Consider the following 72,089-nt stretch of genomic DNA (forward strand, 5'->3'; position numbering starts at 1 on the left):
AAATAAAAATGATGGTTCAGATGATAATAATGTTGTTGTAATCAGCTTGGCATTTTGTAACAGAAGCATATTGTTTGTTACAGGTTTACTTGGTGGTCAGAGCCAAAAAGGAAGTTGGAGGTGTAGGCGTGAACTTGATGATTAAGAGGATCTGTACAATCTTGTATATTTGTTGATGTAATCTGGTGTAATTATTACTGAGGGCATGTGATGTGATGTTGGATGTATTATTGCCACGTTTTAAAAGGGCTTTACTAAGTGAAATAATTGAATGGAAATTTGTGAAATGCTTCAAATCATGGGCATGTTCAATATAAATTAATTGTGTTGTGAAAGCTTGTTTGACTATGTGTAATGGGTGGCGTTGTATCTGGTTGGATGGAAATCATGGCTGGACAATAAAAAATGCGGATGCCACATCACATCCACGTTGGTGCCATGTAGATGCCACGTCCAGCCCATTTTTGTACAACGTCATCTCAATCCATGACGGACTAGTCTGTCATAGAGGACCGGGCCTGAGCGGGCCTAGGGACTCATCGGTGACGGCCAGGATCCGTCATGGTGGTACAGTTGTCAAATTATGACGTGATATACATGACGGATTATAAATCCGTCACGGACAACCCTCCTTGACGGTTTTGCACTGTTCCATGACAGATTGTATCCGTCATGGATTAACAAGATTCTTGTAGTGCCTTGAGTACTTCTTTGACTCCTCCAACTTCTCCATATAAGTGGGTGTTATCTCCCACTTACTCTTCTTTGTCTTCTCTCTAACTGCTTGGTACTTAACCATCAACTTAGTTCTGAATCCATCTACACAGCTCCTTATTGGCTTGTTCCTCACATCTAGTATCATCTTGTTAAATACTTCACTAAGATTGTTGACTACTAGGTCTGTCTTGCATGTGTGATCCATACCAAGCCTTGCCCAAGTCTCTTTAGGGATATCACAAAGCCACTTCCAAGCATCTTTATCATCCTTTCTTAGTTCATTCATTGCAACCTCAAAATCATTCTTGGTGTATGAATATGCAGCATTGTCCATATGCTTCTTCAACTCCTCACTTCTGAAGCCAGCTGACTGGAAATTTGCATAAATATGTCTAAGACAATATCTTTGAGGTGAGTGTGGGAACACAGCTTGAATTGCATTCAACAGCCCCTGTTTAAGTCATTATATAGATTATTAATCATATAACTTCATAATTGCAGCAAGTATTACAAATTATTAATCATATTACTTCACAATTGCAGCAAGTATAACAAATTATTATTTCTAGAAATTGCTTATTCAATTGTGAAATGAAAAATATACCTTCTGTCTATCAGAGATGATTGTGTATGTGCCCCACTTGCTCCCCTCTCCAATGCAAGCTCTTAATTGGCTAAGAAATCAAGTCCAACTTTCCTTGTCCTCCTTATCAACAATACCAATTGCAATAGGGAATATGTTGTTATTCCCATCCCTACCAGTGGCTGCAAGTATCTGTTGCCCAGTAGAAAGCTTGATAAAGCAACCATCTAAACCTGTATTAAAGCATTGGGTAGTGAAATCGGTGCATTATTAAGTACAAGATATGGGCAATGAATTGGAGTAATTTGGAATACATATAATACCTATAAAGGGCCTACACCCATTCAAGAAACCTTCTTTTGAAGCATTCAGACAGTAGAACATGTAGTGGAACCTAGGATTTGGGCTAGGATGGAGCTCAAGCTCTCTGGTAGTCACAATGCATCTGCTCCCAGGGTTGGTATCAAGCACAGCTTGAAGATAATCCCTAAACCTTGTGTATTGTCCCTTCATGTCACCTTCCACCACTTCAATGGCCAATGACCTTGCCCTGTAGGCCTTGGTCTTTGGCACTTCCAGCCCATACTTAGTCTTTGTTCTTTTTAAAATTGCATCAACACCAGCCCTTGGATTATCTCTCAGTTGCTGCTCACATGTTCTGGCCATCCAGTCAACTGTCACTTTGGTTTTTTCTCCATGAGCACCACAAGTGTGCAACAACTGCATCTTCTTGATGCAGAATGTCTTCTCATGAGCAATTGTGGATGCAGTCATGAAAAAGGACACCCATTGTCCCTTTCTATGCAATGCATAATGATCCTATCCTTGCAGTTCCTATGGTACTGGAAATTTCTAAGGATTCTGATATGAAAATTCCTAAGTGCTCTTCTAAACTGATACACATCAGTGAAGCACATACTCAAGCAAAGTTGGTCATGAGCATCTCGCTGTTGGGGAACGTAGCAGAAATTCAAAAATTTTCCTACATATCACCAAGATCTATCTATGGAGAGACCAGCAATGAGGGGAAGGAGAGTGCATCTACATACCCTTGTAGATCGCTAAGCGGAAGCGTTCAAGAGAACGGGGTTGAAGGAGTCGTACTCGTCGTGATTCAGATCACCGGAGATCCTAGTGCCGAACGGACGGCACCTCCGCGTTCAACACACGTACAGCCCGGTGACGTCTCCCACGCCTTGATCCAGCAAGGAGAGAGGGAGAGGTTGAGGAAGACTCCATCCAGCAGTAGCACAACGGCATGGTGGTGATGGAGGAGCGTGGCAATCCTGCAGGGCTTCGCCAAGCACCACGGGAGAGGAGGAGTAGGGAGAGAGGTAGGGCTGCACCAAGAGGGAGAGAACTCATGTGTTGGGCTGCTCCAAAACCTCCAATATATATAGGGGGAGAGGGGGCTGCGCCCCCTTTAGGGTTTCCCACCCCAAGGGGTGCGGCCAAGGGGGGAGGAGTGCCTCCCAAGTCAAGTGGAGGCCTCCCCTCTAGGGTTTTACCCTTCCCATGCGCATGGGCCTTGGGGGGGCTGGTTCCCCTGGCCCATTAAGGCTAGGGCGCCCCCTTACAGCCCATGCTACTGTATTGGACGTGGTGGAACAATTTCCGGACCTCCGGACCCCTCCGGAATCCTTCGGAACCTTCTGGAAGCTTCCCGGTACAATACCGAAAAAACCCGAACTTTTTCCGGAACCCGAACAACAACTTTCCATATATAAATCTTTACCTCCGGACCATTCCGGAACTCCTCGTGACGTCTGGGATCTCATCCGGGACTCCGAACAACATTCGGTTACCACATACAAGCTTCCTTTATAACCCTAGCGTCATCGAACCTTAAGTGTGTAGACCCTACGGGTTCGGGAGACAAGCAGACATGACCGAGACGTTCTCCGGTCAATAACCAACAGCGGGATCTGGATACCCATGTTGGCTCCCACATGCTCCACAATGATCTCATCGGATGAACCACGATGTCAAGGACTTAATCAATCCCGTATACAATTCCCTTTGTCTAGCGGTATTGTACTTGCCCGAGATTCGATCATCGGTATACCGATACCTTGTTCAATCTCGTTACCGGCAAGTCTCTTTACTCGTTCCGTAACACATCATCCCGTGATCAACCCCTTGGTCACATTGTGCACATTATGATGATGTCCTACCGAGTGGGCCCAGAGACACCTCTCCGTTTACACGGAGTGACAAATCCCAGTCTCGATTCGTGCCAACCCAACAGACACTTTCGGAGATACCTGTAATGCACCTTTATAGCCACCCAGTTACGTTGTGACGTTTGGTACACCCAAAGCATTCCTACGGTATCCGGGAGTTGCACAATCTCATGGTCTAAGGAAAAGATACTTGACATTAGAAAAGCTTTAGCATACGAACTACACGATCTTTGTGCTAGGCTTAGGATTGGGTCTTGTCCATCACATCATTCTCCTAATGATGTGATCCCGTTATCAACGACATCCAATGTCCATAGCCAGGAAACCATGACTATCTGTTGATCACAACGAGCTAGTCAACTAGAGGCTCACTAGGGACATATTGTGGTCTATGTATTCACACGTGTATTACGATTTCCGGATAATACAGTTATAGCATGAATAAAAGACTATTATCATGAACAAAGAAATATAATAATAACACTTTTATTATTGCCTCTAGGGCATATTTCCAACAGTCTCCCACTTGCACTAGAGTCAATAATCTAGTTCACATCGCCATGTGATTAACACTCACAGGTCACATCGCCATGTAACCAACATCCAAAGTGTTTACTAGAGTCAATAATCTAGTTCACATCACTATGTGATTAACACTCAATGAGTTCTGGGTTTGATCATGTTGCTTGTGAGAGAGGTTATAGTCAACGGGTCTGGACCTTTCAGATCCGTGTGTGCTTTACAAATCTCTATGTCATCTCCTAGATGCAGCTACCACGCTCTATTTGGAGCTATTCCAAATAACTGTTCTACTTGGAGCTATTCTAAATTGTTGCTCCATTATACGTATCCGGTATCTCTACTCAGAGCTATCCGGATAGGTGTTAAGCTTGCATCGACGTAACCCTTTACGACAAACTCTTTTACCACCTCCATAATCGAGAAAATTCCTTAGTCCACTAGTTACTAAGGATAACTTTGACCGCTGTCCTGTGATCCATTCTTGGATCACTCTTGTACCCCTTGACTGACTCATGGCAAGGCACACTTTAGGTGCGGTACACAGCATAGCATACTGAAGAGCCTACGTCTTAAGCATAGGGGATGACCTTCGTCCTTTCTCTCTATTCTGCCGTGGTCGAGCTTTAAGTCTTAACTTTGTACCTTACAACTCAGGCAAGAACTTCTTCTTTGACTGATCCATCTTGAACACCTTCAAGATCATGTCAAGGTATGTGCTCATTTGAAAGTATTATTAAGCATTTTGATCTATCCTTATAGATCTTGATGCTCAATGTTCAAGTAGCTTAATCCAGGTTTTCTATTGAAAAACACCTTTCAAATAACCCTATATGCTTTCTAGAAAATCATTTCTGATCATCAACATGTCAACAACATATACTCATCAGAAATTCTATAGTGCTCCCACTCACTTCTTTGGAAATACAAGTTTCTCATAAACTTTGTATAAACCCAAAATCTTTGATCATCTCATCAAAGCATACATTCCAACTCCGAGATGCTTACTCCAGTCCTTAGAAGGATTGCTGGAGCTTTGCATACTTATTAGCATCTTTCGGGATTGACAAAACCTTCCGGTTGTATCACATACAACCTTTCCTCAAAAAAAACGTCGAGGAAACAATGTTTTGACATCCTATCTGCAAGATTTCATAAATAAAGCAGTAATCGCTAATATAATTCCAACAGACTCTTAGCATCGCTACGAGTGAGAAAGTCTCATCGTAGTCAACTCCTTGAACTTGTCGGAAAACATCTTAACAACAAGTCGAGCTTTCTTAATGGTGATACTTACCATCATTGTCCGTCTTCCTTTTAAAATCCATCTGTACCTAATAGCCTTACGACCATCAAGTAGTTCTTCCAAAGTCTACACTTCGTTTTCATACATGGATCCTCTCTCGGATTTTATGGCTTCTAACCATTTGTCGGAATTTGGGCCCACCATCGCTTCTACATAGCTCGTAGGCTCATTGTTGTCTAGCAACATGACTTCCAAGACAGGATTACGTACCACTCTGAAGTAGTACGCATCCTTGTCATCCTACGAGGTTTGGGAGTGACTTGATCTGAAGTTTCATGATCACTATCATAAGCTTCCACTTCAATTGGTGTAGGTGCCACAGGAACAACTCCCTGTGCCCTGTCACACACTAGTTGAAGAGACGGTTCAATAACCTCATCAAGTCTCCACCATCCTCCCACTCAATTCTTTCGAGAGAAACTTTTCCTCAAGAAAGGACCCGATTCTAGAAACAATCCCTTATTGCTTTCGGATCTGAGACAGGAGGTATACCCAACTGTTTTGGGTGTCCTATGAAGATGCATTTTATCCGATTTGGGTTCGAGCTTATCAATCCTGAAACTTTTTCACATAAGTGTCGCAGCCCCAAACCTTTAAGAAACGACAACTTAGGTTTCTCTAAACCATAATTCATACGGTGTCATCTCAACGGAATTATGTGGTGCCCTATTTAAAGTGAATGTGGTTGTCTCTAATGCCTAACCCATGAACAATAGTGGTAATTCGATAAGAGACATCATGGTACGCACCATATCCAATAGGGTGCAACTATGATGTTCGGACACACCATCACACTATGGTGTTCCAGGCGGTATTAATTGCGAAACAATTTCCACAATGTCTTAATTGTGTGCCAAAACTCGTAACTCAGATATTCATCTCTATGATCATATCATAGACATTTTATCCTCTTGTCACAATGATCTTCTACTTTATTCTGAAATTACTTGAACCATTCAATAATTCAGACTTGTGTTTCATCAAGTAAATATTCTCAACATCTACTCGAATCATCTGTGAAGTAAGAACATAACGATATTCACTGCATGCCTCAGCACTCATTGGACTGGACACATCAAAATGTGTTACTTCCAACAAGTTGCTATCTTGTTCCATCTTACTGAAAACGAGGCTTTTAGTCATCTTGCCCATGTGGTATGATTTGCATGTCCCAAGTGATTCAAAATCAAGTGAGTTCAAACGGTCCATTTGCATGGAGTTTCTTCATGCGTATACACCAATAGACATGGTTCGCATGTCTCAAACTTTTCAAAAACGAGTGAGTCCAAAGATCCATCAACATGGAGCTTCTTCATGCGTTTTATACCGATATGACTTACGTGGCAGTGCCACAAGTAGGTGGTACTATCATTACTATCTTTTGGCATGAACATGTGTATCACTATGGTCGAGATTCAATGAACCATTCATTTTAGGTGCAAGACCATTGAAGGTATTATTCAAATTAACAGAGTGACCATTATTCTCCTTAAATGAATAACCGTATTGCTATAGACATAATCCAATTATATCTATGCTCAACGCAAACACCAATCTCGATGGTATAGGGAGCGTACGATATTTGATCAACCTTGGAAATACTTCCAACACATATCGTCATCTCACCTTTAGCTAGTCTTCGTTTATTCCGTAGCTTTTATTTTGAGTTACTAACACTTAGCAACCGAACCGGTATCTAATACCCTGGTGCTACTAGGAGTACTAGTAAAGTACACATTAACATAATGTATATCCAATATACTTCTATCGACATTGCCAGCCTTCTCATCTACCAAGTATCTAGGATAATTCTGCTCCAGTGGCTGTTCCCTTATCACAGAAGCACTTAGTCTCAGGTTTGGGTTCAACCTTGGGTTTCTTCACTAGAGCAGCAGCTGATTTGCCGTTTCATGAAGTATCCCTTCTTGCCCTTGCCCTTCTTGAAACTAGTGGTTTCACCAACCATCAACAATTGATGCTCCTTCTTGATTTCTACTTTCGCGATGTCAAACAACGCGAATACCTCAAGGATCATCATATATGTCCCTGATATATCATAGTTCATCATGAAGCTCTAGCAGCTTGGTGGCAATGACTTTGGAGAAACATCACTATCTCATCTGGAAGATCAACTTCCACTCGATTTAAGTGATTGTTGCACTCAGACAATCTGAGCACAAGCTCAACGATTGAGCTTTTCTCCCTGAGTTTGCAGGCTAAGAAAATCGTCGGAGGTCTTATACCTCTTGACGTGGGCACGAGCCTGAAATCCCAATTTCAGCCCTTGAAACATCTCATATATTCCGCGATGTTTCGAAAACGTATTTAGTGCCTCAACTCTAAACCGTTTAAGTGAACTATCACGTAGTTATCAAAATGTGTATGTCCGATGTTCGCAACATCCACAAACGACGTTTGGGGTTCAGCACACTGAGCAGTGCATTAAGGACATAAGCTTTCTACTGTCTGCATAATTGCTACTATCAACTTTCAACTATATTTTCTCTAGGAACATATCTAAAACAGTAGAACTAAAGCGCGAGCTACGACATAATTTGCAAAAACTTTTTGACTATGTTCAGGATAATTAAGTTCATCTTATGAACTCCCACTCAGATAGACATCCCTCTGGTCATCTAAGTGATTACATGATCCGAGTCAACTAGGCCGTGTCCGATCATCACGTGAGACGGACTAGTCATCATCGGTGAACATTTTCATGTTGATCGTATCTGCTATACGACTCATGCTCGACCTTTCGGTCTCCGTGTTCCGAGGCCATGTCTGTACATGCTAGGCTCGTCAAGTTAACCCTAAGTGTTTTCGCGTGTGTAAATCTGTCTTACACCCGTTGTATGTGAACGTAAGAATCCATCACACCCGATGATCACGTGGTGCTTAGAAGCGACGAACTGTAGCAACGGTGCACAGTTAGGGGAGAACACTTCTTGAAATTGTTGTAAGGGATCATCTTATTTACTACCGTCGTTCTAAGCAAACAAGATGCATAAACATGATAAACATCACATGCAATCAAATAGAGTAGTGACATGATATGGCCAATATCATATAGCTCCTTTGATCTTCATCTTCGGGGCTCCATGATCATCTTGTCACCGGCATGACACCATGATCTCCATCATCATGATCTCCATCATCGTGTCTTCATGAAGTTGTCACGCCAACGACTACTTCTACTTCTATGACTAACGCGTTTAGCAATAAAGTAAAGTAGTTTACATGGCGTTCTTCAATGACACGCAGGTCATACAATAAATAAAGACAACTCCTATGGCTCCTGCCGGTTGTCATACTCATCGACATGCAAGTCGTGATTCCTATTACAAGAACATGATCAATCTCATACATCACATATCATTCATCACATTCTTCTTGGCCATATCACATCACATAGCATACCCTGCAAAAACAAGTTAGACGTCCTATAATTGTTGTTGCATGTTTTACGTGGCTGCTATGGGTTTCTAGCAAGAACGTTTCTTACCTACGCAAGACCACAACGTGATATGCCAATTTCTATTTACCCTTCATAAGGACCCTTTTCATCGAATCCGTTCCGACTAAAGTGGGAGAGACTGGCACCCGCTAGCCACCTTATGCACCAAGTGCATGTCAATCGGTGGAACCTGTCTCACGTAAGAGTACGTGTAAGGTCGATCCGGGCCGCTTCATCCCACAATACCGTCGAAACAAGATTGGACTAGTAACGGTAAGCATATTGAGCAACATCAATGCCCACAACTACTTTGTGTTCTACTCGTGCAAAGAATCTACGCAATAGACCTAGCTCATGATGCCACTGTTGGGGAACGTAGCAGAAATTCAAAAAATTTCCTACGTATCACCAAGATCTATCTATGGAGAGACCAGCAATGAGGGGAAGGAGAGTGCATCTACATACCCTTGTAGATCGCTAAGCGGAAGCGTTCAAGAGAACGGGGTTGAAGGAGTCGTACTCGTCGTGATTCAGATCACCGGAGATCCTAGTGCCGAACGGACGGCACCTCCGCGTTCAACACACGTACAGCCCGGTGACGTCTCCCACGCCTTGATCCAGCAAGGAGAGAGGGAGAGGTTGAGGAAGACTCCATCCAGCAGCAGCACAACGGCATGGTGGTGATGGAGGAGCGTGGCAATCCTGCAGGGCTTCGCCAAGCACCACGGGAGAGGAGGAGTAGGGAGAGAGGTAGGGCTGCACCAAGAGGGAGAGAACTCATGTGTTGGGCTGCTCCAAAACCTCCAATATATATAGGGGGAGAGGGGGCTGCGCCCCCTTTAGGGTTTCCCACCCCAAGGGGTGCGGCCAAGGGGGGAGGAGTGCCTCCCAAGTCAAGTGGAGGCCTCCCCTCTAGGGTTTTACCCTTCCCATGCGCATGGGCCTTGGGGGGGCTGGTTCCCCTGGCCCATTAAGGCTAGGGCGCCCCCTTACAGCCCATGCTACTGTATTGGACGTGGTGGAACAATTTCCGGACCTCCGGACCCCTCCTGAATCCTTCGGAACCTTCTGGAAGCTTCCCGGTACAATACCGAAAAAACCCGAACTTTTTCCGGAACCCGAACAACAACTTTCCATATATAAATCTTTACCTCCGGACCATTCCGGAACTCCTCGTGACGTCCGGGATCTCATCCGGGACTCCGAACAACATTCGGTTACCACATACAAGCTTCCTTTATAACCCTAGCGTCATCGAACCTTAAGTGTGTAGACCCTACGGGTTCGGGAGACAAACAGACATGACCGAGACGTTCTCCGGTCAATAACCAACAGCGGGATCTGGATACCCATGTTGGCTCCCACATGCTCCACGATGATCTCATCGGATGAACCACGATGTCAAGGACTTAATCAATCCCGTATACAATTCCCTTTGTCTAGCGGTATTGTACTTGCCCGAGATTCGATCGTCGGTATACCGATACCTTGTTCAATCTCGTTACCGGCAAGTCTCTTTACTCGTTCCGTAACACATCATCCCGTGATCAACCCCTTGGTCACATTGTGCACATTATGATGATGTCCTACCGAGTGGGCCCAGAGACACCTCTCCGTTTACACGGAGTGACAAATCCCAGTCTCGATTCGTGCCAACCCAACAGACACTTTCGGAGATACCTGTAATGCACCTTTATAGCCACCCAGTTACGTTGTGACGTTTGGTACACCCAAAGCATTCCTACGGTATCCGGGAGTTGCACAATCTCATGGTCTAAGGAAAAGATACTTGACATTAGAAAAGCTTTAGCATACGAACTACACGATCTTTGTGCTAGGCTTAGGATTGGGTCTTGTCCATCACATCATTCTCCTAATGATGTGATCCCGTTATCAACGACATCCAATGTCCATAGCCAGGAAACCATGACTATCTGTTGATCACAACGAGCTAGTCAACTAGAGGCTCACTAGGGACATATTGTGGTCTATGTATTCACACGTGTATTACGATTTCCGGATAATACAGTTATAGCATGAATAAAAGACTATTATCATGAACAAAGAAATATAATAATAACACTTTTATTATTGCCTCTAGGGCATATTTCCAACACTGGCTTGCTCTCATCATACCAGATCCTAGTCCTGGCCCTCTTGGCTTGACTCTTCCTTCCACAAGGGAGTGGTAGACCTGACTCATCATCTGAATCACTAATGCCATAGTCCCCAGGGAAACAAGCAGAATCATCAGATGGAATGAAATTAGGAATTACCTCAATGTCAGCTTCATGGTGTGATCTTGTAGTGGGGCCTGCTTTGCCTACTTTCTTGAATGTTTGAGGAAGAGGTGTCTCAGGTTCTGTGTCTGAGTCCTCTGCCTCTGGACACATCTCTTTCACTTCTGTGTCTCCTTCAAAGTGATGCATAGGATCCTCTCTTTGTTTCCTTTTCTGCTTCAGCTTCTCAATGATTTCATCTTCCTCCTCATTACCTATGTCATGCTCTTCCTCCTCAATGATTTCATCTTCCTCCTCACAGTAGTTCAAATCAACAAACACTTCATCATCAGAGGGGCCAACATCTTCCTGTACTTTCTCTTTGCCCTTTGCTTTCTTCAAATTCATGCTCTGTTGTGTGTTAATATATGCAGACTCTTGACCTGGCTCTACAACAGCAATAGGCACAGCATACAACTCTTCAATTGTGTCTTCAACATCAATAGGGAACAATACTCCTGCCTCATCTATAGAAATAATGTTGGAATCCCCCACATTACTTATAGGCACTTGTTCCTCCACAATATTTGACCTATAAAACTCTCCTGGATTAGGCTCATTAGCCTTAATTACAGTTATGTTGAGAACCTTCTTCTCAGCATAATAGTCTAGCATCTCTTCCACACTATCTTCACTGTCAATAACTTGCATTCCTGCTGCCCCCTTTCCTTCTTCTTTCATATAGAACATGTAGTCAGCTTCAGTATGTCCCTCTTCAGTCTCTAGCAGTGCTAACATGTTCATAAAAGTAATTTCTGACAAAGAAATGGTCCTCTCCAAGTTGTCTCTCCCTTGAAAATGGTACCTTATTTCCCATATCTCATCATCCAAACTACATAAAATTGAGGAGAATTAGTGCTTGATTGATTCTGTTTTAATAATGTAACATGTTATTCAGACAAGATATTAGCACTATCTTCACTGTCAATAAGGAGTAAACAAAGCATTCATGCATAAAACTATAAACCCAAAGCTATATTTCCTACTGAAACATGTTATACAGAAAAGATATTAACTATATCAGCTACAACACTTGAGTAAACAAACAATAATCTTCAGTAAACAAAGCCCTAAAATCAAACTGCCCTAAAATCTCCTAAAATCTAACAACCCTAAAATTTCCTAAAATCTAACAGCCCTACTGTAACATGATAGGTTTATATGCAATCTAACAACCCTAAAATTTCCAGTGAATCCAATGAAGAGAGGGGTGGATGGGGAAGAAATCTTACCACACGCCACCGAACCCTGAAGCCCACTGATGGCCTTCTCCAACGCCTGAAGCCCTGATCTTGCGTGCTAGGGCAGCCGCCGCACGACGCTCAATGTCCCACTCCGGTGGCGAGGGGGGCGAAGGGGATCGCTCCGATGAAGGAGCCCGCTGCGTCGGCAAGCTACTGCTTCCGAACCAGTTGTCCACCTCCGAGAACCCATCACCATCGCCTCCAGTCCCTCCGCCGCCTGCTGACTCGCCGCCGCCGCCGCCGCTAGGTTTAGCCGCCGCCGCCATCGCAGGACAGAGAGAGTGACGGGGGAAATATGGGAGAATGGGCCAAGCAGTCAGAGCCGCGAGCGCTTTGACCACGCGCGTGTCCTAACGGCCGTCAACCCACTCGTCGTCTGGCCTCGCCCACGTGGCACCTAACGGGTGGGCCAGCCTAGTCAGAAATCGAGTTAACTGCGGCAAACCGGTCATTTGTTTTTATTGAGAAAATTTACAAGTCAAGTGGTGGATTTTTGGGACGCGCAACAAATGTGGTGGCAATTGGATGCTTCAACTTTAAATGTGGTGGTTTTTTGCAATTCACTCTGTTAGGAGCGTCGCCTCAGGCATTGCCGCCATCCCCGTGTGTGTGCGTCCACTCACTATAGGCGCATCTCAAACTCTTGCACCTCCACCCGCCTCCTGTCACACGTGTCGCCTCACGCACTACCATCATCCTCTTGTGTGTTCCTCCACTCACTGTCGGCGCCATTACAACCACCCCCACCTCCACCTGCCTCATGCACACACACTCTCCTATCATGTGCATCACCTCTCATAGCAGCAGATATGAAGCAGTAGAAGAAGAAGCGTTCGCATTGGAAGCCAAGCAACTAAAGAAACCGTCGACGGCGAGGAAGAAGTGGCGCGCAGCCATGTTGAAGAAGAAGAATCCAACAGTTGCGCGAGACCACTCTCTAAAAAGCCAATCGCCTCTTTCCGGTACGAGATCATAAGACGTGGGTTTCATAGGCCTGCGGTGAGATCTAGCTCCCACCCTGACTCGACTCGGCTCATTCAGAAAGCACGACATGCGGGGTAATTAAGGCGAATGGCGAAGGAGGGGCATGCATGTATCTGCCAACTTCTTAAACTTTTAGTGGTGTGTGAAGGAACATATGTTGGTCCAATACACCCTTCAAGTAGGGGTTAGACTTTGTCATTCATGAATGAGCAGTGGCGGAGCCAGAAAAATATTATCAGGGGGGCCGAGGGCTGTTAGAACTGGTTGAGAGGGCCAAATCACTAGAAAGTAGGCTTTTAGCAGCAAAATACATACTAATTGTGCACTGTTCATTAGATGATTAGCAGCAAATATGAGATGTTAGGGGGGGCCAGGGCCCCTGCTGGTCCCCCTGTCTCCGCCACTATGAGGTTTCTCAGGAATTACTAAAAATAGTGAAATGGGTTAGAAGTTCAAAATTTTCAACAAGAAAACTTTAGAACAAAAGAGATGTGTTTTCGTTTTAAGGTTTGTTGTTGTGCTTAAGCTCAACCATAAAATCTTCACAAACTCTTCTAGATAGCGCGTGTGGTAGAATTCGATACAGTGAAATATCCAAGCCATGTACCGTCGGCAGTCGGCGCTCCGTGACAATTAGATAGACGGTAAAAATTGAGATCTACTCAGACGTGAGACATGCTTTGCAGGTATGTACTAGTACACTTTGGATCCCTCCGGCTCCTCAAATGCTCTTCGTTTCCTGGAGTCTCAGTCTCAGAGCAGAGAGGTCACGGTATAGGTCACGTTAATAAATTGGCACGGTTGGTTTTGACTTTTTCTTTAGCAGTGGGTTGGCTTTGACTTTTGAGTGAACATTTGCGATGAATGATACCGTCTAAAAAGGTGAAAATGGAAGAGATAAACATACATAATGCAACTCTTTCCATTCTAAAATATAATGTGTATTATTATTTTTAAAAGTTGTCAACTTTTTTCAGGCTATTTTCTTGTCAATTTTTTTTTTATGAAAATGATTCAGATCTATTATCAAAATTTATTGGAAGTATAAAACACTTCAAACATAATAAAAACTACATCAAGATACCGAGACCATCCAACGATCACTACCGTCGCCAGAACGAGCCGCTGACGCGCCGCTGTCGCTGCTCCACTATTGGAGCCGGCTTGACCTTGTCGATGACAGCCGTGAAGTTTTCGTGCACGTGTCCCTAAGCACCAGCGCCTTGGAGCCGCAGTCGTCGTCGTTGAACTCTTGAATAGATCTGAAGCAGCTAACACCAAATCTCGCCACACGACGAGAAACCCTAACCTCACCGTCTCAAGAAGACGGCAGGAATCTACGTCGGAGATCTGTCGATCTGAACGAACTCGATGAGGATCGGAGTTCGGAACACAAACTCGAAGAAGTAGCGTCGCCATCCACCCGAACACCGCACCTGCGAGGACTAAAAACACTAACCTAAATTACTAACCGAAACGGAGACACTAGGATTCCCCTCCCCGTAACCGACTGCCAGAGCGGCAGGCAGAGGGGAGGCGAATGCACGGGCTCGCCGGCAAAGTCTGGAGGGAACATTTTGCCCTAGCCGTCAAAGGCTATTTTCTTGTCAACTTTGATCAAGTTTACAGACAATATTATAACATGCGTGCACTATATGTGAAGCTTGACTTCAAACCAATGCGCATTGTATTACTCAAGTACCAGTACATTGCTGATTTTTCTTTTTGGAGTTGGTTGGTTTTGACTTTTGAGTGACCATTTGCGATGAATGGCACCGTGTAAGAAATGTGAAAAAGGAGAGAAATAAATGTACATGAGAGCATCTACAAACACATATGACAAATATGGTCTCTCATATGCCCACGAATGTGCCTGACACGTCCGCGGCCAGTGACCAGGTACACCTTAAATTTCTTCTTATATTCATACAAAATGCAAAAGAAGTAGAACATAGTACTACGTCTATCCTACCTATTTCTCGTTGGAGATCACGACGATCTCCGTGCCCGGCTCCTGCAGCATGGGTGGTAGCTATAGCTTCGGCTCCTCCGCTTGCTCCGCTCCGGCTTCCTCCGCATCGAACTCGGTGAAGAGCGCGTCGGACTCCACCTGCTCTCACCGGGGGAACGCCCAGTTGGCCTTCACATAGGCCTTATCCTGGAGAGACTTCAGGATAGCCTAGTGCTCCATCATCTCGTCGGACTGAGCGACGACGAACTCCGCCTCCGCCTGTTCCAAGTTGAAGGCTGGCACCTGTTGGTCCGGCTCCTCCACCTCCATCAGAGCCATCTCCTCCTCCTCTTCTCCCGACTACTCCTCCTCGTCCTCCAGCTTCGGCGAGTCCGGAGGCAGCCCGACAGTGATGCGGGCGACGCGCGCGGCTTGCCTCGTCTGGATCTCCCGCTGGATCTCATAGCGGCGCTCCGTCGTCAGCATGGTGTAGTAGGTGATCTTGCTCCGGAGCATGGCGGAGTGCCGGAGCGTGGGCGAAGCGTTTGATCGTGGGCAGAGCGTCAGAGCGGGAGAGGGAGGAGGTGGATGGGCTCAGACAGGCGACGCGAAGAGGGAAGAGGGGGATGGGTTAGGGCCGTGGGTCGCTGACCGGCTTAAATAGCCTGATTTGGTCTTGGGCGGCGAGCCGAAGCGGCGCCACACGACGTTCACTCCGCGGCGTCCGTCGGACCGCTGGGTTTGCGGGCGTTTTTGCGTAGCACCCCGCTGTCAGACCGGCGTAACGGGCGTGCCTCGGCATGCCCAGACGTCCCATACCCACTTCATATTTGGATTGGACATGAGAGGTGCCGGTCAGACAAGGCGTTTAAGGGTCGTTTAAGGTGCCCGTATGGGTCATAAAATTGTGACAGGACGGCTTGTCCGGACGTATAAGGCGGGTTTGAGAGGTTCGGCTGTAGATGCTCCGATGCCCTCTTTCTTTCCAAAATGTAACTGTGTATGGAATTTTTTGAGAAGCTAAAATTTGTATGCTCTGATAAAGTTTACAGAAATGGGAAGGGAGGAGGAAAGCGGTGGTGGTAGCGCTTGGGATGCGCGCGAGTGGACTAGGTAGAGTCGTGGCAGCGTGATTATTAACTCTGCCGCAGGCCGCTGTCGGCTGTCGCATGGGCGGCACGTGACCCGCCCTCGGAGACCGTACGGACGGACTCCAGAACACGCTGTTAGGAATTAATTAATTAGGTTAATTAACTATTAATCACTGCTATGTCGGTGCCACTTTTGGCAACTGCCTCCTTTTGTAACCGCCTTGTAAACTGGGTATAAATACCCCAATCTTCAATCAATAGAATAACTGTTCATTCCCATCATTCGCTCCTCTCTCCCTCTCTCGTTTTACTTTAACACGTTATCAGCACGCCTCTTCCAGAGAGCAAATAGGCCAAGAACTCGACGGCATCAGCGTCCCTGGCCATCGGCCTGATACACGGCTGTGGCGGCGACTCCCTCCGGCGCCAGGGAAACAAGGACCCTCGGCCTCGACAGCCCTCCAGGCTCCAGCGGCGCATCGGCGCAACGACGCTCCCCTCGGCCTGGCTCCTCTCGGCACGAACGCCTAAAACAGCCATAAGAGAAATCGATCAGGAAACACTAATTCCATTTAGTAATTAAGTATTTGTTTTCTTCCCGTGATCTCGAAATTAACTGCATTTTCTGCACCACATAGTGCATCGCTTCATCCGAGCATGTGAGCATGGCGAGATGAATAGGTGGCTGAAGCATCAACCGGAAGAAATCCTTGATCAGGAAGAGAAAGCTTCAATCAAGAACGTATCATCCAGTCATGCAAAGGGAAGAAGAAGGTACCATGTCTTTTTCTAATTTCTTGAACTGGAACTAGCGGCCACTGCTGCTCGCCGTCTCGCCGTCTCGCCATCACTGTAGCGGCAACAACCTCGTCGAGGACGCTCGCAGAAGCATCAGTCCTCCGGGCGCGGCAGACACCACAGCCACGACACGCCGCTCCTCCGAGCGGCCCTCGGCCCAGCTCTCCACAGCGCAGCCGCATCACGTGGTGGAGGTGGCCCGCGCTCAAGTCCGAGCAACGGCGGCGTCCTCGCGTACAAGGTTTGGTGGCGCCTGTATCCTCTCCCTGGCCCGGCGAGCCCTCGTGTCCGCCGCCGACGGCGGTAATTTTCCCCTCAGGAACCGCACGAGAAGAAGATTGGGGCAACCTTATCCATTCTGGCGATTTTCAGTTCGGTTCTCCAACTTCTTAGTATTCACATATTAGTATCTATAGTACATCTTCAGGCCACAGACTTTACTGTACTTTACGTCTGTGCAACTGGGATTTCTGAAATAATTTTTCAGGCCGTAACAACTACAGATTAGCCCAACATACTTTCTTCTTGGATCCTCAGATCTAATTATTATGGAGTTCAATCTATGTATCGTATTTACTATATGTAAATGATTATTCTAGACAAATTTTCTAGAATCTGTTACATGTTAAATCTGTTTGTTTTTCAAGCAATCCATATAACATGTTTATTTTAGTGAAACAATTATGTTTTGCAATTTAATTTGTTTCTCTATCTTGCAAATCTTGACGTAAATTCGAAACAAGGATTACGAGGTGTCATACTTAATATGACTACATAAAAAAATTGTGAATCACAAGGTATTGATGGCATCTACTGCACAATTTGCAGATTATCCATCACTACTATGAGGTCTACGTCTTGTCATTTTGATAGGATGACTACCTTCGATGTGTTCTTCCAAATATAAATGTGACTAGCCCAAATTTTATTTGTGAATCACAAGGTATTGGTGGCATCTACTGCACCACTTGCAGATTATCCACCACCACTTTGAGGTCTACATCTTGTCTTTTTAACAAGATGACTACCTCCTAGGGCTCTTCCAAATATTAATATTATATGTGACTACCTCAAGATATCATAAGGTAATACTGGCATCTACTGCAAATTTTGCAGACTATCCACTATTACTACATGGTCTACATCATGTCATTTGATAGATGATTACCTTCAAAGTGATTTCATACATTTTGCATAACATAAGGTAATAGAATTATGAACATCTACTGACAAAAGTCAGACTATGTTTCTATTACTGTGAGATCTACACCACATCCGGTGATTATCTTCAAAGTGTTATGCTATATAAATTGAGGTCTACACATATGAGTGTATAGCATCAGCTATCATAAAATTTGCTCCTTTGAAGCAATTACTGTTGTTCACTAAAATTATTTACTATCATAGTAAAATAATAATAATAATGATCTTACATGTTAAAATGGCATTTTTCTTCCAGTATCAATTATTTAAGCATCATTTTGCTTGAATAAGTTGTGGAAAATTACACAAATATTACTATTTGTGATGATATTGTGGTCCATACATCAAGGTGGAGACCATAATTTATAGCAAAGATTGAGTGTCTGAAACACTTTTACAAGATCCACATCATTTTTTTGGTTGTTATTTTGTAGTGACTAACCCCCTGTTCTAAAAATGCCATGGCTATTCTCTTGACAGCTAAATATGTACATATTCATTTTATATGTCGCAAACTTCACTTAGTTCTCAAACTAAGTACATTATGGAGGAGTATTTATTCACTTTGAATATTTTCCTTAAGAGAAATACGCTGCCATGAGCACATCACGAATGATCACCCATTCGTTTTTCAAGACCTCAAGTATATTGCATCTCACAACTCTGTCACTTAATCAACTTCAAGTTGAGTTCTGGTGATCAAATATTTTCCTATACATAGATCTAGTTGAAAACCCCTTAATGCACTTTACATCCTCTTAAGATGGTACTACCTTTTTTTATGATCAAGAAACATGAAATTTCTTAAAATCATCAGATTCACCCAATGGGTGCTATACCATAATTTAAAATTCATGCTAGTATCGAGAATAGTATGCAAGTTAGTTGTCACAAAATAGAACTATGAGGAATTCGAAGTAAAGTGGAGGCTAATAGACAACCAAAGACGGAATTATCTCTTAATAAGAATCGGTCATTTTCAAATGATCAAAAGACAACTCTCAAGTTTATCAGATGCGTGGTTATATAAATATTGTACCTATGATTACCAAACCCTCAAACATATGGTCGAACCACATCACAAATTTATTAAAAGGCAAATAAGTTCAATGGAATAAATTTGAAAATTTGCAAATAACAACCAGATTCTGGTAAAGAATTGTTCTCAGAATCTTCATCAGAAGGAGGACCAAAAATCTAGTGCAGAAAATGGAGGATGAACTCATTTGCACTCAATAATATCGGAGACCTTAGGTAATCTCCTAATTATTCCCAAAAATAGCATTAACCTGTACTTGTACTACTACATGTAGTAGGATATTCAATATCCCATCACTTGGATACAATATTTAATAAATTTGATAGCATGGTTAAATTCATACTTAGTATTGTTGCGTACGAAATAATTTTCTAAATATTAATAAATTAAATGTCTATTTTGATAGACTTATCCATCCTGGTTTGGGGATGATTAGAAAATTATTGACAATTCTGTTGGTCACAACTTAACAAGTTGCAAAATATCCCAAATCATCAGATTTTATGCGCACTACATGTGCCTTAGGGGAAATCAGTTTTAAGGCACTCTCACCTTAAAATTCTAAATGAGCCACTCAATCTTCCTTGAATACATTAAGAAGACATATGTGGATTAGTTAACCATTATGTGGAATTATTTAGATACTTCATGGTACTCATAGGAACATTTATAAAATGATTTCAAGTGTGTCTCTTATCACACACAAACATGCATGATCTTACTAAATAAATTGCTCAACTTATCAAAGTAGGAGCAAATTCTCCTGAAAACAGGATCGAAAAACCCATTCGAATGGACAATGTCATTGAAATCATTTCACAAGCAATGTCCGATTATATTTTTGTACTCTATGTACATACCCAGAATGGTTTAACTAAATTTCTTATCAAAGATAGTGAAATGAATTACATGACCAATCTTAAAGAATTGTAAATTTACCAGCCTCTTGCTGGACACATACGGCCTTACACACCATAAGTATGATCTAAATCATACCAACTGCATTTCATACTACTTTCCCCTTGTAGTAACTACGTGGAAATCAACAAAGTATTTCCCATCTGCGATAATTCGGTTACATACCGATATCACCACTCCAGCATACATCAATGGGCACTCACAGAAAATCGGGGATCTATGTGAGGAATAATAATTTATCCGTCAATCAAAATTATTCATAGTTCGTACGCTGATTGCATCAGCAATAAGGATATTTTCGGCATTAGGGGGAGATAAGTACCACAAAGAATGCCGAAAAAATAAATTAGAAATGTTATTGACATTCAATCCTTATATCCACGTCTCAAAGAATCTGAACTAGAAGTTTAGAGAATTATATATTTGCAACACATTGCAAATCTGCCACATACATTTACTGATGACAAGGTGTTACTAAATTATATATTCCTGCAGTAAAGTGTCAGAAGAGTGGAGGTACCTGATAAACCACTCTTCTCCCCAAATGAGAGCAAGAGGGGAGAAAATCTGACAATACGAGATATAACTTCTCATATGCTTCCGCGGAAACAGAGGAAATCACATCCTCAACTAGTAAATGTAATTCAACATCAAGTTGAAAGACACCTCACTGGATGCTCATCATCCAATGCCCGGCATAAAGGTGCACAAATGTTTTGGTGCCGGGACATCGAAACACCTTGACTCCATTTGTTGTAGGAAATCACAAGGAGTTAAAAAGGAGTACATATTTTATCCACAAACTTCAATGATTCCATCAGGATCATATAAACTAAAGACTACATTTGTCGACATATATTTCTTCTCAAATTGCTAAAACCTTTTGGGCCCAGAACCAAAATCCATGGTAGAGTGCCTCTTGCACTCATATTGGTTCACATAAAAAGGAAGCAAGTAATGAAGGATAGCACTCGCTCAACAAATGAGTGGTATTTACTGCAGTAATACATACTCCTCATAAGTATCTTCCATATGGAATACTAAAAACTTCTCATTCATAGACAAAGTCAATGAGGTGGTGAGAAAGCGAGGCTTGTAGCAAAAGGGTTCACGCAGAGATCCGACATCGATCACGATGTGACATACCCTTCTGGTATTAGTGGAATTATGTTTCGATACTAAATATCATAGGCAGTACGAATAATACCATGCAGTTAATGGATGCAGTGACTACATACTCATATGGATCACTCATTTCGGATATCTATTTTAAAGTTCCTGAAGGGCTTAAAATTCCGAATCCAAAGATAAATCGTAGCATGTTTTGTGTAAAACTTCAAAGTCACTCTATGACTTGAAATAGTCGGAAATCATATGGTACTACCGACTAAATGAGTTCCTTCTTCAAAGGGATTACTCAAAGAATGATGATTACTTCTGTGTTAATAAGGAAATCCAAAATTTGTTTTCCTTATATCACTTAGTGTATATCGATGACTTCATCATCAATGTCTATACAAGACCTAAACATATACAAAATCATCTCAAGGCGGAAAATTTGGATTAAACCAAATTTAGCTTAAGTTTACAACTTGAGCATTCTCTCAAGAATACATATCAGTCTACATATATCCAAAACATATTTGAGAAGTTCAATGTGGATATATCACACCAACAAAACGTATATGGTCGATATGAGGAATATTAACTTATATCTCAAGTTCATAATAAATCTTGAACAATTCCATCAGGAAAATCAAGATTTGACCATGATATTGGCTCTTTACTTGATCCCAACAAAGCCATATCAATGACTGAATTTGATGGAATAGCCTTCTTATGGAATTCATATAAATAGAATTTAATGGCTACTTCCCCTTATCATTCTGACATAATTACTTTATCTAAAGGCATTGAAAATATGGTTGGCTTAGCAGAATGATTAACCACACTCAAAACCATGTGGTTGAGATTCATCAGAGTAACATAACTTGATTTATCAAGATGCTACCACTTGTATTACTCAATACATACATGTTATATGAAGAGCAATATCACAAAGCACATTGCTCGAGATCACTTATCCTCATGAATTATAGAAAAGTGATGAAATAGTTTGCAAACAAAATATTGGAAAAACCGACATATTATTCATAATGTCATGATCATGTCAATGTAATTGATATGAGACATCCTCCAGATTTGCAAAGTTCAGGGGGAGTAATCTCCCAAAGTATAACCTGTTAACAAACATCAGATTACATATATTGTACTCTTTTTCCCTTCACGAGTTTTTCCCTAATGGTTTCTCATAAAAGGTTTTTAATGAGACAATATAGATACAAGTGTTCATATATGTCATATCATTTTCTCCTTATATTTTTCCCACTGGGTTTTAAAGGAGTTTTCGATGGCATATATAATCGCACTCTTTTCCTTTATGAGTTTTCTGTCAAAGTTTCTCATAACGGTTTTTAACGAGGCATGTCATACATTCTTTTTTCCCTATCGGGGTTTTTAAAGAAAGTACTCAAGACATATTAATTGTTCTCTAAACTCATCGATGATTTTTCTCCTTCTTCAAAGGTTTTTATCATATGAGTTATCAAGAGACAATAATCATTATATGTTGCATCATTTTCTCCTTATTATTTTTCCCACTAGGTTTAAAGGAGTTTTAGCAACATATCTGCACTATTCTCCTCATATTTTTCCCACAGAGTTTTTGGAGGAGACTTTCAAGATGAAGATGATGAACGTTCAAGGCAAATACATACTAGGAGGAGTCTATCAAGATGATGTATATTCACAAAGACAAGCATTGATTAGGGGGAGTGTTAGGAATTAATTAATTAGGTTAATTAACTATTAATCACTGCTATGTCGGTGCCACTTTTGGCAACTGCCTCCTTTTGTAACCGCCTTGTAAACTGGGTATAAATACCCCAATCTTCAATCAATAGAATAACTGTTCATTCCCATCATTCGCTCCTCTCTCCCTCTCTCGTTTTACTTTAACACACGCTACCAGCAGCAGCAAAGCGAGACTGGATTAGGTTGCTAGCTAAAAAAATGGCTTTTGCTTAACTAAATGGGAACACAGAGATTCATTAACTGGTTGTGCTTAACTTCCTTCGTTTTTGGTTTATTGCCACCTTGAATTTTGATCCAAAATTTGACTACTAAATTATGAGTTCAAAGTGTAGTACTGTAGAACAAAGTGAAACTTCTTCCGAACATGAATCCGATGATATAATTTTTTTACCCGCATGTATCTCACATTTTGTTAGTTAAATTGCAGGTAAAATTTCGGCAAAACATGCAATACGGGCTAATAAATCCGTACGAAGGGAGCATATGGTTGCATTGTCATTGTGGGCCTGGGCCTTGGCCCACATCTGGAATGACGATGTAAGGTGACTAGAGCGATATAGTTACAAAAAATGAATCATTACTTTTTTCTTAAGCACCAACGGATTATTTGTATGCTACGGATGTCTACACAAGCATTTGCGATACACAACCGAGCATGGACGCTTAAAGGAGAACCCGTTTAGTTTTCCAAGCTAGCACCTGGCATTGTGGTCTGGTTCAGGATAGATGTTTTTCTCTTTTCTTTTTGCAGAGAGGCTTATAGCAGAATCTAAGGCAAAAATAAATACGCGGAATGGGTAAACATTTGATGTGATCCATTAATTGGTAATGTAGTTTTTAAATGTTTTTATAGATTTCACAAAGTCATCTATGCCAGGACTTATAAAATCAATTTAATACTAATATACAATCAGTTTAATACTAATATAGAACATTCATGTATTGTGAAATCAAATACGTATATTAAAAATACTCCCTACGATCCATATTAATTGTCTTTAACTTAGTAGATATCGTGTACTAACTCAGTGACAATTAATATGGACCGGAGGGAGTAAAATCTTTGTGAATTAAAAAAAAAAAGGTTTATGTATATTTAAAATAAATATTTCAAAAATTTATATATTTTTTCAACAATAAATATTCATGTGTTGAAAAGTCATTTATGTAAATTTTAAAATGCAATTATCTCACATTGTTTAAAAACAACTTGACAATAAGGAAACTATTCTTGTGCTAAAAAAGCAGTTCACACATGTCAAAAAAATTGTTTGTGCATTTTAAAGCATATGTTCATGTATGTTAGAAAATGTTCTTGTGTGTTAAAAAATAATACCCGTACATCGCAGATGGTTGTACATGTTTTCAAAATGAATTGATCACGTTGTCCAAGAAGTGCTCGTGCATCTCATAAAAAACATTTATGTATCTATAAAAATGAATTTAAAATTAATAAATATCAAAGTGAAATAAAGAAAAGGAAAATAAGAAAAGAAAAATGGCAAGCATTATTGGGCCGAAGTCCATGCGAGAGAGTGCGTGTGTTCTTGAGGCTGCCCGTAATGGGAGTATCATAGGTAGTATCAAGTATGCCAACTAAGCAATTTTGACGAGGTGGCATAGTATTAAATAAAGAAAGAAAGAGTTGAGTATCATATCATGATACCGTATCATATTAAATGATGTGCTACTTTGTGTCATGCGTGTCAATAAATGTAGTCCTTTATGATACCATGCATTAAAGATGTAGTATTATAGGCTAGTATCATATGCATGACACTAGCTAGTATATGATACTCCCCATTACAACCAGCCTGATAGAACGCACAGTAAGCGAAATGCAGTGCACACTGCTGCAAGCTTTAGGTCATTAATTTGGCGCTCCAGAACACTATTATATCCCAAAATGCTCATGAATACTTGTATATTCAAAAAATCAAAGCTATCAATTGCTATCAATTTGGCGCTCCAGAATCAAATCCTAAAATAAATAAGCACCGAATGCCATCTATATAAAACGACTCCACACACACATCTTCTCCATCACGACGCCAGGAACGATCTCCAATTCTCCACCGGTTGATCACCATGAAGATAGCCAACGCCCTGCTACTCCTGGTCTCCCTCGCTCTCCTGGTGCTACCATCATCAGGCACGCGCACGCCGCCGGTGGTAGAAGGTGGCGCGGTGGTGGTGCCAACGGCCGACTGCTCAGGGACGGTGATCGGGCGGGGCAAGAAGTGCGAGCACCGGAAGTGTGAGGCGGAGTGCCGGCGGCAGCACGATGGGATCGGCGCGTGCGCAGCCCTGGGGTGCAGTTGCGCCTTCTGCGTGAGGTATCCTCCCTCCTCCGTGGATGCACAGGCAAACCGATACTGAGTAGTACACTAGTACCAGGTTCAGAGTGTGTACTCACTAGATAGCAGGTATCCTTGCAATGCCCATTTTCAAAGATAATTTGGATCCGATCAAAAAATTGTAGTACATGAATGCTTCAGAGCAAAAAAAAGAAAATCCTTGGTAATTAACTCGTGGTAACGACTACGTGTGAGTTTATCATTTTGATTCTTGGCCTCACCTCAGCAAATATACTTATCAAGATGAACTACTGTACATATTCTATACACCATTCATTTGAACGGTTTTTATTTCAGTCAGTTTAATTTCATTTTAAAATCATATTCATGAATTTTTTAAAGTACTCACAAATTTGAGAAATATTCATGAATCTAAAAATATTGGAAAATTTTAGAAAGCTCACTAATTAGAAAAATTGGCTGTGAATTCAAACGATGTTTGTAAATGAGAAAAATATTTGTGAAACTGATAAATGTGTGCAAATTCAAAAAATGCTCACGGATTTGAAGAAATGGGTTCATGAATTTGCAAACAAATGTTCGTGAATAAGGAAAATGTTCACGCATTCAGAAAATAAAATAGGAATATGTTAGCAAATAAATAAAATTGTTGATGAATTAAAAAACTGTTCACAACACAAAAAGTTGTTCACGAATTCATAAAAGTATGCTGATGAATTCAAAAACTGGTTGCAAAATTAACAAATGTTCATGAATAAGCTTGTTTACAAATTCAAATAAATATTTATGGATTCAAAAAATATTTGTAAATACGAAGTATTGTTCTTGCATTCAAAAAAAATCACGAGTTCAGATATTTTGGCAAATACAAAAAGGTGTGGGAATTCAAAATTTGTTCATGAATGTAAATTGTTTGCGAGCATGAAAATGTTCACCATCTCAATAAATGTTTGTTAATTTTAAAAAATTGTGAACACGAAATATGTTTTGGATTAAAAAAATGCTTGCTAATTCAAAGTAATTCACGAATCTGAAAACGAGAAAGAAAATGTACGGAAGGGAAAAAAGAAATATTGAGAAAGAACGAAAAGGAAAAAGGCGGCGGCGGGGCGGGCGGGGGGGGGGGGTGAGGAAAAAGAGAAAAAATGGAATTAAATGGTGATGAGAATAGGAAATTAGGGGAAACACTATAAAGAAAAGAAAAGGAAAAAATTGCCAGAAGCTTCTCCAAACCATGGTACCCTACTGGACGGACCCGCTTATATCCCTTCCACTGAGCGATACATATTAATGGGAGGTGCGATGTATCAGTTCTTGCGACTAGCACACTCGCATCACTCACGCCACGGACATCAGTTCGCTTAGTAAGCAACACATCCGCATGGGCCATGTCGGCACATTGGCGCGTTTGATCGCTAGCACCAGTATACTAGGCACGGTTTGATTATCTTTTTTTTACTTGTATTTCAAATTCAATTAATTTTAAATAAAACACCGTGTCCGTTGTTTTCACTTTTTTATTTGGGTGGGTTTATTTTAGATTGATAAGCGCTCATGAATTTAAACATGTTCTTGAATTTAAAAAACAATCATGAATTTAGAAATGTCCATGAATTTTAAAAAATGTTCATAAATTCAAAATAAGTTAGCAAATTTGAAAAGTATATGTGAAATGGGAAAAATTTCAAGACTTTATCTTTTTCATTGATTCATTTTTGTGAATTCTAAAAATATTTGTGAATTATTTTTTTTTTCAAAAATTTGCAAATGATTGGAAATTCAAATAAGTTTATTAATTTGAATGACATGAATTAAACAATAAGTTTACAATATTTTATAAAATTCAAGAATTCAAAATAATATTGGTGAAATTAAAATTATTCAAAAGTTGTAAAAATACTCATGAATTAGTTTTATTATTAATTCAAATAATTTTCATGAATTTTAAAAGGTTACCAAAATTTAAAAATGTGCGTGCATTCAAATAATGTTCATGAATTCAAAAAAGTTTGTGAAAATTCAAAGAAATTTTGTGAAATTTAAAAAGTTCACAATTTAAAAACAGATGTGAATGCAACATTTTCATGAAATTAAAAAAGGTGAATTTAAAAAAATAAAAATAAAATAAAATAAGAACATAGAATAGAAAAGGAAGACGATAGATAAGGAAAAAACAGAAAAATGGGAAATAAAGATAAAAATAAAACTAGAAAATCCCTGTTAAAAACCATGACCAAATAGAAAACCATAAGACTGGGTGAATAAAATAGTGAAATACCCATATGGGAGGTTTCCCAAACCATGTGGAACCTTCATCATACTGTTCTGCACGAAATCGTTGCGAACGTCTTAAATGGGTTGGCTCACCTTCGTATGCTAGCGACCAATCACATGATTAGCGATACATATCAATTGCGGGTGACAATCATCCCTCTACTATAACGGGCATCTAGTTGCTTGCGAGCAAGGAAGTACACACTAATACGATCCGAATATGCAGACATTGGTTTCTCAGAATACTGGTGATCGGTTCAATACCAATTTTCTTCTTCCAAGATTCACATAAAAATTTGTGTTCTTGGGTAGTGTAGTTTTCATTTCTCCCCTTTGGAGTTGTTTCAAGAAAACCCTCCTCTTCCATGTCAAGATGGGCTTCATCTTGCGTTTCATATTCTTGAGAGACAAACTCTTGAGATGCAACATTTGTGTATTCCCAAAATGTTTGATCATCCACATTATATACACGGGCATCACATCTCAATTGCATACATATACAATCTATGACAAGGAATGAAAAAAATTGGAGTCCATTTTTATCGTTTTACGTTTCAGTCATTTCGTCAAAGATGTTGGGGGAAGCAAGAGGCTATGGCAGCCGATGACAATGGCTCCACCATATGCGGTGGTGAGAAGTCAGGGGAAGAGGCCCCTGGCTATTCAGGAGTTGCTACTATCATCGTGGAAGGTTTTGGTGGCGGCAGGGGGCAACCTTCTTCTTCTTGTTGCAGCTAGAAAGTCACTACTGACGGATCCCGCACCAGCCTCTTCCTAGAAGTGGCGGTGGACGTGCGTGGCTTTGGGGGAGCCTTGGTGGCAACTGTGTGATAGTACGCATCCCCACCAGCCACGGTGGTGGACTGGCTTCAGCTTGCTGCCACTGCGGCTGGGAACCATGGCAAGGACTACTGTGGGTCTGGCATTGAGTCCGGCGGGGATATCGGGGTGGCGTTCCATGGTGAATTGGTGGCTTACTGTTGGATCGGCTGGGGGCGGTGGGACAACGGGAAACTTCCACGAGGCAGTTGGGAGTGCGCCGAACAATTTGGGTTTTTACGGATCCCGCATGGGTGTTGCAATATGCAACACTTTGGGACGCCCAATTTTTTTACATCACTATTTGCATATAGGGCATATGTCGGAGCATTATTTTTGACCCAAAGTGACGTAAATTGCAATCTCTTTTATCACAGTGGAGTTTTTCATCGTCTGTTGGAGATGCTCTTACAACTTTTCGCTTCGTCTGGGTGATGTGGTCGGGATGCGGCTTGATGTGCTTTTAATGCAAGTACACCTTGCGAGAGGGGCGGTTGAGTCGACGGTGTCTACTGTCTGAGCTCATGGTACCCACCACTTGTCGGTGTATGTTCATACATAAGATTGGAAGCATTAGGGTGGACTTATTTGGCGACGACAAATTTGACACAACCATTGTTCTCAGGTGTGATGGTGTTGATGAAGACAACATGTGATGCAGCCCCATGGCCCCTGCTTGGTAGTATGTTGCCTCCATCGAGGTAATGTAGTCAGAATAGGTCACTAGATAGTTGGGGTTATACCGCATACCGTTGGTAGTGCCCCGACCTAATCATCTTCTCCCATGAAGATGTTGGCAGGGATGGAAGTGTTTTTTAAAAACCTGGCAGGGATGGAAGTGTTGATTTAGATCCAGCGAACTCATTCCTCTCACCAAAGGAGTTGATGGTGTTGATGAAAATGACATCAACATTGACGTCGATGTTGTTTCCTTGATCCAATCCGATATCGTGAAGGTCCCCATGACCGGTGCCAAATATCGACGGTGTTTCGTAAAGTACCAGAACATTAGTACAATGACAACATGGATTTATATAACAGTGGGACGTAGCTTCCAGTTATTGAATGGACACACTCACCACACGGATAAAAAATTAGGAAAACACCGACATCAGGGATCGAACCTGCGCCCAGTGTAGGTAAGCAACCATGCACACTACATAACTTCTAATGTAGTAAATTGTACGTGCATTCACCTTTATAAAAATACTCCCTCCATCTCAAATTACTTGTCGCAGAAATGGACAAAGTAATTTGGGACGGAGGGAGTATATATAATAGCAATGAGAAAAATGCATCCTTAACATTTTATTTCCTCATGCGAATCATAAAAAGGAAAAAAAAGATTACTGGACTGACAAGGATAAAAAGGCTGTATCTAGAACAAAAACACATCCATTTCCGCGATAAGTAATTCCGGACAGAGGGAAATAATAGCAATGCGAAAAATGCATCGTTAACATTTTATTTCCTCATGCAAATTATAAAAGGAAAAAAATCACAGAAGTGGAGCACTGGCAAGGAAAAAAAGAAACAAAAATACTAGGAAAAAAAACCGTCGACAGCAGGGATCGAACCTGCGCGGGCGAAGCCCAACAGATTTCAAGTCTGTCTCCTTAACCACTCGGACATATCGACCATGCATGCGCCAGTTTCCTTCAGCCTTTATAATAACGGTAGTTTTCAGTGACCAGATTTACACGGACCAACTTTTAGCTCGTCATGGAGGCAGCACGAGTCGTTCATCTAGAATCATCGCTTCTGTTTATTTATCAATATATATATATATATATATATATATATATATATATATATATATATATATATTATCAGGGGCTGAGATTTTTCGGTTCAGAATAGCGCGGCACGTGCATTGGCGATGGAGATGTGTTGGTGGTAGCCTTATTGTTGTGGACCTGTCTGTCGAGTGTCCACCGTTGCCGTGCATCAACCACTCGTCCGTGCCCCGCTGTCCCACTCCGACATGGATGGGTTCCACGCAACAGAATAAAATCCTAGTCACCCTCAAAATAAAGAAAAGAATAAGATCCTAGTCCTTGATGGATCGCGGCCTGGCTGTATTCCACCTGATGAAACAATAATGGTAGTAATATTACAAAATTAATTTTCACGGTCAAATTTAGGCAGCATTTTTCATCTCATTTCACTTGCATCGATCACCATATATGAGAGGATAATAATACTGACACTGACATGGAAGGGGGGAATTATAGACATTTTTTAAAAAATTGTTTGAATTGCTTACCACGGCCTGGCTGTACTTTGCGGACCAGATTATTTCTTTTGCTGAACTTTATTTAATAAAGTCGTCGCATGCATCTTTTCGATGCAGAGACCGGGGATGTCCTCTTTTTCAAAAATAAAATAAAATATCCATCAATTGTGTAACCGTAACGTCACCAAAAATTCGAAAATCCAAGTGTGTTGCAAACTGTCAGTGGCAAGGGACGAGCCGTATTAGCTCTTGCAGATAGTACATCATTGAATGTAGGCCACGAAGAGCAACTCCAACGGGCCGACCCAAATATACGGCGATTTCGTCCGTTTTTTGTTCGTTTGGGTCGGTCGTCCACCCGGCGTCCGTCCTGTTTTTCATATGGGTCAGCAATGCGCCAAACACGCCGACCCATATATGTAGGCGTGGCCGGCTGGCCGCCTAATTTTGCATTGCATTCAATGTATGGTGAAATGAAAATTTAATGAACAAAATAGTCCGCCCAAATAAATAATATAGTTTACAGGCCAAATAAAAATAAAAATGTTTCACATAGTTTTGCAAACAAATAAAAAAATACATCTATTGGTTGCCAACATGAGTCCACATATGCTCAACCAAATCATTTTGCAGTTGCACGTGAGTTTCCCAATCACGCATGTCTTCATGAAACTGAGTGAACTGCTCAAATGTTGCCGCTACTCCATGCTCAGGCACGACATTCTCACCCTGAAACTGAAAGCCTTGATCGTACAGACGTTCCAGGCGCTCGTCTTCTACGATCATATTGTGCATGATCACACAAGCAGTCATCACCTTCCATAGTTTTTGCGTGCTCCAAGTATTAGCAGGATACCGAACGATGCCCCATCAAGATTGCAAAACACCAAAGGCACGCTCGACATCCTTTCTAGCACTCTCTTGCTCTTGGGCAAATCTTTTCCTTTTCTCTCCGACAGGGTTGGGTATTGTCTTGACAATAGTGGTCCATCGAGGATAGATACAGTCACCCAGATAATACCCTTTGTCGTAGGTGTGGTCGTTGACAGTAAAGTTCACCGGTGGTCTGTTGCCCTCGGCAAGCCTAACAAACACCGGCGAGCACTGAAGCACGTTGATATCATTGTGTGATCCAGCCATGCCAAAGAAAGAGTGCCAGATCCAAAGATCTTGAGACGCCACGGCCTCTAGTATGACAGTGCAAGCCCTGACATGTCCCTTATACTGCCCTTGCCAAGCAGAAGGGCAGTTCTTCCACTCCTAGTGCATGCAGTCTATGCTGCCAAGCATCCCCGGGAAGCCCCTGCTAGCATTCATCGCCAACAAACGGGCTGTATCTTCAGCTGTCAGCTCTCTCAAGTACTCAAGGCCAAACACAGCAATCACAGCCTTACAGAACTTATACAGAGACTCTAGGCATGTAGACTCGCTCATACGGACGTACTCGTCAATGAGATCACCGGGCACTCCGTATGCAAGCATTCGGATGGCGACAGTGCATTTCTGATAAGAGGAGAAACCAATCTTGCCGACGGCATCCTCTTTGCACTCGAAGTAGTCATCATAGCCGACCACTCCCTCTCTAATACGGTTGAAAACATGCCTACTCATACGGAACCGGCGGCGGAATTTGTGATGTTTGAACAACGGGTTTGTTGTATCAAAGTAGTCCTTTCAGAGAAGGAAATGCCCGCTCTCCTGGTTACGATTCAACGCCGGAAGGTGGCCCGGAATGGAGCCACGAAACAACGGCCGCTGGTTGTTGAGGTGGTGATGGACCAACACGGCAGCCAATATCTCCTCCTCGTCGTCGGACGACGAATCGTCGGAGTCGCAAAGGAAATTGTGGAAAAAAAACTCGTCGGCGAAGTCCATTTTCGTACCTTGGCAAACTGTCGAACAGTTTGCGGGCGTTGAAGAAGGAGACGGCCGGCGAGGGGAGACGCGGCGCCCACAGACCAGCTAGCTGCCCGGTCGGCGTCCGACGAGTGTGACGGCGTCCGACGAGCGTGCCGGTCGTCTGTGGCTGGGGCGGCGAGGCGTCTACTTGATCGCGGGGCGGCTGGACGGTGGGGGAAACAGCGGCGGGGAACCAGCTTGCTCCCCGGCGGCAAAACGGCGGCGGCGGGCGATTGGGGACAGGGGCGGCGTTGCTGGGCGGATGTGGAGGCGGCGGCGTCGGTGACTGAGGAGGCGGGGGCGAGGGTTGCTTGTTGGCTGTGAGGGAGGGAAGGCCAATGTGGCACAGACGAGCAGGCCCGGGGACAGGAGTAGGCGAGCAAGCGCGCGTCCGTCGCGTGTCCACGCCGACGCAAATCAGGCTAAAAAAAATGGGCCAAGAATGGATCGCCCGCGGACGAAAAACGACGCGCGTCCGTTTAGATCGGCGCGTTGAGCCGCCTTTTTTGTCCGCACCGACCCAAACGGACGGCCGTGGACGAAATGGGTTGCCGCATTGAAGTCGTTCGAATTGGCTTAAACACTATTGGCACCCCCGCCCGCGACAGTGACATCCGAGGACCCCTTCTAGTCGACCCGCGCGACGTGTATGTCGACGGAGGTACGTACCGCCGTGGCAAAGCCGTGTGTCCCTTTTCGCTAGCCTGCTTTAGCTCGGCCGAGGCGAAGAGCAGGGGAGAATCAGATCCAGGCGTGGAAATCCGGTACGCATGCAGCAAGCTCGCTGGCACCTAGCAAGCGTTTCTCTGCTAGTAGATGATGACAAGTGAGGTCAGGACCTAATGCTCCCGGCTGGGCCAAAAATATACTCCATCTTTCTCTCTATTTCAAGTACTAATTAGGGTGCATATGTTTTCTGAAAAGTCACATTTTACAAATTTTGATTAAATTTATAGAGAAAACTGTTTACATCTACAATACCATATATACATAAATTATGGAACTACCTCTTATTTCGAACCTAACATTCTACACGTAAAAGCTTTTCTCTAAAAACTACATCGCTAGCAAGCGAGGTATATTTTTAACTGTGTGCTAGTTATTTGTATGTTGTCTGGAATTCGAATCAACGCAAGTTTATTTCAGAGATAATATAATCCAGGTCGAAGAATGGGGGCGACAGAGCGGTAGCGAGGAGCGTTAACCCTGATGACCGAACTAGGAATGGCGTTGCAAGCAACAATGAGTTGTGACGCTGCAGTTGGAGAAATGAAGGAGGGTTAACTCGTGCATGTGGTGGGCACCGGCTCGTCAGGAAAAATATATGTGATGGTTGGAGAGGTTTAAAGGCATCTCCAGCCGCGCCCCTAGAAAGGCCTTTCCAGGCGATTTTTCACGCCGGCGCTGAAAAAACGGTCCAGTCCCGTGGATCGTACGTGTACCATTCGTGTGTAGGCGCCGCCCTCCACACGTGGTGGGTGGTGGGTGGGCCTGGCCGCCTCTCCTCGCCGTGGCGAAACCGCGTGTCCGCGTGTACACAGCTTGGCTCAGCCCAGGTGACCGTTGCGCTCCGCAATCCATCCGTTCCGATCGATATCTTCTTCTTCCCCTCCCCTCCTCTCTCGTCTCCATTCACTTTCCCATCGCCTCCGCCCCTTTTAAACCAACGGAAGCAGAGTTCCAGACAGATAGATAGGTAGATATACTACTAGTGGTGGTAGCACCGGGGCAGAGTTTGAATCCGAAGCAGAGCATCGAATCCGGCGTGGCTGCTCGCCGACGCAACCGACCACCCGCCGGCCGGCATCCGCGCCGGAGAAAGGCAAGCAATCTGCCCCGCCACGCCAGCGGAAGGAAGGCTGCGGGGGAAGCAAGGAACGAAGCAGAGGAGCCAGGGGAGGATCATCCCTACCCTACCCTACCCTACCCTAGGCGCAAAGCCGAAGCTACTACCCCCCGAGCACACCGGTGGCTTTTGGGGGGAAAGGAACACCCCGCCGCCGCCGCCGGCCCCGGACGCGAGGGAGATCGACAGCCCAGGTCTGCTCCTCCTCCTCCTTCTTCCTCTTCTCCTTCCACCTGCCCTCCGCTCTCTTTCGGTTGGTTGGATGGGATTGTAGGGCTCCAGCGCTTTCGCCGCCGCCCAACTGTTCGTCCGATTGCCCACAAGGGATACGTGCCGGTATTCGCTCCCCAGCCGCCGCAGATCCTGTCCCCCGTCGTTTCCCGTCTAGCTGGGTTGACTTCCGCGCAGCAAATTTGGAGGTCGGCGTATCATCAATTTCCTCATCCTGTCCGCATTGTTGGAACTCGGAAGCAGAGGAGCCAAAATAAATACGTTTTTTTAAATATTTTTATTATCTTTCTGTTCGCGAAATCTTGGCTGCGAAGCAACGCCGCTGGCCAGAATTATTTTCCCCTCCGTGGGCGCACCGCCACCACCACCATCTTCCATTATTCTCGCCAAAAATCTAGACAGAAACAGGACAAATACTTGGTCTTTTTCCCCGGAGTTGCTCCACCAGCACCACGTATTTTATTCCCCCGTGATACGCTGCCAATAGTATATACATATACATATATAGTGGGAAATAATAATACCCCAACTTTTCCGCTGCCGTTGCTGTCATGCAAGTCGGCAACGGGCCCCTGAACCCGAAACCCTCTCTCTCGCTTTCCGGGGTCAAACACACCACGCTCCGACGATTCCGGGTGGCCGGCGGGACGGCTGATACGCAAACCCATCCATCAGCTTTGATTTAATTCACACGCCCCACAAGATAGATACTTGATTGATCGACACAGCTTTCGATTCCGTTGCCGGTTCCTTTCCATGCACCAGAGCCACCAGCTTGCTATCTAATCATCATTGGAGGTGCTTTGGCTGTGCCACTTGTGCTTTTGCTTGCTGCTTCAACATGTGGCAGCGAGCGCCCGCCCGTTTGTCCGCCCAAATTTGTGGCCGGCATTTGTCGTCCATTCGGGCACCGAATCCGTTCGCAGTCATGCTGTGCTGGCAGCCAGGGCGATGTAGATGTACAACTAAATCAGTGCACAATCGGTTTCATACATTTGTGGCGCAGTTTTGTTTTATCTTTTCATTCACAAGTGGCATCACGTTTGTGTGACATTATCGCTCATCGTGTGGTTGCTTTCAGTCATTCTAACATCATACGGTCCGCATGTGCAGGCCGTGTTCTCTGTCAAGTTATTAAGTCATCTGAAGGACAGCCATGGCTACGATCAAAGACATTGGCGTCGGGGCGGCGTTCAACATAGTGACCGCCACCATCTTCCTGCTGATATTCGCTTTCCTGCGGCTACAGCCCATCAACGACAGGATCTTCTTCCCGAAATGGTACCTCAAGGGAATGCGGGACAGCCCCTCCTCCGCCGGCGCCGCTGTGACCAAGTATGTCAACCTGAACGTGCGGTCGTACTTGAAGTTCTTGAGCTGGATGCCGGCTGCTCTCAAGATGCCCGAGGAGGAGTTGATCGAGCATGCCGGCCTCGATTCCGTTGTCTATCTACGGATATACCTCACCGGGTACGTTGCTGCAGCTTTGCGCTCTTGCTGGCTCTTTGCAACCGCTTGTCTTTGTTGTTTATTATATTACCGCCCATGCAAGCTCTTTTTTTTACCATGGCATTGCTAATCCCTTGTTGATCAAATGTTTGGTTATGTGATTCTTTGGTGCCAGCAATTTTTTTTTATCATTATCAGTCTCTTTAAGGCATAAACCTGGAGCATAACTACCAAATTTAGTGCTTTTTACGTACATGTTGCATGGGAATGATGTCTATAGGTTGCCAAATTTTACTGCTCTGCCTGTGTTGTTACTTATACTTCAAGTCTATTAATGGGGCCACACATATCATGTGGGTTTTAATAAGCAGGCCCATTTCTGTTATGCAAAAACGTTTTTCCTTATTATTATTTTTAATCACATATGGTTTAGCACTGTATTTGGAACATCAGATGGGCATATGTACATTATATTATTTATTATCCATTTTGCGCATAACATCCTTCATGTCAAGTGCCCAATCTTTCGATGCCTATATGCTGACGAACTTTTAACTAATCACTGCAGACTGAAGATATTTGTCCCGATTACGATTCTTGCTTTTGCTGTTCTGGTCCCTGTGAACTGGACCAATGATACGCTAGATGATTTGAAGGTAGTCCACAGTGATATTGACAACCTTTCAATATCCAACATACCTCATGGATCAAAGAGGTGAGCAACGGGATATGTAGCAGAAATAGTTTATTTATGTTGATTATAAAATGCTTTGCTGATTCGTTTCATAGAAGCTGTAGATATTCAGTAGTGGCGCTGGCTTGCCACAAGTAATATCTATATATGCATACTGCTTGCGCCGTAGGCACATGAGTTTCTTATGGTTGCAGGATTCTTAGTGTTTATTTGGGTGAGCAATGCACCATTCTTGTGTCATTTTAGTAAGGTGCAAGCACTCTGTACAGGCTTAGCGTTTAGCAACTGCCCGTAAAAAATATATAAAAAAATTCCAGTCATAGGAAGTTGTTCTGCTCAAAAGCATGTTGTTGCATATCAGCCACGCAACATAAATCTTCCACCCATAATTGTTAGAGGTTCGTTCATTCTTGTATGTTCATGATTATGCTCATGCTTCCATTTTTTGTGCAGGTTTATAGCTCACTTGGTTATGGCCTATGTATTTACTTTTTGGACCTGCTATGTACTTAAGAATGAGTATGAAAGAGTCGCGACTATGAGGTTGCGCTTTCTTGCTTCAGAGAAACGCCGACCGGATCAGTTCACTGTATGTATACCCATTTACCTATACTCTTCCTATTTAGTATATTGGGATGTTTAGGGTGTTGTATGTAAGTTTGGATAACTCAAAAGGTGCTGGCAGACTAGCAAGTTGTGGGACTATAAGGATTACACACTGGATTTTTCTTTTTTGTTATTGTGTAACTTGATAAACATTTAAATATTCCTATTATTTCAAAATTGGAATTGTACAACTTGATAACTATTTAAAGATTCCTATTATTTTAAAATTCGAAAGCAAATTCTGGAGCAGATTTTTCTGGCAAATTGTTGTCATAAAAGCACCTTTGTGACTGCAACTTATACATGAGCTCAGTTTAGAACCCTTTTCTAGAAAAAAGAATGCTCCATACAGCAATGATCTTAGTAGAATGATCTTATCTAGATTAATGGTTCTCTGATTATTCTTTTGATTCTGAGTCATCAATGTATTTTTATTGTAGGTTCTTGTACGGAACATACCACCAGACCCCGATGAATCAGTTAGCGAGCTTGTGGAACATTTCTTCCTTGTCAATCATCCTGATCATTATCTGAAACATCAGGTAATCACTAAATTTTGGAACATCTCCCATTTGAAGAATCATCTGCAAGTCCAAATGTAAGGAAGTGTGCAGCGCAAAGCAATTATCAGGGTACTGATATGCTATAGCACGACATGAATCATATGATGATATTTGTTTAGCTACTTAGTTAAAAATAATAACTATGATTTTCCTTAAACTAATTATTGTGCTTAAGCCTTATATTGCATTTCTTTCTTGCTGAATACCTCTTCAGATGATTTTTGTAGGGGACTAATCTTTTATGTCTTGTTGCTCAATAGACAGTTTACAATGCAAATAAACTTGCTGATCTGGTTGAGAAGAAGAAGAAAATGCGGAATTGGCTTGATTACTACCAAAACAAGCTTGAGCGAAAATCCAAAAGGCCAACAACTAAGGTTGGTCTGCAAATATAGTTACCCATTCATTGCTTTTTTATTGTATTCGGGGTCTGTTTTGTAATTCCTTTGCCTATCTTTGGACCTAAATTACAGACTGGCTTTCTTGGATGTTTTGGTTCTGAAGTGGATGCGATTGATCACTGCAAATCAGAGATTGAGAAGATAGGGAAGGAAGTAAGTTACAAAATATGTATTCATGTAACCTTTGCACTATTCGTCTATGCATGTTGCCGTTTTGACTAGATTTCTAATCTTTCTTTGTTCTTTTTAAGTGTTAGGTTATCTATTGTTTACAGCTAACTGTCAGAATACATAGTCTAATACCATGACAATACACAGGAAGCTGAAGAGCGTAAAAAGGTCATGAAGGATCCCAAGTCCATTATGCCAGCAGCCTTTGTTTCTTTTCGTTCACGGTGGGGTGCAGCTGTTTGTGCACAGACACAACAAACCAGCAACCCAACCCTTTGGCTGACTGAATGGGCTCCAGAACCTCGTGATGTCTACTGGAGTAATCTATCTATTCCCTTTGTTTCCCTCACAGTCAGGAGGTTGATAATTGGCGTGGCCTTTTTCTTCCTCAACTTCTTCTATGTCATTCCAATAGCATTCGTACAGACTCTTGCAAATCTTGAAGGCATAGAGAAGGCACTACCATTTCTAAAACCTTTAATTGAATCGTAAGTCTACTTTCACAATGTTAATTACTCCCCAGTTTCGTGGCGTCTCCATAGATTTTCCATCATTGCTGTAGAATCAGTGTGAAAGTTTATTGTTGAGATGTCATATATATTGATGTCCTCCCGATTTCTGCTTGCCAACTATTTTCCAGACCCCCCATTAAATCATTCATCCAAGGGTTTCTTCCTGGACTTGCTCTGAAGATCTTCCTCATAGTGCTTCCAACTATACTGATGTACATGTCACAGTTTGAAGGATTAATATCACAGTCATCACTAGAGCGAAGAACTGCATCCAAGTATTTTATATTCTTGTTCTTCAATGTATTTTTGGGGAGCATCGTTACAGGATCTGCTTTGGAGCAGCTTGATACCTACCTTCATGCGTCAGCTAATGAGTATGTCCCTTACAGACACATTTACCAATTATGCATTTAGAGTAAGAGGTGTATAAATAGCACATCACCTATAAGTTTGCTGCAACATGTAGCTCATATGTGGTTGGTCTATTGCATTTTTATCGTATTTTTCCTAAGCATGGTGTTCCATTTTCTTGGGATGATATTTTTACTTCACCTTAATATGGGAGGACTCCTGAACAGATTTAGCAGTGTCGGTGATAACTTTGTGATTCTTGGAAGAAAAATGTCCACCTTCAGGAAAAAAACATGGTTTTGCATTTAGTTACAGTTTGTTAACCCTGGCTGGCCTATCTTCTTTGACTTCGCTCATGTTTTAGAAACAAACATCAATTACGCTTAATGCATGATACATATTAGAATTCTCATTAACTTTCTCTAAATTAGACCCAACACATATAGTTTCTTGAAATTGGCAAAGAAATTATGTCATGGACTTGGCTGGAACATCGCTGTATGTAATGACCTGTGCTAGGTGCTGCTGATCCTTTTTTACTTAACAGACTGGTTAACGTTGGTAATTTTTTGTTTGTGTTTGTTATTGCGCACTGATCCATGGATCTGAAAATTTGTTCTTCACATTCTTAAATTGAATGGTGATGGCTATCTCCAGTGAGTCTAAATTGCTTTTTTTTTGCAGCATACCAAGGATCATTGGTGTAGCCATACCAATGAAGGCAACATTTTTCATAACATACGTAATGGTTGATGGTTGGGCTGGTGTATCTCTTGAAATATTGAGAATAAGGGCATTTGTGCTATACCACCTGAAAAACTTTTTCTTGGTCAAGACGGAGAAGGACAGAGAAGAGGCAATGGATCCGGGCAGCATCTGTTTTTACTGGTCTGAGCCTCGAATACAGCTATATTTCTTGCTTGGTCTTGTGTATGCTGCAGTGACACCGCTCTTGCTACCTTTTATACTGGTATTCTTTGCGCTGGGATACGTTGTCTACCGCCACCAGGTAAGTAAAGAGCTCTTGCTGCTACTTCGGAGATTTTTGGTGTTTCGATGATGGTCGAATATGATGAACCTCCGAATGAACTCTCTGAATGCTTGGTTTCCTTATCACTTGATCCTACATTGTTTCAGATCATAAATGTCTACCATCAACGGTACGAGAGTGGGGCGCAGTTCTGGCCCAACGTGCATCTACGCATAATCGTAGCCTTGATCGCATCGCAGCTGCTTCTCCTTGGGCTCTTGAGCACAAAAGGTTTGGAGGAGGCGACGCCAGTTCTCCTCGTTCTTCCAATATTAACCTTTTGGTTCCACAAGTACTGCACGCACCGGTACAAGCCCGCGTTTGTGAGGAACCCGCTGCAGGTAACGTTTACACCTAATCTCTCTTCGCCGTCGGATTTTGATTTCTCCTTGTCCTCTTCGGTGCCGAGAGTCTGAAGATGTGTTTGTGGTTTGCGCAGGAGGCGATGAGGAAGGACACGCTGGAGCACGCGAGGGAGCCCAACTTCGACCTCAAGTCGTACCTGGCGGACTCGTACCTGCACCCAGTGTTCAAGAGCGACGACGTCGACAAGTTCTACGTCGCCGAGGACCCTGGCGCGGAGGAGGTGATTGTAGCGACCAAGCGGCAGTCGAGGAGGACCACGCCCGTGCAGAGCAAGTACGACGGCTCCGACAGGCTCTCCGTGCCGGACTCCATACCCGAAAGGTAGCACTTGCTCTTGCCGGCAAGCTTGCTAGCCGCCATGGGAGGAGTGCATATTGGTTCTTTAGGCTGTTAGTGTGTACAGAGAGAGACAGCGAGGGGGGGAATGGAATTCTGCTCGATGATGGATGGATGTCACACGGCTGGGGATGTTGGCTGCACTTGCTTGCAGACTTGCAATGCACACGGCACACCAGTACACCTGTTTTTCCACTGGTATTTGAACCGAATACGATCCAGAGATGCACATTGCAGTGAGGATTGGTTTGGCGTTGGCAAGCATATAGTATTGTGAATTGGAGAAGTTTGTGACCAGTTTCATCTGTCCATGTCCGGTGTACTGATTAGAATTTTAAAATATATAGTGGACAAATGTCAATGTGCAAAAAATACTACTGCTACAGACCTAGCTCAGTCCACAATAATTCTACAACTCCAGAGATGCAAGATCAAGACTCCATGTCCGCATGCCCATAAGGTATCTCCATGGAGACGCATGGTCATCGAATAGGAAATCTCTCGTATGACCATAGTTGCAGCAACAGTGGACATCCAAGCAAGCTGATTTTTTTTTTTGCCTTCCGAGTGCAACCGTTGCAAAAGCCTTTGTACGTAGCTACTAACAAGGCAGAACCGAAACTCCTCTACACGATGTCCCCTAGCTAGGGCAACGAGCATCTGCTATCTCTCGCGCAATACCAATGAAGCGTGCATGGATAGTGGTCACATGATTCTCCGTGAACATTGTCTTGCTGAATAACTAGTGAATATACGCCTTTAGGCACCGATCAATCTGTGGCTCTGGGAACTGGACAGCCGGCCATCCTAACTGACAATATGCATAGAAACCAAATAATTGTATCAACTAGCTAGTAATGAAAACGAAGTAAACACGATATGTGGAGTGTAGCGAGATGATTACCTAAAACTGGCCCAACCATGAGAAAAGAGGCCCGTGAGGATCCTCGTCCAAGTCCGTAGCAGCCGGAAAAACAACTATGAAACGTCTGTGCATCTCTGCTCGCTAGACAACCGATGCCTATAAAGGACCTATGGCAGCACCCGCCAAAAGGAGTCCCAACAAGTAGGACACATCCTATAGACTAGGATCCATCTCTCCCGAAGGGAAGTGAAACATATGGGTCTCATGTCTCCATCTATCTACTAGGCATCTCTTCGTCTATTACTCCGGTAATTTCACATGAATTTTGGAGAAATCAAGGTACACAAATTAAAGAGATCAAAGGTTGGATCAGCGTTGTGCAAATGATCTTGGATAAAAAGTTTCGCATCACAGTTATTGTACCAAGACATCCCTGATGAAAAGGAAAATGCATGCTCGTTACTTATCGAGAAAGAAACATCCTGATTTCTTGTACCAAGATTTTTCTTTCTTTTTTTTTGCCACGATCTTGTACCATGAATTGTGCATGAGATATCTGCTGGGAAATTCAATGATGCTCTCATATAAGCATGAGATCTCTACATGCATTTTTCATAAGGAAAAATGTAACCGAGTTATTTTTATGAATGTAACATATTTATTGAATGGATGAAAATTCCTTGCAAAACAGAGTGAAAGAAAAAACATAACATTTCTAATGTGAGAGCATCTCTAACCATCTTAGCTAGGTTTAGATCCTCGTGGCCCTACCCGGTGGGAGATGACCACGTCATTAGCCACCAAATTCGCTAGGATCCTGCGGGAATTAGATCCCGTAATCTGTTGAATCTGAGTGAGGTTCCTCACGAGGAATGGTATCCCGAGTGCCTTTTGATTGTTCCACGAAAGTGTATAGAGAAAGATCCTGGCGGATTCTTGGATCCAACTTTTCGTGTCCCGGATCTTTTAGTACAATCTTGTCAGGAAAAGTTTAGTGACACTCAAAATCTTCTATTGGAAGAGGGTGACTAGTGATCCCGTCAAGGATCTATCATGAAATCCGAGTGACAAACTTGACGTTTGGACCGATTTTCTCAGGAAATGCCAATCATTATCCTGGGAGAACACCAACTTTTATCAACTCCAGATCCAAACCCGTGATTCGATGCTTTGGAACCTAGTAAATGTTGGGGAACGTAGCATGCAATTTCAAAAACTTTCTTACGATCACACAAGATCTATCTAGAAGATGCATATCAACGAGAGAGGGAGAGTGTGTCCATGTATCCTCGTAGACCGAAAGCGGAAGCGTTAGGTTAACGCGGTTGATGTAGTCGAACATCTTCACGATCCAACCGATCTTAGTACCGAACGTGCGGCACCTCCGAGTTCAGCAAACGTTCAGCTCGATGACGTCCCTCAAACTCTTGATCCAGCAAAGGGTCGAGGGAGAGTTCCGTCAGCACGACGGCGTGGTGACGGTGATGGTGATGTGATCCACGCAAGGCTTCGCCTAAGCACTATAACGCTATGACCGAAGGAGTAAATTATGAAGGGGGCACCGCACACGGCTAAGAGAACAATTGATGTGCTATGGGGTGCCCCATGCCCCCGTATATAAAGGAGGAGAGGAGGAGGCCGACCACAAGGGGGCGCGCCATGGGGGGAGTCCTACTAGGACTCCACTCCTAGTAGGATTTGCCCCCCTCTTTCCTTTCTTACTGGAGGGGAAAAGGAAGGAGATGGAGAGGGAGAGGGGAAAGGGGGGCGCCGCCCCCTCCCCTAGTCCAATTCGGACTGCCATGGGGGGGGGGCACCCCTTGCGGCCGTCCTCTCTCTCCACTAAGGCCCATGTAGGCCCAATACTTCCCCGGGGGGTTCCGGTAACCCCTCGGTACTCCGGTAAAATACCCGAACCACTCGAAACCATTCCGATGTCCGAATACTATCTTCCAATATATGAATCTTTACCTCTCGACCATTTTGAGACTTCTCGCCATGTCAGTGATCTCATCAGGGACTCCGAACAAACTTCGGTCACCAAAACACATAACTCATAATACAAATCATCATCGAACGTTAAGCGTGCGGACCCTACGGGTTCGAGAACTATGTAGACATGACCGAGACACATCTCCGGTCAATAACCAAGAGCGGAACCTGGATGCTCATATTGGTTCCTACATATTCTCTGAAGATCTTTATCGGTCAAGCCGCAATAACAACATACACTATTCCCTTTGTCATCGGTATGTTACTTGTCCGAGATTCGATCGTCGGTATCATCATACCTAGTTCAATCTCGTTACCGGTAAGTCTCTTTACTCGTTCCGTAATGCATCATCCCGTAACTAACTCATTAGTCACATTGCTTGCAAGGCTTATAGTGATGTGCATTACCGAGAGGGCCCAGACACTCCTCTCCGATACTCGGAGTGACAAATCCTAATCTCTATCTATGCCAACCCAACAAACACCTTCGGAGACACCTGTAGATCATATTTATAATCATCCAGTTACGTTATGACGTTTGATAGCACACAAGATATTCCTCCGATATTCGGGAGTTGCATAATTTCATAGTCAGAGGAATATGTATAAGTCATGAAGAAAGCAATAGCAATAAAACTTAACGATCATTATGCTAAGCTAACAGATGGGTCTTGTCCATCACATCATTCTCTAATGATGTGATCCCTTCATCAAATGACAACACATGTCTATGGTTAGGAAATTTAACCATCTTTGATTAACGAGCTAGTCAAGTAGAGGCATACTAGGGACACTCTGTTTTTGTCTATGTATTCAGACATGTACTAAGTTCCCGGTTAATACAATTCTAGCATGAATAATAAACATTTATCATGATATAAAGAAATATAAATAACAACTTTATTATTGTCTCTAGGGCATATTTCCTTCAGTAAAAGGCCCGAACGGAGCCATCGAATTCACCCTTTAACAAATGTTCCCAAGTGGAGCAATTCTCACGCTTGGTGTGTGGCTATCGTTGATTTTGGATGGTGTGAGTGATCTCGTGTTTTTTCTTGCATTTTTATGCGATAAATATGTCATAAGATGCTCTGTATCAGAACGGGATTTCTATCCCTTTGGATTACCTTTTCTGATGCCGTCTCTGAGTGCATTAGAGGAAATTCTTTGCATTTACCCAAACGAATTCATGCAGTCTAATCAGGATTTGACGGGACAATTATGAAGAAGACTTTTTGATTCCCATCCTCAAATTGTGCGCACTGTAGCGGGCGTAATGAAGGGTGCTGATGGCGCCTCGATTAGGGTTCCCACTAACTTCACTTGCTAAAACTACTGCTGCCTGAGCGCCGTTGATATGAATGATGAACGGAGGGGATCTCGCGTTGCTTGTGGCCTCCCTACTATAAATAAAAGGAAGAATGGGTGAATCGGAAAATTCTCATTCCATTCCCAAATCTCCTCACCAAAACCGCCGCCGCACCCATCTCCTCCACCCGTAACTGCACTTCTCATCCTCCGCCGCCGCCATGGTCGGGGAAAAGACTCGCCAATTAGAGTTGAAGAAGATGAAGAAGATGAGGAGGGGTTCACCATCGTTCACGCCTCTGCCCGCCTGGATCCACAGTGGCCGGTCGCCGTCCATGGCGACCGAAGATACAGTGCGGACGTTAGATCGAAATAGGGATGGAGGTTGCCGGCTGCCGACAACCTCCATCCCAAGTCGGTGCACTGTTGGAGAAGATGAAGAATCAGAGGATGAAACTTATGAAGATGACGAGGACGAAAGCGGCGATGAAGTGGAGTATTTTCCCTCCCCGGATGCCAATCAGGAGGGTCGGACCAAGAGGAACCAGGATCCGACTGGAGTCTCACCAACTACTCGGGCGACCAAGCGTGACCGAGTGGAAGCAGAGCAACAAGCATCTCCTCCTCCAACCAAACGAAAAGGATCATTTAAAGTCATAAGTCGAAAACCTCGAAAGGCTGCCGCTCTACCAAGGACATGGAAACCAATGCCTAATGTTGCAAAGTAAGTATGCGAAATATAATCCTTAATCTAAGCATTGAAAAAAATCTTTATCTTCTATTTATGTTTGCAGGGTTGTCCCTTCTGCAAGCTTCACCAGCCAAGCAACTGAAAATACTAAAAATAGATCCAAGGGGACGCTTGATGCTGGTGTTGTGTCTTCAAAAGGTATAACACTTTTTCAATATCATCCGAGCAAACAAGCGAACCACCTTATGCTAACGAGTGTAAGTTTTTAGTCGCTAAAGAAGTAAACCCTACTATAGAGCTTAACTCGGGCCACGAGCAAGCTCACAATTCAGAGGAAATCCCTCCAAGCCCAAGTCAAAGCTCAATCCCCATGGATACTGCTCCTGATAAATCTCCAAGTCCACCAGAGATTCAGTCGGGTGGGTCGATTCAGACACCGACTGCACCGGAGCCGATAAGCCCGACTACAATGGCAGTGAAATCTCCTCGTTGGAATGAAACTCCATCCATTTCATCTACATCTTTCTTGCTGGCACGGTCCCTAGAGGACGAAGTGGGCGCAGGCAAGGAAGCCATGCTACATGCCGAGCAGATGGAGACTCGGTTGAAGGAGTTGCTCATATCAAACGAAACCCTGAAGACCAACATCCGAGTAAGTAATCGAGAAAGTATCATTTGTTTCTGTTAGGATAACCTCTCTTTAGTTAGATTTTCGAATCTAATGGAATTTTGAGAAATTTTCTACCAATGGGGGCGTGATCACTGCACACACTAGTTGTAGCCCCCGAGACTTCAATTGATTGCTAGCAATCAGTTGGAGTGTGAAGTATATATCACTCATAACTTCATATAATAAGATAATATAGTAGATCCATGACTTCACTCAATTCGTAGACGGTCCGAGTCAATTGATTTTGAATTTCTTCCAGTCGGGTATGATCAGCGCATCAACTGGGTCAAGCCCCGGAGACTCTAATCGATTGTTTGCAACCGGTTGGACTCTCTAGAAACAATAACTCTTAACTTCATGCTTCACTCGACTCGTGGGACGAACCGAGTGGATTAACTTTGATATTCTTCTAGTTGGGCACGATCAGTGCACCCAGTGGGTGTAGCCTCAGAGACTGTAATCAATTGATAACCATCGGTTGGAATCTCAAGGATCAATAACTATTCACTTCATAGACCTAGATTGTACCTTAGATCCATGACTACACTCGGCTTGGGGACGAACCAAGTGGATTAATTGTTACCTTATGAAAACAACTAAGTTAAACCTTGTATATGTCTAATCTTATGCAGAAAACTTGTGAAAGTGGAACCAAATACTTAGGTTTAAAGGAGCTGGAGAAGGTACGCCAAGAGCTTGATGAAGAACAAGCCAAGACCATTTGGCTTGAAAAGGAGAAAACTGCTATGGAAGGTAACCTTACCATTTGAATGATCTTGAGCTTTGCCTAATTAACTAATTTGAAACAAAGTTGATCCTAATCAGATGCATACGCTCAAAATATCCTACCGATGAACCGATTGTGGAACTGTTTTTGCAGAATCCATGAAGAAAATCCTAGAAGAGAAAGACACCGCTCTTGCCAAAGCCAAAGAGGAAGCTGATGCTATGACTAAGAAAGCCAACGATAGGTTGGAGGAGCTCCAAGAGGCCAGAGAGATGAAAGATCACTACCTGAAGGCGGCGGAGGACATGAAGAAGCAAATCGAAGCTCTAAAAGCATCTGAGTCTGAATGGCATACCAAATATGTGGAAAGGTCTGATCTTGCAGAAATGACCAAAATGAAGTATGAAAAGGATCTTGGCGAGCTCAAGCAAGGAATGTCCGACACCGAAACCTTCTTGGTGGGCCAGCTAGATGAGGTTAAGCAGAGGCTTGAGGGTAGGCACTTACTCTCTTCTCGAGTGGAATTTGCAATACTAAATCCGTGGACTAATCTTTCCTTTTCTGACTATTTTGTTTCTCTGTTATGCAGTGTTTTGTTCCGATCCTCTCATGGAGGCTCGTAAAGTGCAGAAGGAGCTCGAAGCATATGGTATCGACATCAAAGAAACTCCTTGGGCATCCACTCGGGTTGCTGAGGCTGTAATCCGACTAGAAGAACGAGCAGAAGCAGCAAAAAGCGTCATAGCCCAAGTGAGAAAATCCATGAAGGGCATCAATGCGACTCTCCATCCTGGAGAAGAGGTCGATGAAGCTCTACCCATTTGTTTACAACAACTCGAGCAGGTGCCTGGCCGAGTATCGAGGTGTAAGAAATCTGCTGCTCGCTGTGGAGCTAATGTAGCTCTAGCTCTCACCCGGGTTCACTTCCCCGAGATAAATGAAGCGAAGTTACAGAACATTGGCGTGGGGAATCCGGAGGGCGAGGACTTTGAAGACCACATGCAAACTTTCATCAGAACCGCCAATCAGATTGCTTCCCTCATTGGCCTGGACCTGTCTGTTGAGCCGGCTAGAGTGCCAGACACCTCGGAGGAGGAGCTCGTACAAGAAGAAGAGAAATACAAGTGAGAAGTTTTAAGTATTAAATTTGCCTCGGAATGCCAAGTGAAACTGTAAAAACTTTAAGTTCGACTGATCAGCGTGGCTCATGAACCTTTTAATTATTTTGCTTAAGTACTTGCAATCGGATCAAGTTTGGCGATTGGGTTTCTTTGGTGAATTTCTTTTAGTCAACCGAGTAGATGGGCTACGACTAAGTTGGAGATACAAAGTTCACCCTGTATATTCAATCGGCTTACTCAACTTTCTTTGGTAAGAAAGACAGAAGAACAAACAAGAGATTTGCACCCACTGGGTGTAGCCAAAGAGGACACACCCGCAGCTTTTTGAGTATGTTAAAACTAAGTGAACTGCAATCGGATCGAGCGAGCGCAGCATCCGAGTGTGGCGAAACCGGCGGACGGTGTAGCCCCCGAGTATAGGCATAGTCCTAGTGTGGTACGTGTGAATAGTTTCGGAACCAGATTGAAACCAGCCCAAACCATATGACTCTGCCTCTTTCATCCAGACCAATCCAATCCAAAATTTAACCACCATAATCCAGACCAAACCAAACTACCCACGTTTTCTACCCAGCCCCATCCAAACCATTTTTCGTTTTTGGACTGAAACTGTAGTTTGAACTTTGAAACGGTGGACACAATAAGAAGCTGGCGTGATCGCCAACCTACGCCAGTGAGAATGGAGAAGAGCGCACTGGCGTCTGCGTACGCCTCCACGCCCACCGGCAGCTCCGGCTGCGGGCACCGCGGATAGTAGTTGATCTTCAGCTTCAAGTAGCAGGTCGTCCTGGATGGGTAGTAGCGCCGGTGAGCCGAATGCAGCGCTCTAGCATAGGCACCAGGACGCCGAGTCCGAGGGAGAGGATGTCGAGGAGATGGGGCGCGAGCACACTGACGTGCACCCGAAAGCTTTTGGGGACATGAACGTACACGGGCGAGTGCGCTGGCCAGTGCGCGTCGCTCGCGTCAGCGTAGTGCACTGCGTTGACGAGGTTCGTCGCCCATACGTGTGGGCAGCGGCGAGGTGCGCGTCGAACAAGCATCCGATGCTGGTAATTCTGGGCCGGAGACGTCGAAACCGGCCACATCGACGACCGGCGTCTACAGAGAGCCCGGGGACCAGCTTGCCGCCACCTGGTCGTAGGGGTCGCCCAAAATTTGGACAAGCCGCGCGTACTCCATGGGGACCGTAGACAGGCCGCACATTCCCAGAGCGGCAGAGCCTCCACGCACGCCATTGATGAATGGAATGGAAAGAGCTAGGTGCGTACGCTGGAGTGCAACTGTTATGACCGGCATAGGGGCTTAGTCCAGTGGGTTATGGCCCAAGCATCTTCATTAGGGGCTTAGTCCAATTATTTTATCGTATTAGGATCGTTTGATTGGAGGTCAAGTAAACCTCTCTATATAATGAGAAGATGTATCAATCTAATCAAGTAAGAAGCAATCAATATTTGCTCGGCTTCCCTTAGGAAGCCGGGAGACCTAAACCCTAGCCGCCTCCTTCTTTCGCCGCCGCTGCTCCCGTCACAAGGACGGCGCCACGCCGCCGGCCGCCGCGCACCAGCCCTCGCCCTTCCCCCTCCTTCCCCTACAACCGCCTGGTAGGGTACAAGCTCCTATCAATTTGGTATCCAGAGACTCGGATTTGATCATGTCGTCATCAATACCCACGCCGCCGCTGCCCATCATCACCACCGCCCCGATGACCACTGCCGGGTCCCCAACGCCGCCAGCCCCGATCACCTCAGCGCCGTAAGCCCCCGTCACTTCCGCGCCACCGACAACCTCCATCTTCACGCCGGAGGAGATGACCAGCACCCTGCAGGACCTCGTGACGGCCATCCAGGGCATCTCCCTGTACTTGGCCGACCCGCACACCACCCTGCCGGGTGCGTCCCCCCGCCTACAGCCACCCGGCGACGCACTGGCCGATCCAGAACGCGCCGGGCCCGAGCGGGACGCCCCTGCTGCCGTTCCAGGCGGGCTACACCGACGGGCCCCTGCCGCTGCTGCACTTGCCCTGGTACTCGGTCGCTCCAGCCGCCGCCCGCCCCAGTGCCGTCTTGGCCGCAGTGGCCCGCGCCGGTTCTCACAGTGCCACCCGCGCCTTCCGCGGCCGCCCTAGCGCTGCAGTGGCCGCACTGGCCCGCGCCGGCCCCAGCAGCGCCGCCCACGCTGGTCCAGCTCCCGCCGCCGCCGCCCAGCTCCGGACTGGGCCAGTCCACACCGGGAGGCCTTCCGATCCAGCAGGTCCAGTTTCCGCCGTCACCATCCCTGATCCGGGCATGGCTAACCGGGACGTCGCCACCGCCAGTTTATACAGAGCCCAGGGACCCACCGGTACCCACGCTGCAGTCTGGGGCCTCGTCCGGCTCCGCGGGGGCCTACGACGGCCTCCCCACCGTTGACCGGGCGCCGTCATCATCACTGCTCCGCATCGCCGAGCCGGTCGGCCATGGCGTGCCGACCCAGACGCCGCCACGGTTCGCCAAGATCGACTTCGCCACTTATGACGGCACGGAGGACCCGCTTAACTGGCTCAATCACTGTGAGTAGTTTTTCCGTGGCAAGCGCATGCTCGCGGAGCGCACTTGTCTGGCATCCTACCACCTCCGCGGTACAGCCCAGACCTGGTACTACGCCCTGGAGCAGGACGAGGGCAGCATGCCCCCTTGGGAGCGCTTCCGCGAGCTCTGCCTCCTTCGTTTTGGGCCCCGATCCGCGGGAGCCGCCTGGCAGAGCTAGGCCGCCTTCCCTTCACCTCCACGGTTCAGGACTTCGCCGACCGTTTCCAGGCCCTGGCATGCCACGCGTCGGGCGTGACGGCGCAGCAGCGGGCCGACCTCTTTGTTGGTGGACTTTCGGATCACATCCGCGTGGACGTGCAGCTTTGCGGACCCCAGGATCTCCAGACGGCCATGTACTACACCCGCGCGTTCGAGCGCCGCGCGGTGGCCGTCCAGCAGGAGTCACCGTCCCGGGCCACTGGGTCTCTACCCTGGCCAGATCCCGCTCAGGGTCAGCCTGCTCAGGCTTCCGTGACACCCCTCGCCGCGACCGCGGTGCGCCCGTTCCGCCGGCTCACCTCGGCCGAGCTACTCAAGCGTCGCTGCCAAGGGTTGTGCTTCAACTGCGACGAGCCCTACACGCCCGGCCACGCCTGCCCGCGACTCTTCTACTTGGAGGTTGCAAACTACATTCCGGAGGACGTCGTCGCCGCCGACCTTGCCGCCCCAGCCGTCGTGAAGGTGTTTGACGCTGGTTGATCACCTCGAGGAGTTCAGCAAGCGCTTCCCCACCTTACAGCTCGAGGACGAGCTGTTTGTGCAGGCGGGGAGAAGTGTTATGACCGGCATAGGGGCTTAGCCCAGTGGGTTATGACCCAAGTATCTTAATTTGGGGCTTAGCCCAATTATCTTATCGTATTAGGATCGTTTGCTTAGGAGTCAAGTAAACCTCTCTATATAATGAGAGGAGATGTATCAATCTAATCAAGCAAGAAGCAATCAATATTTGCTCGGCTTCCCTTAGGGAGCCGGGAGACCTAAACCCTAGCCGCCTCCTCCTTTCGCCGCCGCTGCTCCCGTCGCAAGGACGGCGCCACGCCGCCGGCCGCCGCGCACCAGCCCTCGCCCTTCCCCTCCTTCCCCTACAACCTACGCCCCAGGCCTGGTAGGGTACAAACTCCTACCAATTTGGTATCCAGAGACTCGGATTCGATCATGTCGTCATCAACACCCACGCCGCCGCTGCCCATCATCACCTCCGCCCCGATGACCACTGCCGGGTCCCCAACGCCGCCGGCCCCGATCACCTCCGCGCTGCCGGCCCCCGTCACTTCCGCGCCGCTGACAACCTCCATCTTCACGCCGGAGGAGATGACCAGCACCATGCGGGACCCCGTGACGGCCGTCCAGGGCATCTCCCTGTACTTGGCCGGCCCGCACACCACCCCGCCGGGTGCGCCCCCCCGCCTACAGCCACCCGATGATGCACTGGCCGATCCAGAACGCGCCGGGCCAGAGCGGGACGCCCCTGCTACCGTTCCAGGCGGGGTACACCGGCGGGCCCCCGCCGCTGCTGCACCTGCCCTGGTACTCGGTACCCGCGGCAATCGCTGGGGCCCATCCGTCAATCCAGCCGCCGCCCGCCCGAGCGCCGTCTTGGCCGCAGTGGCCCGCGCCGGTTCTCACGGCGCCACCCGCGCCTTCCGCGGCCGCCCCAGCGCTGCAGTGGCCGCACTGGCCTGCGCCGGCCCCAGCCACGCCAACCGCGCTGGTCCAGCTCCCACCGCCGCCGCCCAGCTCCGGACTGGGCCAGTCCACACCGGGAGGCCTTCCGATCCAGCAGGTCCAGTTTCCGCCGTCACCGTCCCCTATCCCGGCATGGCTAACCGGGACGTCGCCACCGCCAGTTTATACAGAGGCTGGGGACCCACCGGTACCCATGCTGCAGTCTGGGGCCTCGTCCGGCTCCGCGGGGGCCTACGACGGCCTCCCGACCGTTGACCAGGTGCTGTCATCATCACTGCTCCGCACCGCCGAGCCGGTCGGCCATGACGCGCCGACCCAGATGCCGCCACGGCTCGCCAAGATCGACTTCGCCACTTATGACGGCACGGAGGACCCGCTTAACTGGCTCAACCAGTGTGAGCAGTTTTTCTATGGCCAGCGCACGCTCGCGGAGCGCACTTGTCTGGCATCCTACCACCTCCGCGGTACATCCCAGACCTGGTACTACGCCCTCGAGCAAGACGAGGGCAGCATGCCCCCTTGGGAGCGCTTCTACGAGCTCTGCCTCCTTCGTTTTGGGCCCCCGATCCGCGGGAGCCGCCTGGCAGAGCTAGGCCGCCTTCCCTTCACCTCCACGGTTCAGGACTTCGCCGACCGTTTCCAGGCCCTGGCATGCCACGCGTCGGGCGTGACGGCGCAGCAGCGGGCCGACCTCTTTGTCGGTGGACTTTCGGATCACATCCACGTGGACGTGGAGCTTTGCGGACCCCAGGATCTCCAGACGGCCATGTACTACGCCTGCGCGTTCGAGCGCCGCGCGGTGGCCGTCCAGCAGGAGTCACCGTCCCGGGCCACCGGGTCGCTACCCTGGCCAGATCCCACTCAGGGTCAGCCTGCTCAGGCTTCGCGACACCCCTCGCCGCGACCGCGGCGCGCCTGTTCTGCCGGCTCACCTCGGCCGAGCTACTCAAGCGTCGCTGCCAAGGGTTGTGCTTCAACTGTGACGAGCCCTACACGCCCGGCCATGCCTGCCCGCGACTCTTCTACCTGGAGGTTGCAAACTACATTCCGGAGGACGTCGTCGCCGCCGACCTTGCCGCCCCAGCTGTCGTGAAGGTGTTTGACGCTGGTTGATCACCTCGAGGAGTTCAGCAAGCGCTTCCCCACCTTACAGCTCGAGGACGAGCTGTTTGTGCAGGCGGGGAGAAGTGTTATGACCGGCATAGGGGCTTAGGCCAGTGGGTTATGGCCCAAGTATCTTAATTAGGGGCTTAGCCCAATTATCTTATCGTATTAGGATCGTTTGCTTAGGAGTCAAGTAAACCTCTCTATATAATGAGAGGAGATGTATCAATCTAATCAAGCAAGAAGCAATCAATATTTGCTCGGCTTCCCTTAGGGAGCCGGGAGACCTAAACCCTAGCCGCCTCCTCCTTTCGCCGCCGCTGCTCCCGTCGCAAGGACGACGCCACGCCACCGGCCGCCGCGCACCAGCCCTCGCCCTTCCCCCTCCTTTCCCTAGAACCTACGCCCCAGGCCTGGTAGGATGCAAGCTCCTACGAGCAGCGAACTGGAAGCTGGCCGTCTCGTACGATCTGGTCGAGAAACTGGATTTTGTCTATAGGTTGAAACAGTGCGAGACCAACTCGTTTGTGTCCGGACCAAACTAGTCCAATCCAGTATTTTATAAAATCCAAACCATACCAAATTGCTTTAGATTCTCAGCCCATTTAAACCAACCAAACACAATCTAACAGGAAAACCAAACCGAAACTAAGGTTTCAGTCCAAACTATTCCCAGACTTTATCAGTATTAGTTTCCTTGTGCGGTGGAGGAGGGAGGGTACTTGACGCAGAAGGCGCAGCTGCACCCCAAGGCGGTGCACGCGCCCAACCCGTCGTACTGCCTCCGGCACTCCGCCTCGCAGTTCCGGGGCTCGCACGCCTCGCCCCGCCCGATCACCGTCCCCGAGCAGTCCGCCGCCGGCACCACGACGCCGCCACCTTCTGCCGCAGACGCCGTGCGTGTACTGCCCGATGATAGCACCATGAGGGCGAGGGAGACCAGGAGCAGGGCCTGCGCGGTCTTCATGCTAATAGTCCCCCCCGGATGCAGATTGTTTCCTTTTCTTCTCTCTTTTTGAGATGGATGGAGATTGTTGCTGCTGTTGCGAAAGACGAGATACGTTTATATTGGGGAGGTGCCATTAAGTGCTCGTTTATTTTAGGATTTGATTTTGGAGCACCAAGTTAATACTACCAATTACTAATTGCTTTGATTTTTGGATAGATAACTATTCATCAGCATCAACATCTATGAAGTGTAGACAGGAGAAACACAAAGTTCTTTCCTAGCTCGAGCTTCACGGTCCCTTCTATCTAGACGGTTGGATTGTTTTGGGATATGTGCAGCTCAGAGCGTCATGAGACATGCATCCGTTCACTTCACGGGCCAGGAAGAGCCTGCGTCTAATGAGCCAGGACACATGACATATCATGTCATCAACAGTACCACGAGCCACTGTTCATTGATTGAGATAGCACACCTTTTCTGGGGTCGCGAAATGTTTCTACCTCCCATGTGAAGAATGCTGAGAGAGGATAGGGAGTACTTTTTTTCTAATCCCATGCGTGTGAGAGAGAGGGCAAATGGCAGCATGAGAGAGAACATATTCATCTCGTTGTAAAAGAGGCTGGGAGAGAAGAGAGAGTAAATAATGGTGTATTCCATGAGAGAGAGAGAGAGCAGTGTTTAAGTCTTTTTTTTTTTTGAAAGGAGCAGTGTTTAAGTCTTGGGGAGGAGAGAGAGCGGTTCTGAGAAAGCCGAGAGAATGGAAGAGATTCACGTGCCCACCCCTTTTAGCAGGACTACAGGACTTGACATGCCTATGTGAACAGTAGCCTAGGAGGCATATCACTCCGCAGCGGTGTATTTGCATTGATCCACCTGACATGCAGCTGCAGCTGTCAAAACAATGCACATATCTCGATGTACCCAAGTCATGTTTGAATGGACACGATAGAGGGTACCGTGAAGCTAGCTCGGCCTAAAAAAAACTGCTCTCCAGAAGAAAACACGTAGATGATCTACAGGAAATCTTGCAGCAGAGTGCACCAAAACATCCCCGCGCCTGATATAAATAATAAACAGAAGAGACCTGATGATTCTAGACGAACGACATGTACTAATATCTGGTCACTGACCTGCAGACTTAGTTTCTAATGATGCACGATGGAAGATGACACAACCAAGGTCGATATGTCCGAGTGGTTAAGGAGACAGACTTGAAATCTGTTGGGCTTCGCCCGCGCAGGTTCGATCCCTGCTGTCGACGTCTTTTTAATATATATTTTTTTCTCCTTTTGTTACCAGTAATTTCCAACGTTTGAGGCACCCCACGGCGGTTCCGAGACGGAGCTTAACGTGAGTCTCGGTTAAGAACGGGGTCACAGCGCTCACGGCTGGGTTGCGATCACCGTGACCTTCTTTCGCTACCACACGGCCGGTCGTACATGAGCAAGCGAGTCGAAATTTGAGTATACATGCACGACAAGGATGCATGTAGGTTTAACAAATTAATACACGTGGTGGTACTGTACTTTAAAGTCTAAAAAGTAATCCTGGATGGAAGAAAAGAGAAGACATCACCCAACATCTGCTGGTTGACGAGGACTGGTTGGTCTAACAAAAGATTTGATATGTAAGTTGAAAAAAAATACTTTTCTTTTCCAAGCATTGCTACGATTCACGGGCGGGCAAGTTTTGATCTGAGATAAAGAGGAGGAGGGACCTACCCCAACTAAGAGCAAACGTTACGTAACAGCTTCATACTAGCTGTAGGAGTTATTTTTTTCAGTCTTGCTGATTTTCAATACTGCGTAATATTCGTAAATTCCAGTCGAATAAAATTGCACGTGATAACGGGAAAAGCCAAAACATCCTTGTGTGGTATAGCCAACGCTTCGGGGGACTGCACTGACGCATGAACATGCATCACTAGCAGAAGCCCCAACTTCAGAATCCCGGGCTCCGGTTTGCAGCGAAGAAACCTTTCTTTCTGTAATGCTGAGCGGCTCATTTATGTGCTTTTGATATGGTACCGACAGTGAAACAAAATCGTCAACTCAACCGCTCAAGAATCACATTCATGATATTGCTCTGCTCTTATCGGTGATGAAGAACTGTGCAAAATCACAGGAACTGCCGGTGTTCTGAATCAAGGGCCAGGTTCTCGTAGAAGCAAGGAACATTTCGATTGTTGTGTGAACGATGCATTTCTGTCAACTTTTATGGTCTAGCGACAACTACAAGCAATGAAAGTGTCAAATTCAGATATACACCAAAACTCAAGGCATGAAATTTTTTGTGTCAAAGCCATACACGCACCAAGTTTGTTGCCATTTGGTACTGCTTACCAGCATGTCATCCTAACATTCATCTTTTTTTTCCAGATAGTACATCCTCCCGTAGGGAGCAAGGACTGAAAAGTAAGATCCTATACTCTTAAACATAGGCACTGGACTGATAAAATAACTGCAATTAAAAGAAAGAGATTAAACAGAAAATATATTGTGACAATGGTTGGCTGTTGCTATGTGTCTGCTTATCTGAATAGGTTTCCCTCCATTTTGTGACCTCTTGATGACCTAATTAGCATTTGGGAAAGGAAACAAGAAATCCACACGATAAGGTATTCTTTTATCTTCCAAGTCATTAAATATATTGAGACCTAGAGCCAAATGAAATCTTCAGATTTAAAGGTTTTTCTTTTCTTGTGAAGATGAACCGATAGTCATTTTTGTATCTTGGAAGCTTTGTGAAAAGAATGAGCACTGCTGTTGCTTTTAGACTCTATAGTCCTCAATGAGACAACGAAGCACTCATTCGGTCGCATTTCACAGTGCAGCTTTGGGAAAAGAATGGGCACTTCTTTTCCCTTTTCCTAGTTTTATACAGTTATCAGTGAACATTCATTTATGTTTAGCAATGCAGCTTTGTGAAAAGAACGCTCACTTCTTTCCTTTTCCGAGTCTTATAGTTGTCGACGTGCATTCAGTTACATTTAGCAATGCAGCTTTGTGAAAAGAACATGCACTTCTTTCCTTTTCCGAGTCTTATAGTTGTCGACGAGCATTCATTGACATCCAGGTATGCAATGCACCTGACATTTCTGTTTGAATGAGGTTGCCCTTTCCAGCATGGATTGTATTGTTGTGAAGTATCTTTGTAGCTTTGTTCTCCATATTAATGTGATTCATACAGTATATGTCACAAAAAATTGGTTGGTTGTACCACTCATGGTTCGAACTTCAACCTTTACCTACTATCACAATTAGTGTTCCAATCCTTCTTTCTCAGTTACAAGAGTTGATGACAGGTTTCTCCAAATTTTGAAGTTCATGTGCGCATTAACATACGTACCTTGACTGATTTTTTTTTTTGGAAATGGAGGTAAAACCCCCGGCCTTTGCATCATGATGATGCATGCAGCCCTTTTATTAAAAATCCAGAAAGTATCCTCAAAAAGTCTTACAGCTCGCAAACGGAGCAAAAGCGAAGCATATAAATCTGAAAAAATAGAAATGGCCTATAAAAAAACACTTCTCATGTTTATGTTCTGAATTTATCCTTAGTGCGTGCTAAGGAAAGTAAGTGATCGAGCAAAGTTCTAAATTGCTCTGAAATTCAGTATGCTAGGAGCCCAAAATTAGTTGATACATGGAAACCGTGCACATCATTTGGTTACCGTGGAGAAAGTAAAAACATTGTAATATAAGCAAAATCGGCAAAGTTGAAATTCACGTGCTAAAATATGGTCGATCACTCACTAATGCACGCTCTACAATATTTGAAAACTAAATCTCAGCGCTTGGCTGATGATTCTAGACGAATGACACGTACTCCATTTGTGAAGGCTTGAAAATCGAACCATACAAATCTGGTCACTGACAGATAAAGTTCAGCAAAATAAATAATCTGGTCCGCAAAGTACAGCCAGGCCGTGGTAAGCAATTCAAACAATTTTTAAAAAAATGTCTATAATTCCCCCCTTCCATGTCAGTGTCAGTATTATTATCCTCTCATATATGGTGATCGATGTAAGTGAAATGAGATGAAAAATGCTGCCTAAATTTGACCGTGAAAATTGATTTTGTAATATTACTGCCGTTATTGTTTCATCAGGTGGAATACAGCCAGGCCGCGATCCATCAAGGACTAGGATCTTATTCTTTTCTCTTTTTTTGAGGGTGACTAGGATCTTATTCTGTTGCGTGGAACCCATCCATGTCGGAGTGGGACAACGGGGCACGGACGAGTGGTTGATGCACGGCAACGGTGGACACTCGACAGACAGGTCCACAACAATAACGCTACCACCAACACATCTCCATCGCCAATGCACGTGCCGCGCTATTCTGAACCGAAAAATCTCAGCCCCTGATAATATATTTTTTTTGATAAATAAACAGAAGCGATGATTCTAGATGAACGACACGTGCTGCCTCCATGACGAGCTAAAAGTTGGGGTGAATCTGGTCACTGAAAATTACCGTTATTATAAGGGCTGAAGGAAATTGACACAACCAAGGTCGATATGTCCGAGTGGTTAAGGAGACAGACTTGAAATCTGTTGGGCTTCGCCCGCAGGTTCGATCCCTGCTGTCGACGTTTTCCTTTTTTGTCTTTTGTTCTCTTCCTATTTTTTTGTCAGGGCTTACTGGCTGCACAAACTGAGAAATCAGAGCCACCTTCATTCAGAAATCAGAACACTACGCTCTTCAAGCTGTTGGTGCAAATGAGAACAAAGAGTTCACCATCCTACGGTGTTTCGTTCGCGCAATACATGCATAAACATGTACTCCCATCCGTCCACAAATATAAGATGTTTTGCATATTTCAATATCGACTACATACGTACTAAAATAAGTGAAACAAACACACTAAACCGTGTCTATATACATCGATTCACGCAAAAGCTAGAACGACTTGTATTTGTGATGAACGGGGAGAGTACTTCCTCTATTCCAAAATATAGTGTGCCCGCGCTTCTCGAGGTTTAACTTTGACCATAAATTTAACCAACGAGACCGATTGCGGCGGGAGAAAAAATTGTATAATCGAAAACTCCTTTCAAATACGAATTCACTGATATAACTTTTGTTCCCGCCGCAATCGGTCTTGATAGTTAAATTTACGGTCAAAATTGAAGCACGAGGATAGAGAAAGCACTACATTGTGGAATGAAGGGAGTAAGTATTTATTCTTACAGCTTAGACAGATACGGAATCCCACGCATATCTCACCGTCGGATATCGACGGTCCATGGTGTCGACCGAGAACTCCCGAAACAAACATGAGCCGTGGACAAGAATTGCGACGATGGGTCTCTGACAAGACCAGGACAATACATTCCCTATTTTGTGTACAGGATTATTCACGGTTTGTGATGTGATAAAGGAACGAAATTTTCACAATATGTCGGCTGGCCTTTTCTGAGCGGCAAGAGTGATCAAGGTGCAGCAGCTCATGCCCGCCTGAGCTCCGAAGAAAACACTACTAACAGATACAGAGAAGTACTTCTGAAAGTGCCTTTCTGCTCCCCAGCTTATTTGAGCTCGGTGAACAGTAAAATTTCAATTTTTTATAAAAAAATTCAAAAAATTCTATTTTTTTTGAAGAAACATTGACAAAAGTCCTGTTAATTCGTACAACTTGGAAGCCTGAAAAAGAAGACGAAGAATACAAAGAAGCAACCCGTGCGTGTAGCTTTGGAAGTCTGTGTTCATCTCGCAGTCATCGCCAACACAGGTGAGGTGACCCATATACAATTGTGATTTTTCGGGCGCCTAAGTAAGCATTACAATTCCGAACCAACATCACCGTCCTTGCTGACGAAGGGCAGGATAGCGTTCTCATCTTCAGAATGCCCGGCTCTGGTTTGCAGCAAAGAACCCATAGAGAAGTGTCTCTGAACGCCAAAACTTAGCTGATTGACTACGAGAAGATGGATTCTACTTAGTGTCAGACATACACCAAAACTCACGGCATGGAAAATTTTGTGTCGAAGACATTCACGCACCAGCTTTATTGGCACTTGCCATGCTAAGGTTCAGAGTTCTTTTCAGGCAGTTTATCCTACCGGAAAAGCAAGATCCCATATACTCTTTAAACAGATGCACTAAACCTGAATTGATAACAAAATCACTTCTTCAGTACGATCCCCCTAAATACAGAACAACTGATATCGTCCTGTACCCTTTCATAAATCAGGGCATGATTGTCCTGTCACAAAAAAGGCGGTCCGCATGCAACGTGGGTCGCACCGGGTGCACGACGTACCTGGTACGCCCGACGTGTACGTACATACGATAGCTGGCGTTGGTCAAGCTGTGGTCAAAACATGTTGCATGGCCCACGTGGCATCGGTAAGGCAACTGTTCCCTTGACCGCCCGCCGTCTCCCGAGGCCGCCATTAATGCTGGCATCACTCCGGCGTCGCCCGTCCACCAACCTGCCGCCTGACCTGTGCCTATAAAACCCGTCCCCGCAGGCTCTCTGCTCACCGATGCCTTCTGCCCCTCTCTCTCCCCCTCCCCACCGGCACTCTCTTCTCTCTTCCCGCTGGCGACTATGGCGTCAATGAAGGAAATATGCCCTAGAGGCAATAATAAAGTTATTATTTATTTCCTTATATCATGATAAAAATTTATTATTCATGCTAGAATTGTATTAACCGGAAACATAATACATGTGTGAATACATAGACAAACAGAGTATCACTAGTATGCCTCTACTTGACTAGCTCGTTAATCAAAGATGGTTATGTTTCCTAACCATGGACAAAGAGATGTCATTTGATTAAATGGGATCACATTATTAGTTGAATGATCTGATTGACATGACCCATTCCATTAGCTTAGCACCCGATCATTTAGTATGTTGCTATTGCTTTCTTCATGACTTATACATGTTCCTATGACTATGAGATTATGTAACTCCCGTGTGCTGGAGGAACACTTTGTGTGCTACCAAACGTCACAACGTAACTGGGTGATTATAAAGGTGCTCTACAGGTGTCTCCAAAGGTACATGTTGGGTTGACGTATTTCGAGATTAGGATTTGTCACTCCGATCGTCGGAGAGGTATCTCTGGGCCCTCTCGGTAATGCACATCACTTAAGCCTTGCAAGCATTGCAACTAATGAGTTAGTTGCGAGATGATGTATTACAGAACGAGTAAAGAGACTTGCCGGTAACGAGGTTGAACTAGGTATTGGATACCGACGATCGAATCTCGGGCAAGTAACATACCGATGACAAAGGGAACAACGTATGTTGTTATGCGGTCTGACCGATAAAAGATCTTCGTAGAATATGTAGGAACCAATATGGGCATCCAGGTCCCGCTATTGGTTATTGACCGGAGACATGTCTCGGTCATGTCTACATTGTTCTCGAACCCGTAGGGTTCGCACGCTTAAGGTTTCGATGACAGTTATATTATGAGTTTATGCGTTTTGATGTACCGAAGGTTGTTCGGAGTCCCGGATGTGATCACGGACATGACGAGGAGTCTCGAAATGGTCGAGACATAAAGAATGATATATTCAAAGCCTATATTTGGATACCAGGAGGTGTTCCGGATGAAATCGGGATTTTACCGGAGTACCGGGAAGGTTACCGGAACCCCCCGGGAGATATATGGGCCTTAGTGGGCCTTAGTGGGCCTTAGTGGAAGAGAGGAGAGGTAGCCAGAGATGGGCCGCGCGCCCCTCCCCTCCCTTGGTCCGAATAGGACAAGGAGAGGGGGCCGGCCCCCCTTCCTCTTTTCCCCCCCTCCACGAATCCTATTCCAACTAGGAAGGGGGGGGGGGAGTCCTACTCCCAGAGGGAGTAGGACTCCTCCTGGCGCGCCTCTCTTGGCCGGCCGCACCCCCCCTTTGAGCCTTTATATACAGAGGAAGGGGCACCCCCTAGAGACACAAGTTGATCCACGTGATCATATTCTTAGCCGTGTGCGGTGCCCCCTTCCACCATAGTCCTCGATAATTTTATAGCAGTGCTTAGGCGAAGCCCTGCGACATTAGTACATCAAGATCGTCACCACGCCGTCGTGCTGACGGAACTCTTCCCTGACGCTTTGCTGGATCGAAGTCCGGGGATCGTCATCGAGCTGAACGTGTGCTAGAACTCGGAGGTGCCGTAGTTTCGGTGCTTGATCGGCCGGGCCGTGAAGACGTATGACTACATCAACCTAACGCTTCCGTTGTCGATCTACAAGGGTACGTAGATCACACTCTCCCCCTCGTTGCTTTGCATCACCATGATCTTGCGTGTGCGTAGGAAATTTTTTAAAATTACTACGTTCCCCAACAGTGGCATCAGAGCCTAGGTTTTATGTGTTGATGTTATATGCACGAGTAGAACACAAGTGAACTGTGGGCGATATAAGTCATACTGCTTACCAGCATGTCATACTTTGGTTCGGCGGTATTGTTGGACGAAGCGGCCCGGACCGACATTACGCGTACGCTTACGCGAGACCGGTTCTCCCGACGTGCTTTGCACATAGGTGGCTTGCGGATGACAGTTTCTCCAACTTTAGTTGAACCGAGTGTGGCTACGCCCGGTCCTTGCGAAGGTTAAAATAGCACCAACTTGACAAACTATCGTTGTGGTTTTAATGCGTAGGTAAGATTGGTTCTTGCTTAAGCCCATAGCAGCCACGTAAAATTGCAAACAACAAAGTAGAGGACGTCTAACTTGTTTTTGCAGAGCATGTTGTGATGTGATATGGTCAAGACATGATGCTAAATTTTATTGTATGAGATGATCATGTTTTGTAACCGAGTTATCGGCAACTGGCAGGAGCCATATGGTTGTCGCTTTATTGTATGCAATGCAATCACGCTGTAATGCTTTACTTTATAACTAAGGGGTAGCGATAGTCGTGGAAGCATAAGATTGGCGAGACGACAATGATGCTACGATGGAGATCAAGGTATCGCGCCGGTGACGATGGTGATCACGACGGTGCTTCGGAGATGGAGATCACAAGCACAAGATGATGATGGCCATATCATATCACTTATATTGATTGCATGTGATGTTTATCTTTTATGCATCTTATCTTGCTTTGATTGACGGTAGCATTATAAGATGATCTCTCACTAAATTATCAAGAAGTGTTCTCCCTGAGTATGCACCGCTGCGAAAGTTCTTCGTGCTGAGACACCACGTGATGATCGGGTGTGATAGGCTCTACGTTCAAATACAACGAGTGCAAAATAGTTGCACACGCGGAATACTCAGGTTATACTTGACGAGCCAAGCATATACAGATATGGCCTCGGAACACGGAGACCGAAAGGTCGAGCATGAATCATATAGTAGATATGATCAACATAGTGATGTTCACCAATGAAACTACTCCATCTCACGTGATGATCGGACATCACTTAGAGGATTAGAGGGATGTCTATCTAAGTGGGAGTTCTTAAGTAATATGATTAATTGAACCTAAATTTATCATGAACTTAGTACCTGATAGTATCTTGCTTATGTATGTTTGATTGTAGGTAGATGGCCCGTGCTGTTGTTCCGTTGAATTTTAATGCGTTCCTTGAGAAAGAAAAGTTGAAAGATGATGGTAGCAATTACACGGACTGGGTCCGTAACTTGAGGATTATCCTCATTGCTGCACAGAAGAATTACATCCTGGAAGCACCGCTGGGTGCCAGGCCTGCTGCTGGAATAACACCAGATGTTATGAACGTCTGGCAGAGCAAAGCTGATGACTACTCGATAGTTCAATGTGCCATGCTTTACGGCTTAGAACCGGGACTTCAACGACGTTTTGAACGTCATGGGGTATATGAGATGTTCCAGGAGTTGAAGTTAATATTTCAAGCAAATGCCCGGATTGAGAGATATGAAGTCTCCAATAAGTTCTATAGCTGCAAGATAGAGGAGAACAGTTCTGTCAGTGAGCATATACTCAAAATGTCTGGGTATAATAATCACTTGATTCAAATGGGAGTTAATCTTCCAGATGATTGCGTCATTGACAGAATTCTCCAATCACTACCACCAAGCTACAAGAGCTTCGTGATGAACTATAATATGCAAGGGATGAATAAGACTATTCCCGAGCTCTTCGCAATGCTGAAAGCTGCGAAAGTAGAAATCAAGAAGGAGCATCAAGTGTTGATGGTCAACAAGACCACTAGTTTCAAGAAAAAGGGTAAAGGGAAGAAGAAGGGGAATTTCAAGAAGAACAGCAAGCAAGTTGCTGCTCAAGAGAAGAAACCCAAGTCTGGACCTAAGCCTGAAACTGAGTGCTTCTACTGCAAGCAGACTGGTCACTGGAAGCGGAACCGCCCCAAGTATTTGGCGGATAAGAAGGATGGCAAGGTGAACAAAGGTATATGTGATATACATGTTATTGATGTGTACCTTACTAATGCTCGCAGTAGCACCTGGGTATTTGATACTGGTTCTGTTGCTAATATTTGCAACTCAAAACAGGGACTACGGATTAAGCGAAGATTGGCTAAGGACGAGGTGACGATGCGCGTGGGAAATGGTTCCAAAGTCGATGTGATCGCAGTCGGCACGCTACCTCTACATCTACCTTCGGAATTAATATTAGACCTAAATAATTGTTATTTGGTGACAGCGTTAAGCATGAACATTATATCTGGATCTTGTTTGATGCGAGACGGTTATTCATTTAAATCAGAGAATAATGGTTGTTCTATTTATATGAGTAATATCTTTTATGGTCATGCACCCTTGAAGAGTGGTCTATTCTTATTGAATCTCGATAGTAGTGACACATATATTCATAATGTTGAAGCCAAAAGACACAGAGTTGATAATGATGGTGCAACTTATTTGTGGCACTGCCGTTTAGGTCATACGGTGTAAAGCGCATGAAGAAAGTCCATACTGATGGACTTTTGGAACCACTTGATTATGAATCACTTGGTACTTGCGAACCGTGCCTCATGGGCAAGATGACTAAAACACCGTTCTCCGGTACTATGGAGAGAGCAACAGATTTGTTGAAAATCATACATACAAATGTATGTGGTCCGATGAATATTGAGGCTCATGGCGGATATCATTATTTTCTCACCTTCACAAGATGACTTAAGCAGATATGGGTATATCTACTTACTGAAACATAAGTCTGAAACATTTGAAAAGTTCAAAGAATTTCAGAGTGAAGTTGAAAATCATCGTAACAAGAAAATAAAGTTTCTACGATCTGATCGTGGAGGAGAATATTTGAGTTACGAGTTTGGTGTACATTTGAAACAATGCGGAATAGTTTCGCAACTCACGCCACCCGGAACACCACAACGTAATGGTGTGTCCGAACATCGTAATCGTATTTTAGTAGATATGGTGCCATCTATGATGTCTCTTACTGATTTATCGCTATCGTTTTGGGGTTATGCTTTAGAGACGGACGCATTCACGTTAAATAGGGCACCATCAAAATCCGTTGAGACGAAGCCTTATGAACTATGGTTTGGCAAGAAACCAAAGTTGTCGTTTCTGAAAGTTTGGGACTGCGATGCTTATGTGAAAAAGGTTCAACCTGATAAGCTCGAACCCAAATCGGAGAAATGTGTCTTCATAGGATATCCAAAGGAGACTATTGGATACACCTTCTATCACAGATCCGAAGGCAAGACTTTTGTTGCTAAGTTCGGAAACTTTCTGGAGAAGGAGTTTCTCTCGAAAGATGTGAGTGGGAGGAAAGTAGAACTTGACGAGGTAACTGTACCTGCTCCCTTATTGGAAAGTAGTACATCACTGAAACCTGTTTCTACGACACCTACACCAATTAGTGAGGAAGCTAATGATAATGATCATGAAACTTCAGGACAAGATACTACTGAACCTCGTAGATCAACCAGATTGAGATCCGCGCCAGAGTGGTATGGTAATCCTGTTCTGGAAGTCATGCTGCTAGATCATGATGAACCTACGAACTATGAAGAAGCGATGGTGAGCCCAGATTCCGCAAAATGGCTTGAAGCCATGAAATCTGAGATGGAATTCATGTATGAGAACAAAGTATGGACTTTGCTTGACTTGCCCGATGATCGGCAAGCAATTGAGAATAAATGGATCTTCAAGAAGAAGACTGACGCTGACGGTAATATTACTGTCTACAAAGCTCGACTTGTCGCAAAAGGTTTTCGACAAGTTCAAGGGGTTGACTACGATGAGACCTTCTCACCCGTAGCGATGCTTAAGTCTGTCCGAATCATGTTAGCAATTGCCGCATTTTATGATTATGAAATTTGGCAGATGGATGTCAAAACTGCATTCCTGAATGGATTTCTGGAAGAAGAGTTGTATATGATGCAACCGGAAGGTTTTGTCGATCCAAAGGGAGCTAATAAAGTGTGCAAGCTCCAGCGATCCATTTATGGACTGGTGCAAACCTCTCGGAGTTGGAATAAACGCTTTGATAGTGTGATCAAAGCATTTGGTTTTGTATAGACTTTCGGAGAAGCCTGTATTTACAAGAAAGTGAGTGGGAGCTCTGTAGCATTTCTGATATTATATGTGGATGACATATTACTGATTGGAAATGATATAGAATTTCTGGATAGCATAAAGGGATACTTGAATAGGAGTTTTTCAATGAAAGACCTCGGTGAAGCTGCTTACATATTAGGCATAAAGATCTATAGAGATAGATCAAGACGTTTAATTGGACTTTCACAAAGCACATACCTTGACAAGATTTTGAAGAAGTTCAAAATGGATCAAGCAAAGAAAGGGTTCTTGCCTGTGTTACAAGGTGTGAAGTTGAGTTAGACTCAATGCCCGACCACTGCAGAAGATAGAGAGAAAATGAAAGATGTTCCCTATGCTTCAGCCATAGGCTCTATCATGTATGCAATGCTGTGTACCAGACCTGATGTGTGCCTTGCTATAAGTCTAGCAGGGAGGTACCAAAGTAATCCAGGAGTGGATCACTGGACATCGGTCAAGAACATCCTAAAGTACCTGAAAAGAACTAAGGATATGTTTCTCGTATATGGAGGTGACAAAGAGCTCATCATAAACGGTTACGTTGATGCAAGCTTTGACACTGATCCGGACGATTCTAAATCGCAAACCGGATACGTGTTTACATTAAATGGTGAAGCTGTCAGTTGGTGCAGTTCTAAACAAAGCGTCGTGGCGGGATCTACATGTGAAGCAGAGTACATAGCTGCTTTGGAAGCAGCAAACGAAGGAGTCTGTATGAAGGAGTTCATATCCGATCTAGGTGTCATACCTAGTGCATCGGGTCCAATGAAAATCTTTTGTGACAATACTGGTGCAATTGCCTTGGCGAAGGAATCCAGATTTCACAAGAGAACCAAGCACATCAAAAGACGCTTCAATTCCATCCGGGATCTAGTCCAGGTGGGAGACATAGAGATTTGCAAGATACATACGGATATGAATGTAGCAGACCCGTTGACTAAGCCTCTTCCACGAGCAAAACATGATCAGCACCAAGGCTCCATGGGTGTTAGAATCATTACTGTCTAATCTAGATTATTGACTCTAGTGCAAGTGGGAGACTGAAGGAAATATGCCCTAGAGGCAATAATAAAGTCATTATTTATTTCCTTATATCATGATAAAAGTTTATTATTCATGCTAGAATTGTATTAACCGGAAACATAATACATGTGTGAATACATAGACAAACAGAGTGTCACTAGTATGCCTCTACTTGACTAGCTCGTTAATCAAAGATGGTTATGTTTCCTAACCATGGACAAAGAGATGTCATTTGATTAAACGGGATCACATCATTAGTTGAATGATCTGATTGACATGACCCATTCCATTAGCTTAGCACCCGATCGTTTAGTATGTTGCTATTGCTTTCTTCATGACTTATACATGTTCCTATGACTATGAGATTATGTAACTCCCGTGTGCTGGAGGAACACTTTGTGTGCTACCAAACGTCACAACGTAACTGGGTGATTATAAAGGTGCTCTACAGGTGTCTCCAAAGGTACATGTTGGGTTGACGTATTTCGAGATTAGGATTTGTCACTCCGATTGTCGGAGAGGTATCTCTGGGCCCTCTCGGTAATGCACATCACTCAAGCCTTGCAAGCATTACGACTAATGAGTTAGTTGCGAGATGATGTATTACAGAACGAGTAAAGAGACTTGCCGGTAACGAGATTGAACTAGGTATTGGATACCGACGATCGAATCTCGGGCAAGTAACATACCGATGACAAAGGGAACAACGTATGTTGTTATGCGGTCTGACCGATAAAAGATCTTCGTAGAATATGTAGGAACCAATATGGGCATCCAGGTCCCGCTATTGGTTATTGACCGGAGACATGTCTCGGTCATGTCTACATTGTTCTCGAACCCGTAGGGTCCGCACGCTTAAGGTTTCGATGACAGTTATATTATGAGTTTATGCATTTTGATGTACCGAAGGTTGTTCGGAGTCCCGGATGTGATCACGGACATGACGAGGAGTCTCGAAATGGTCGAGACATAAAGAATGATATATTCAAAGCCTATATTTGGATACCAGGAGGTGTTCCGGATGAAATCGGGATTTTACCGGAGTACCGGGAAGGTTACCGGAACCCCCCGGGAGATATATGGGCCTTAGTGGGCCTTAGTGGAAGAGAGGAGAGGTAGCCAGAGATGGGCCGCACGCCCAGGACTCCTCCTGACCGCGCCTCTCCTGGCCGGCCGCACCCCCCCTTTGAGCCTTTATATACAGAGGCAGGGGCACCCCCTAGAGACACAAATTGATCCACGTGATCATATTCTTAGCCGTGTGCAGTCCCCCCTTCCTCCATAGTCCTCGATAATTTTATAGCAGTGCTTAGGCGAAGCCCTGCAACATTAGTACATCAAGATCGTCACCACGCCGTCGTGCTGACGGAACTCTTCCCCGACGCTTTGCTGGATCGACGTCCGGGGATCGTCATCGAGCTGAACGTGTGCTAGAACTCGGAGGTGCCGTAGTTTCGGTGCTTGATCGGTCGGGGGCCGTGAAGACGTACGACTACATCAACCTAACGGTTCCGTTGTCGACCTACAAGGGTACGTAGATCACACTCTCCCCCTTGTTACTATGCATCACCATGATCTTGCGTGTGCGTAGGAATTTTTTTGAAATTACTACGTTCCCCAACAGTCAAGTGGCACTGGCAGCAGCCAGCAGCTCCAGCAATAGCGGCCCTCCATTTGGGCAGCGCCTGGCCGTCGAGCCTGGGCACGTCGGAGACGGAGGAGCCTCGATTTCGGCCCCTTGGTGCCGCCGGGGTGCCGTCTTCCGAAGGAGTGGAAGATCACCGCCGACGGGTACCAGACGAGGGGTCCCCGCGCGACGCCGGAGGAGTGCCGCCGCCACATCGATGGCCAGTGGAACAACACTGTTCGTCATCGCTTTTGGGACGATAAGAGCTATTGGGAGGTCATCGGCGAGCTCTGGCTGGCCGGCAATAGGTTCTTCGTCGCCCCCGCATTGTGCGCCATGCTCCGGCACCCGCGCCCTCCGCTCCCCCTGCCCTTCCCATCATGGAACTCTCGCCGGAGCAGATCATGCTCCGTGAAGACGGCGACCCCGACGACACCGTTGGATACCTCGTCGCCCTTCGGGCGTCGCAGGCGACGGCGGCAGCAGAGGAGATGGAGGCCGCGGAGGTGGCGGCGGCATTGCAAGCAGATGAGGTGGCGGCATTTGATGTGATGGAGAAGGACAACGAGAACATCAACTGGGCCGCCGCCTGCCGAAGCAGCGACGACAACGGCGGTGGTGCAGGCGACGGCGGTGCGGTCGAGATCATCGACCTCACTGTCTCCAATGAAGACAAACACATTAGGATTTAAATTTCATAGTTTTTTTTAAATATTTATGTTTAATTAAATTTCATTATGCTTGAATGCAATTTGGATATGCTCGAACTTTATTTATTAGAAAAGGTTATAAAAATATTTTAAAATATATTTGACAAAAAAGAGGAATGAAAAAATGAAAGAAAAAAAATAAAACAATAATAGAAAAAAAAGGAAGAACAAAAGAGGCCGGCCAGCAGTGCGGAAGGTTATGCTTTTGGGCTAGGCAGTTGTAGTCGGGCAGATGGGCCGTGGCTGTTTCTTTTTAGATTTATGAGTTCTAGTTTGAGGGGTGTCTGCGGCCGCGTTGATGGAAGGAAGCAGAGACGGACCTAGAGGAAAAAAAAGACCCAATGTCCTAACATATGATCATCATATTTTTCATCTAAAAATGAGGTGTCACACTATATTTTGCATAAAACTTACAAAGAAAACATCTTGCATATTCTAAAAAAAACATCTTGCATCCGATATCCTGTGCACCCGGGTAACTCAACTTAGGCATGCCTCTGGATGGCCGTGTGCCTGCTGTCGGTGGACGCGTCCAGTCTTCAACACAGGCTTTTAAGTGGTCAGATTTGTCCACGCACCCCCCACAAAAAAAAATGATTTGTCCATGCACAGGGAATCCACGAGAACGTTTTTTTTTTGTTTTTGCGATGAACGAGAACGTTTCTTCTGCTAATGAACATCGGCACATGAACGTACGCAGGGGCACATGCATGTATGCTGGGGCGCGTGATACACGAGGAAACATACTGATAGGCGGGACATGATTTCATGATGGATAACACGTACGACTGCTACACGAAACGGCAGCATGCCACGCGATTCACGTCTCCATCGACTAGTAGCTAGGTAGTACTCCCTTCATACCAAAATTCTTATCTTAGATTTATCTAAATATGAATATATCTAGTTATATTTTAGTGTTAGATACATTCGTATCTAGACAAATTTAAAATAAGAATTTTGGGACCAAGGGAGTAGTAAGGAACCATAGCTAAAATTTGGCACACCACGTGCAGATCAGTGTAAGGAAGCCTGGCCTACCACACACTCCGTCTCTCCTAAAATAAGCGTCTCGGCTTCATACTAACTACTATCTTCTTTGCGAATTAATCTGTGATTGACTTGGTTAGGTAGACAGTGGTATCCCCAACCCACCAGGATTTAAATCCTGATGCTCGCATTATTCCTGGATTTTTTTCAGGATTTCCGGCGATGCGCTTTCAGTGGGAGGAGACGTTCCCGTCGACGACGAGGCGCCTACGGTGACTTCGTAAATCTCAAGATGATATGCCGGCTCAGTCTCTCAGAG

General features: G+C 45.0%; 2 protein-coding genes and 3 non-coding genes across 7 annotated transcripts; 3 read left to right on the forward strand and 2 right to left on the reverse strand.

Moving 5' to 3' along the window:
* Positions 1 to 16,538: 16,538 nt before the first annotated feature.
* LOC123186614 (uncharacterized) lies at positions 16,539 to 17,421 on the reverse strand. 3 transcript variants are annotated; one of them, XR_006493678.1, is made up of 2 exons: positions 17,093 to 17,421; positions 16,539 to 17,023 (listed from the first exon to the last, which is right to left on the reverse strand). XR_006493678.1 is itself a non-coding variant. In XM_044598350.1 (2 exons), the coding sequence occupies exons 1-2, from the start codon at positions 17,292 to 17,294 to the stop codon at positions 16,627 to 16,629; spliced, it is 417 nt and encodes a 138-aa protein (XP_044454285.1). In that variant the 5' UTR covers positions 17,295 to 17,421; the 3' UTR covers positions 16,539 to 16,626. The 3 variants fall into 3 exon arrangements, 1 of the variants encoding a protein (XP_044454285.1); XR_006493677.1 differs by having other exon boundaries at positions 16,539 to 16,841; positions 16,932 to 17,421; XM_044598350.1 differs by having other exon boundaries at positions 16,539 to 16,841.
* A 12,692-nt stretch (positions 17,422 to 30,113) lies between these two features.
* On the reverse strand, positions 30,114 to 30,195 carry TRNAS-UGA (transfer RNA serine (anticodon UGA)). The gene has a single exon. It is a non-coding gene; the product is annotated as a tRNA-Ser (tRNA).
* Positions 30,196 to 34,285: 4,090 nt separating this feature from the next.
* On the forward strand, positions 34,286 to 41,545 carry LOC123186632 (CSC1-like protein At3g21620). Its single transcript, XM_044598363.1, has 12 exons — positions 34,286 to 34,732; positions 35,883 to 36,239; positions 36,787 to 36,933; positions 37,366 to 37,501; positions 37,959 to 38,060; positions 38,342 to 38,458; positions 38,555 to 38,635; positions 38,801 to 39,141; positions 39,294 to 39,539; positions 40,201 to 40,525; positions 40,654 to 40,887; positions 40,986 to 41,545. The coding sequence occupies exons 2-12, from the start codon at positions 35,926 to 35,928 to the stop codon at positions 41,235 to 41,237; spliced, it is 2,295 nt and encodes a 764-aa protein (XP_044454298.1). The 5' UTR covers positions 34,286 to 34,732; positions 35,883 to 35,925; the 3' UTR covers positions 41,238 to 41,545.
* A 14,565-nt stretch (positions 41,546 to 56,110) lies between these two features.
* On the forward strand, positions 56,111 to 56,192 carry TRNAS-UGA (transfer RNA serine (anticodon UGA)). Its single transcript has one exon. It is a non-coding gene; the product is annotated as a tRNA-Ser (tRNA).
* Positions 56,193 to 59,447: 3,255 nt separating this feature from the next.
* On the forward strand, positions 59,448 to 59,527 carry TRNAS-UGA (transfer RNA serine (anticodon UGA)). The gene has a single exon. It is a non-coding gene; the product is annotated as a tRNA-Ser (tRNA).
* The last annotated feature ends 12,562 nt before the right edge of the window (positions 59,528 to 72,089 follow it).

Source organism: Triticum aestivum, chromosome 1A (genome assembly GCF_018294505.1).
Source record: "Triticum aestivum cultivar Chinese Spring chromosome 1A, IWGSC CS RefSeq v2.1, whole genome shotgun sequence".
Lineage (NCBI taxonomy): Eukaryota > Viridiplantae > Streptophyta > Magnoliopsida > Poales > Poaceae > Triticum > Triticum aestivum.

What these genes read in the sequence shown, in the direction of transcription:
- LOC123186614 (XM_044598350.1), bottom strand. Translation starts at nt 17,294, where the DNA reads ATGCGGCTGCGCTGTGGAGAGCTGGGCCGAGGGCCGCTCGGAGGAGCG. An exon ending in AGAAATTAGAAAAAGACATG is followed by an intron (nt 16,842 to 17,092) that starts GTACCTTCTTCT and finishes TGGCTGTTTTAG; the next exon opens with GCGTTCGTGCCGAGAGGAGC.
- LOC123186632 (XM_044598363.1), top strand. Translation starts at nt 35,926, where the DNA reads ATGGCTACGATCAAAGACATTGGCGTCGGGGCGGCGTTCAACATAGTG. An exon ending in GCCGACCGGATCAGTTCACT is followed by an intron (nt 37,502 to 37,958) that starts GTATGTATACCC and finishes TTTTTATTGTAG; the next exon opens with GTTCTTGTACGGAACATACC. An exon ending in CTTCATGCGTCAGCTAATGA is followed by an intron (nt 39,540 to 40,200) that starts GTATGTCCCTTA and finishes TTTTTTTTGCAG; the next exon opens with CATACCAAGGATCATTGGTG.